We start from the raw sequence: 72,089 nt of genomic DNA, 5'->3' as shown, positions 1-72,089 counted from the left end.
AAGTGGGATACCTCTGGACTATTTCTGAAAGTGTTTCACTGTGATATGCCACTGGATGCCCATGTTGAGTAAGGACTGCCCCAATAGCATAGTCAGAGGCATCTATCTTGACCTCAAATGGTTGTTGCAAATCTGTTAATGCGAGCACTGGTGCCATGCAGAGGCGATCTTTCAACTCTTTGAATGCCTTCTATTTAGATTCCGACCAAAAGAATTTTGATTTCGCTCCTCCCTTGGTGACTTGAGTCAAGGGCCAAGTGATATGAGAAAACCCCAACACGAACCTGTGGTAGAAGTTGGCAAGACCTAGAAAGCTGCGGAGCTCTCTCAGAGTGGTTGGATATAGCCAATCCCGAATGACTTGGATCTTGGCTGGATCCACATGCACCCCTTGTTCATCAATAATGTATCCCAGATATTGAACTTGGGTCATGCCAAAAGTGCATTTCTCCAAATTGGCACATAGCTTGTGTTGCCGCAGTGTTTGGAGAACCTGTCAGATGTGGTGGAGGTACTCTTCCCAACTCTGGCTGAAGATCAGAATGTCATCCAAGTATACCACTACAAATGAGTTGGTGAATGGCCACAAGATGTCATCCATTAGCCTCATGAAGGTTGCAGGAGCATTTGTCAATCCGAAAGGCATAACCAACCATTTGAAAAGGCCCTCCTTGGCTTTGAAGGCAGTATTCCACACATTAGAGGGTTCAATTGGTACCTGGTGATATCCTGACTTCAGATCAATCTTGCTGAAATATTTTGCCCCCTTTAGTTGGTCCAGGAGGTCGTCAATCTATGGGATTGGGTACCTATTATGGACAGTGATCTTGTTCAGCACCCGATAGTCAATACAGAGTCTCCAAGTCCCATCCTTCTTCTGTACCAACACGATCGGGCTCCCACAAGGCGATGAACTCAGATGGATGTGACTTTTCTATAGTAGCTCCTGAATCTGCCTCTTGATTTCATTTTTCTCTAGAACAAAGCACCGATAAATTGGTCCATTGGGTAGTGGCGCACTTGGGGTCAGATCGATGGAGTGCTTGACCTGACAGTGCAGAGGAACCCCCGCGGGGGAGGTGAAGATGTCCTCGTACTCCTCCATGACCTTGTCCATCTGTAGTTGTCGTGCGGAGGGGCCCTGTCTAGAGGTTGTGGCCACCATCTTCTTCTTTCCTTGAGGGAGTATCATCAGGAAAACAAATTTCCTGATTTTGGAAATGAGCTTACTACATTGTTTTGCAGTAATCAAAGAGATGGTGCTAGGCGGTGCTACCTCTGGTATCCTGTACAATTTATTTCCCAATGTACTAATAACAGCACGGGGCCTTGATTCATACACAGCATGTCGCTTCCACAAGTATAGTTGTCCTAATAATACATCACAAACTTCAAGGGGAGCAATGTCACACAATACCTTATTCATGAAGGGCTTGATGTTGTATGGAAGGTGACACTGCTGGCTCATGCGAACATCTCGTCCTTGGTGAAGCCACCCGATGGTGTATAGTTGTTGATGTGTTGTGGTCGGTAAGCCCAACCACTTCATGACCTCTGTCGAAATGAGGTTCTTTTGGCTCCAGCTATCAACAATGAACTGTAGCGGGCAGCCCTTTACCCACATCTAGGAGTGGAAGAGATGCTCCTCCTCCTCTGGATCTTTGGGTTCCTCCTTCTGTATCTTCATGGTGGCAATGGTGGCATTGGGCTTCGCATCGATAATCTACTTCCCTTAGTCATTCCCCTTGTTGGGTTCTGACTCAGAGTCGGAACATGCATCTGATTCTGAAACCTTTAGCTCAGCCACCAGTGACTGCTTGGCCTGACACTCACTTGTGTTGTGGGTGGAGCTCTTATGGAACTCACACCATTTTCCCGTGTCATTTTTCGGCTTTGCAGCATTGTTATTTGCTTGTAGCTTTGGCAAGTTATCTTGGGCTTCCCTGCCTTAGCTTTGTTCTTTGTTCTGTGGTTTTGGGGCACCTTTCCCTTGCATCGGATTCGCAGATCCAAAGTCTCTCTTCCTTTGTTTAAACTTCTTCTCGACCTCGACGGCATATCGGTATGCTGTACCGAGCGAGGAGATGTTTAGGAATTCTATTTCTTCCTAGATGTACTTGTGCAGGTAGCCGCGGTATTTGAGTATCAAATGCTGCTCTAAATCCTTGATACCCAACTTTTTGCGAAGGGTATGGAAAAGATTAGTGAACTCCGACACGTCTTGGTCCCTTCCCTACCGCAGCATGGTCCACTTTATGTATTGATCCTCATAGCTTCCGACAGGGTAGTACTGCTCCTTGATGGCATCCCAAAATGAATTCCAAGTGGGTGAGGCTGAAAATAGTGAGCCAGTATTTTCATCCTTCTACTCGCAGTAGGTTTCCCACTAGTCCTTGACGTGGGGGGCTGCTTTGAGAAGAGCGAAAACAATCTTTTCCCGACTCGAAAATTCATGAACAGAAAAATAAGCCTCTAGCAGATTTAACCATTTATTTATGGCATATGTGTCTATCTGACCCTCAGATATGGGGATTTCAAAATTAACTTGTACCTTAAAAGGTGTGGCGTTTCCAGTGTAGCTGCTGGAAGCTGATGCATCGATTTTGGGTAGCCGCTGAAGGATTTGGGCAAAGTTGTCCATCATCGCGTTCCTTTGTCGCTCGAGGGCTTCTTCGAGCAAGATTTTGATAGGATCTCTTGTCCCCTTGTCTTTCTTCTCATCCACCATGGGAGACCATCGGGATTTGTGAGGTTGGTATTGCAAAGGTTCGACCAGTTCAAGCCCTAACTCCTTATATCTCGACCTTGTTGGGGACATGCAAAGAAAAATAGAGAAAAAGCAGACCGTTCTGATACCACTAATCCAGATTTAAACAAGAACGCAACAAATTACAGAGATAACCATAAACATAGATATGCAGTGGAAATAATACTTCATGTCATTAATGTAAAATACTGAAATATGCTTACAAACAGTAATGGAAATAAACTAGCTAGGGCAATGGTAGGTTATCTCTGAGAAGAGATGTGGCAGCTACATGCCTCTGAATTGTGTTATAATGAGGCTTGAAAGCCTATTTATTGTTGAGAAACAATGGAAAACCCTTCAAATCCCAAAACCTAACCCTAGAAGATGAAGCGCCAAATTGTGGGCCCCATTTTGGGTAAGTTGGTACATCAACGTCCTAAGGTCATAACTTTGGTATACGATCTCCGTTTGACACATGCAATAGCTCGTTATAAATATCTATCCGAGCACTACAACTTTGGGAAGGGAAACATCGGTCCATGGACCCATGTTGCCCCCAGATTTCCAAAAAAACGTCATTAGGGCCTCAAAACGGCTCTGGAAGTTTAGGACCCAAAAAACTGCTAAAAATAGTAAGTTGTGCTACAATTAAGGAAATTGAAAATGCTGAGAGAAACAATAGTGGGGGTCCAGGTGGACTTGGCAGGTGGCCACCAATATCCACTTGGATCACCAGTACTTTGTTAAATTCTTCTATGGTCCCGTTAGCCTATGTGTGATACGGTGTGCTTTTCTGATGATACACCTGAAACTCTTCTGTTAGCGCGCTAATCATCTCGTTCAGGAAATGTGTACTACGATCACTCATCAAGATCTTCAGACATCCGAATCACGTGAGTACATGTTGAAATAGAAACTTCGTGTCCGTCATGGCCGTGTAATCCTTTTCCAGCTGCGCTTCTGCCCAATAAGTCAGGTACTCTGTCTCGTAATAATATATCTCGCACATGTCTTTCCTTGAGGTTTGATAGGTCCTACAAAGTCAATCGCCCACTTTTCGAAGGGTTGCAATGTCATTTTCGGATTCAAAGGAATCTCGTCCCTTCGTGATGGCTTACCCGTTCTTTGACATACATCACATGCCGTGCAGTGTGCTTTTGAATCATGATGAAGGGTCGGCCACCACAACCCTGCACAACAAATATTTTGCGTGGTTGCTCTCGCGGCATAATGTCCTCCCACGGTGCCCCCATGAGCATCTGCGAGGATGCTGCTCCATTCAAACTTAGGTACATACCTTCACAGTATCTCATCATTCCCCATTTTTTATAGATGCCTGGCAATGACAAATAAATCTATCGCGCGCACCACTAGTTCCTTCTTCTGCTAGACAGAGTAACCTTCTGGCACAGTTCTAGTTGTTAGAAAGTGAATTATATCTTCAAAATGTCCATTTGCTATGTGCACACCAAAAAGTTGTGTGTTGGGTATTCCTTCCTCCAAACTGGTAGGTTCCTCCCCTATCTCAATGCACGACAAGTAATCTGGTCTCACGTTCAATCATCCAGGCTTCACAACAACTTCGAAATCATATTCTTGGAATAATAAGAGCCACTTGCATATGCGCCCCCCAACACAGACTTATTGACCAAGTACTTCAGCGTGGAGTGATCTGTATACATATTAAAGTGACCTCCTGGCAATTAGTGTCGATACTTTTGGAGCTCATACACCATAGCCAGTCCCTCACATTCAGTGGTAGAATAGTTCTTTTCTGCTTTAGATAATCTGTGATTTGTGAACACGATAGGGTGATCCAGGCCTTCTCCACCTTCCTCTGTTATTACTTCCCCCAGCGCTATACACGACACATCAACGTGAACATGAAAATATTTCTTCCCGTTTGGGAATACAAGAATCAGTGCAGTAACCATCTTTTCCTTTAATATATCCAAGATTTTGTTATAGTCATTGTCCCACCAGAACATGACATCCTTCTTCAACAGTTTTTCCATTGGCGCAGTGATCTGGGCATAGCCTTTGATAAACTTTTTGTAGTACCCCATATGCCCCAAAATAGCGCGTAGCTGTTTCACACTGTGCAGAGCTTCCAAATTTAGAATCACCGAGATTTTCGCGGGGTCTACCATCAGCCGTTGTTTACAAACTACATGCCCCAACAGGTTCCCAAAAGGGATAAGGAAGACACACTTCTCGAGGTTGAGCACGATTTAGTATCTTTGATATGTATCCAGCATCAAGCGCAAGTTCACTACATGGCACCTAACTAGCCCAAATATGGTCAAGTCATCAAAACAGACCTCCAAGAACTTATGAATATATTCCCTTAATGCCACAACAACCACGTGTGAAAATATGGCAGGAGCATTCTTCAGTCCAAATGGCATGATAGTATATTGAAAGCAACCCCACTAAGTCCCGAAGGTTGTCTTTCTCCTATACTTCGGCGCATCTTTGATCTGGTGGTACCTTGAGAACCCATCAGTGAAATAATATGCTTCTTGACCACCTACGTTGTCCAACACCTCATCTGTGAATGGAGTTGGTAATGGATCATGTACACGCGTCATTTAATTTTCTAATATCCACAGATATTCTTATTTTGTCCTTCTACTTCTTCTCTTGTACCACCATCCGGCTTACCCAATCAGACTCCTCCATAGGCTCAATGATTTCTGTCGTGAGCATCTTATCCAATTCTACATGGACCTTCTCCTTGTGTTTCAGATTCAAGTGATATGGCCTCTACTTAACTAGCTTTGCGTCAGGTTTTAATGTGATCTTCATTACCCCTAAATCTCTGATTATTCCATTTAAATCCATAAACTTGGTTGGGAATAAGTCTTGATATTCACGGAGTAATTCAGTGACCTTATCCACCATTGCGTTGTCCCATTAGTCCCCAATCTTCGCAAATTTAGGTTCCGCCTCTGTACCAATATTCACCTGCTTAGTCTTCACTAGCGTAGTTATGTTAGGGTTCTCAATTTGTGGTCCTTGAACCTTGCGTTGGCCTTCTGTCTCTGGAATATTAATTTTCCACGGATCTTCATCCTCTTCCTCAGCAGTTACATTATAACACTCCAACGCACAGCTTAATTGAGTAGCCCATTTAAGTTGAATCAACTCTACTGGCTCCTGTGGTATCCTAAATATGGCTACTTTGACCTCTTGTAGCGCTTCATCAATATTGTCCTGCCCATCCTCAAAATTGAAGGTCATCATGAACCCTTCATGCAGGACATCCCATTCTCCTATCCCGTGACAGAGCTTTGTTTCTATATACCAGTTCATTGGTATAACATCTACGGTATGACAGAACAAGTGCATGCACTCAGGTTGTGGCTTTTCCCCATAGGCCTGCATCCACGTGGCCAAATTCATGCGCGGATCATCCTGCCCATTGTAAATTTCTGTCAATCGCACCCTTGGCTTCCCAAATTGCATGCACATCATACTTCTACATTCGCACCAGTCATCAGAGATTCCTTTATACGTACCCCACCATCTTGCGGGCGTAGCGTGTAGTACCCAGCCCAAGGTCTGGAAGCATTGTTTTTCCGACACTTCTCTTTCAAATTTATCCAATAAGGTATCTGGCTCACTTAACCCATCATAGGTAGGCATATCTCTTACTTTTGTCGATATACAGCACAATGATCTTGTCATCATATTACAATTTAACGTTGTTACCTCGTGTAACCGATTCTACCATCGCTCTATCTCTTCATCAAAATCCGAAGTATAGGATCTTTCGCGGTCCCATGAAATTTGCCCATCCATGGTGGGATTTACCCAATCTTTCTCTCGCACTGTTATCTTGTAGATGCAGTCCAAATCATCATCACTTTCATAGTCACGCACTGGCTTTGTATAGCGCGATCTTTCAGCAGGGTCCACGGGTATAACTACACGTAGAGACTTCTTCTGAAAAATCATCTTGCGCTTCTTCAGATTAATCACCCTGTTCATGTCAGTGGCCCAATCAATTCCTAAGAGTTCAGGGTAGGGATTGTTGTCATCAAAAATCTCTATCACTTCAAAGTCTGCTAGTTCGCTCGCTCCTTCAATGTCCACAGCTATTCCCTCCAATCGCTCCATGGGTATTATCTTCTGTCAATTCGCCATTCGCAGTTGAATAGGAGACCACTGCAGTGTAGGTCTCCTCATTCGCTCCCATGTCTGCTTCGGCAGAATATTCGCATCCGATCCAAAATCCAGAATTACTTGGTCCATTTCATATTCTCCAATCTACGCGGTTAACCTCATTTCTCTCCCTATCCTCATCTTATGCTTTCCAATCTTCCCGTCTACACGCAGTTCTCTTGGTGTGGTCCCAGTGCATCTATTAATGAGTTCCTGTAATCCTTTTATAGATTTACTGTCACGCAATAACTTCATGCATGTTTCCAGGAATGTTGTGAGAATATATGGGTCCATCTTTGGCTCTAGTCTATCTTTTCTTCCTGAAGTGGAGGCATCAGCGATGCTCTTCTTAGATTCCATGGAGGTTTCCTGAGTGCGCTCCAAATCAAACTTTGCTTCTTTCGCCAGAGATTTGCAAAGCCAAGTACTATATTCTAGTTGGTTTCCTTTGTCATCTCCCATCACGATTCCACTACGGAGAAAAACTTTCACATTCATATCTTCCTCGTGCGGCTCAGACCTCATCATCTGCAAGTTCTTAGTCGGGGAGGTGGTAGTGCTTCTTTGGCATATCCTAGCTATCAGCGTAGGACAATCTTCTGTCTCATGATCAAATAAGGTGTAGTACAAACACGATGGGCACGTTGGGTTCGTACAATCGTGGGCATAATTTCTTGGCCCTCTGCAATTGTAGCATATCAATTTTCCGTGACCTCTTCCAGGTCCTCCTCTCCCTCGTCCTCGTCCTCATCTGCACCCTTGAAACCCTATTCATGCCATTCCTGCATTTTGGTCTAGGGGCCTGTTGTGGTCAACAACAACCCCCCTTCTTCACTTGACATTAGCAATAACGTCAAGCAAAGAGGGGACCTTGAACAAAAATCCCAAAAAATATTTGTTTTAAAGTTTTTGTATTTCTCTCCCTAAGGCTTAAATCGCATCGCAAAGAAAGGCCGAAGCATTGCTCGAGCGCGAAAAGCAAGACTGCGAAGGAGCGATGCGAAGTTCATCGCGTCGTATACATCACACGTGCCCCTTTAAAAGAATACCTTCGAGAAATGCCGATCGCCGATATGCGATATCGCAAATCGCAAGCATCACGCTATACAGCATAACCATTAAACAAAATTTGCGATATCTACGATGGCAGCGATTTGCGATATGCGATCTGAAAAGACTTATCACACGATAAACCCAGGATTAAGGGCGCACCTTGAAGGAATTTAATGACCGCATGCTTGAGTATCTAGGAATGATTGCATTACATTTATCGAAGAGTCAAGTCATGATGAATGTCAGGGTTATGCATTCATTAGAGATTAATACTTTCACGTCAAATCTTTTCATTTCCCTTCTTCTTTGCGTAGACTGCAAGACACACAACTAATATAAGTTTATATGCAGGAAACATTTGAGGGAAAGAGGAAAGCGCCAATCAGATAGTAGAGAGAGAATGCCTCCGCAAACGGATGCCGCATGTAGCAGAACCACGGATTCCAGACTATCAGCCAGCCGGCACTGATGAAATTAGACTATTCAGGACTCAGAGTCAAAGGCGCACAAAAGCAGCGTGTTCAGAAAAGATCCTGAAGCTCAGACTTGGTAAAGCAGAGAAAGAAGCGCATGAGAAGGAAGACGCTTCAGGAAAACCTGGAACAAAGAACGGAAACAATTCTTAAAATAGGGGGATGTCCATACAGCACGACTCCTAACCCACTCAGTCATTCGCACGACCGGAAACCGAAAATAGCAACAACAAAAGCAGTTCGAGAAGAACCTGGGTTATGCTAAGTATACACGTGGCGAATGCACCCAGCTAGAGAAAGGTTTTCGAAAATATATTCTGGTCTGCCGGAAGGAAGTGCCAGCTCCTGTTATTTCCACTTTTATCTCCAGAGAGAAAGAAGAAAGTGGCCAGCCGACTCTTCCCAGGAAAACGTTGCACTGTTGACAGCACTAAATAAAATATACAGAAACGGTCAGAAATTAGATTTTAAGTTTAGAAATAAAGTTGCTTTTAGTAAAAGGGCGGTCATTTGAAGCCGATTCCCTAATTTCATGTAATTAAGATTGATTAGTTAATAGTATTTAACCCTTCTCATGGTTTTTGGAGAAGGGTCCAGAAATCTGTCAAAAAACTTATCCTCAGAACATGCACTTCTGCACCCTCAGAGGAGGTTTTTGATGAATAGATGGATCAAGATTTATTTATGTTTGCATTTTAATATCTGTTACTGATGTTGCACTTATGTACTCTTAGCAGATGTTAGAACAAGTAGAAATAAATCATTATTACTTGAAGTTTATTGGTGAAGTTAGTCATAAATGATACTTTTATCTCTTGACTAGATTCTGCTAGTATCCCTAAAGTGATATGTAGCTGAGTTCTTTATATGTTATTGTATGAATGTCTACATTACCATTTGGCACTTCTGTACGGTGGGATCATTTAATCATGCTTAACATATAGAAGACTGATTATGCGATATGCTGTTCACAACTATTCTGCCTAACTTCTTATGCACAATGGTTTATCTTTATTGGTTTATATTCTGATATCAGTTGAATGATCTTTATTACCAGCTGCTGTTAGAAATCTTTCTAGATCGCATAAACAAAAGAAAAACACCCCGGCTTAGCATAGATCAGATGTATTTCTCTTCATTAGATTACATTAGCATAGAGTTAGTTTAGCAGTTAGAATCGAGACTAGTTTAGAAAAACCTCTAGATTAATATCATCAGACTCTACGCGCACACACACACCCATCACATTGGGAAACTGGTCCCATTACCCCCAGTCGGACCCGCTACTCGAAACGAGCAAGGAGCTGCCAACCAGGTTCCGGACCGGGTGGGTATCCCCCTTGTTGTTGACCCGACTTCGGGCCCCTCAACATTTCTGGCGCTAGAAGGAGGGCCGAGCTATGAATGGCGCATAATTGAAAATTCAAATACCATTCTAAGAGCAAATCACCCTCACCAACTTCCCCGACTTCCCCGGTACGACTAAACTCGGAACTGGAAGTCGCTCGGACATCCACCGCTGCTATACATCCCAATACATCAGAACAACTTATTGTCGATCCCCCTGAAGTTCAAACCTTGATCCGTAAACTCCAGGGATTCTCTATTTTTAACCAGAAATCTGATAAATCTAAAGGCAGCTTGACTTCGCAATACAACCCTGCTCATCCCCTAACCCGATTGAAGAGTGAAAAGTTCGGCATTTAACCAACTGAAATCCCTCTCCCCACTAGGAAAAGAGCAAGGAAAGCACTTCAAGAGTCTGACAGAGAGACTCTTTCATCCACTTCGTCCATTTCAACTCCCTCTCCACGAAGTCAACCACCCACATCTCCACCTCAAATCACTCATCCATCTTCCGCAATCCTTCCTCCACAATCGTCAAAAATCGTAACATCTCTATCTTCTCAACCTCGAAGATCATCTTCTGCACTTTTATTAACCAGCAACTCAGCGATGGCACAATCTCCATGGAACAACCCTGGGGCAGTTTTAATGCCTCCACCCCTAAGTCTAATACCTGCCCATCCTGAGAAGTGGTTACCAAAGTTCAATCCAGAAACTGGAATGCTAGCTGAAGAACATATCAATAATTTCATGCTTTCTGTTAATCTCAACGGGGTCACCAACGAAGATGCCGTGGTCCGAATCTTCCCCTATACGATGCAAGGGACAGCCGGGTCATGGTACTTTTCGCTACCCTCCGGATCTATCACCAGCTGGGATATTTTTCAAAATCAATTTCTCACCAAATTCGGCGATGATAGATCGACAGCGACACTGATCAACGATCTGTCCAATCTTAAAGCTGAGGCTAGGGAACCCATTAAAGATTTTAACTTACGGTTCAACAAGATCCTCAATAAAATCCCCGCTGCTTCCTAGCCCAGCGAGGAAGTAAGATGCGAATGGTACATCACGGCCTTACCTTCAAACTTGGCCATCTTCGTAGATAGGGCAAGCAAGACAACCTTAGTCGAAAACTTGGCTGAGGCATTGGCAGTCGAAAGACGCGTAGTATCCCTAGAAAAGAGATCTACAATCGAAGAGTGTAAATCTAAGAAAATCTATTTCAAAGAAGAAACCAAGAAGAAGCAAACGAAGGATCCTTTCGACATGGAAGGATTACAAAAAGTCTTGAAAGCCATGTCTAATGAGATGATTGACATAAGAAAGCAAGTAGCAGAATCGTCCCCAAGAAAGCCTTTTAGGAATTTCAAAAGAAATCCCCCTATGGAGACGAAGCCACCCAACGTGGTCTCAAATGTGGAATCTGGAGAAGAAGAAGAAGAGAGCACCATCGAAATGCAGACCGACGACGAAGAAGTGGTGGAACTACAAGGAATGTGGGATTTCATCCTCCCACAAGAGGAAGATCAAGAAGCACTTCCGGTTAGCACACGAAGCAGAAATCAACTTGATCCTCCCCAGACTACCCCAAAACAGAAGGGCGCAAGCCCTCCAGCGAAAGAAAAGGTCGCAACAAAGAAGACAACCCCTAAAGCGACCTCATTTAGTCCAGTCCAATCAGAGCAATCGCCTCCATCAAAGACACTAATAGTGTCGGATGAAATGGAGTATAACATCATCGATGACATGAAGAAGACTAGGGCTAATATCACCCTGTACGAGTTGAGCAAATTGAAACACCAACAGAAGATCATGATGAAAGAGTTACACGCCATACCTACTGCACCTCTACCTATAGCTATAGCTTCCCATAATATAGGAAGACCCCTAATCAACGCGATCAATAAAATCGATCCAAATGACATCGCTTTGATTGGAGGGAGGTCTAGATCTCACACTCCCCCTTTCCTCCTCACTTATGAGATCTTTAACAGAAACGTCCATAACTGCTTGGTTGATTCTGGTGCTTCAACCAATATTCTACCCAAGTCAATATGTGCCAAAATTAATGTTCAACCGCAAAAATCCGCAGTGCGCATAGTTCAACTTGATCGATCACAAGTCGAAGTGATAGGCGAACTTAATCAAGTGAACACAAGACTGTCGTCCAACCCCAAGGTATGCCAGGTCATCGATATTCTAGTTGCTGACATCCCTGAATTTTATGGTCTAATTCTTAGCAGGGATTGGTCCGAAAAGCTCCACGGATACTTTTCGACTGACTGGTCACACATGTGGTTACCCTTCAACGGGAAGCCAAATCAAATAAAGGTTGAACGAGAACTGCACCAAAAGTACATAGTGACGGATTTGGAGGGAGAGAACGAAGCCATAGCATACAACAGCAACATCATAGGCAACTACTCGATAGACTCTTTCCTTGGAAATTTCAATGCTCACATATCACCATATTTAGAAAATTCAGTCGTGTCCCAAGTAGAAAACTTTTCCCAGACTGATGATTCAAAATGTGTTAGTTTCTTAGATAACCCTGTAAATACTTCTTTATTTTGGAAATTATATTTTGATGGCTCTAAGTCCAATGAGGGAGCGGGAGCAGGATGCGTCTTGATTAGCCCGGACGGAAATAAGACCATGCTCACATGCATGCTGGAGTTCGATTGCACGAACAACACAGCGGAATACGAAGCTTTGGTGCAAGGCCTATACAAAGCAATCGGCTGCAACGTCAAATATCTTCAAGTCTTTGGAGATTCCGAGATCGTCGTCAAACAGGTACGTAACACCATACACTGCCTGTCTAGTCATTTAAAGCACTATCAATCTTTAGTGCAAGATCTCACTATGCATTTTATAGCATTCAATATTTCATCAATCCCAAGACTTCACAATGCAAGCGCAGACCTGCTAGCAAACGTAGCCTCCAGACTCATCCCCTCCGAAGAATTTATTCCAGATAGGTTTTCCATAGAATTAATTTTTAAACCGTCTATCCCTGACAACATCACCAACTGGAGAGTATTCAATGACGATCCAGACATCGTAAGTTTCCTTACCTCTGAAGGATCCTACTCAAACTAGATAATCCACGAGGACTGTCATGACCACCAAATACAACAAAATGGCACTGATAATGCTATACCCAAATTAGTGGTCAAATTAGAAGATTTGTATGACTTAAAAAGTCGGTTCAAAAGGTCAGCTAACGCCAAACTTTACAGTTCAACTCTGAACTACGAATCAGTGAACTTAGGAACCGAAGAGAAACCCCAAAACGTCAATCTAGGCCAAGGCCTGGCTCCTGAAGAAAAGTCAGCCTACATCCGTCTTCTACGACAGTACAAAAACGTCTTTGCCTGGAACTACGATGAGCTGAAAACTTATAACACTTCTATCATTCAGCACACTATCCCTATGATTGACAACGAGAAACCCGTCCAACAGAAGCTCAGGAAAATCCACCCCAACTTGGAAAATCAGATAAAAACTGAGCTGAATAAGTTGTTGAGAGCCAGAATAATTTTCCCAGTCAGACATTCCAAATGGGTATCCAATATGGTACCTGTTAGGAAGAAAAACAGAGATATTAGAATCTGCATCGACTTCCGGAATCTCAACAAAGCCTGTCAAAAAGACAATTTTCCCCTCCCACCTATGGAGAAAATATTACAGGCTGTAGCAGGCTCAGAATTGATGTCTTTCCTAGATGGATTTTCAGGATATAGTCAAGTGCTGGTACACCCAGACGATCAGCTAAAAACCACCTTCTGAACTAAATGGGGTACCTACGCGTATTGGAAGATGCCATTCGGTCTGATCAACGCCGGCGCTACTTTTCAAAGAGCTATGGACATTGCGTTCAAAGGGTTAGTCAATAAATCAGTAGTGATTTACCTGGATGATATAACTGTGTACTCCAAGAACCGAAGCGACCATCTCAAAGATTTGAAGCAAATCTTTCAAAGATGTTTAAGGTATGGAATCTCGCTTAACCCGAAGAAATCTTTTTTCACGTTGAGTGAAGGAAAATTGCTAGGGTTCATAGTGTCCAAATCGGGCATTCACATTGAACCTGACAGAATCAAAGAAATTTCCGAGATATCCATGCCCCATAACAAAAATACCATGCAATCTTTCCTAGGACAGATCAATTTTGTGAAAAGATTTGTCCCAGATTTTTCACGTATTATTTCTCCTTTACAAAAAATGATAAAAAAGAATTCAAACTTTAAATGGGGTCTAGACGAGCACGAAGCGTTTAACTTAATCAAACAAGCCATCATCAACGCTCCATCCCTATCAACCCCAAATTTTTCAGAACCATTCATCTTATACACGTTTGCCTCAGAAAATTCTTATGCTGCGATCTTGACCCAGGCAAACCAAGAAAAGGCAGAAGCCCCAATCGCATTCTTTAGCTCAAACTTACAAGGTGCTGAGCTGAAATATTCGGACGTAGAGAAACAGGCGTATGCCATTTTCAAAGCGGTCAAATATTTCAGACCCTTCTTGATAAAGGCCCATACCAAGGTCATAGTACCATTCCCAGCGGTAAGAAACCTCCTGATTCAGAAAGACGTGGGTTAAAAGAGAGCGAATTGGATCACCACCTTGCAAGAATACGACCTGGAAATCAAGCCGGCACACATCGTAAGAGGCCAAGGCTTCTGCAAGATGTTAGCCGGAGCATCGCAAATCCCCGAAGAATCGCCTGAAGAGGTACACACGTATGAGGTAAGCCTAAACGACGTAGAATCATTTTATGCTGACATCATTTATTTCCTGAAAAACGGATATGCTCCATTTCACTTGGATCACATAAAAAAGAGAGCCCTGAGGTTGAAAGCTAAACAATATAAGCTCGTAGATGATGTCTTGTTTAAAAGAAACTATGATTCTGTGCTTCTTAGATGTCTTGAGAAAACTGAAGCCGAAAAGGTTTTGCAGGAACTCCACGATGGACCAGCAGGTGGACACTATGCTGGAGAAGCCACCGCACACAAAATCTTACGTGCAGGATACTACTGGCCCACGCTGTTCAAAGACTCGTACAATCACGTAAGAAAATGCCAAGTCTGCCAAACGGCTGCAGGGAAACAAAAGAAGTCATCCATTCCACTGCAGCCGGTTAACATCGAACAGTCGTTCAGCCAATGGGGCCTGGACATAATAGGTGAGATCGTTCCTCACTCCTCTAAACAGCATAGGTATATCCTCACTGCAACTGACTATTTTACTAAATGGGTAGAGGCAGTTCCTCTCAAGACAGCTAATTCTGAAAACATTGTTGAATTCATAGATCAGTTCATCATTACTAGGTTTGGATTGCCAACGGCCTTAATATTTGATAACGCTTCATATTTTTCTGGAAATACCATGACTGAGTTCGCACTCAAAATAGGGTTCAAACTGAAGTATTCTGCCAACTACTATCCGCAAGGTAATGGGTTGGCTGAATCAACGAACAAGAACCTAATCAGGATCATCAAAAAGACAGTCGACCAAAACCAAAAGAATTGGCACAAAGCGCTGGTAAACACCTTATGGGCAGACATAATTACCAAGAAAGCCTCTATCTGGACTTCTCCCTTTAATTTGGTTTACGGGAGAGAAGCAGTTCTTCCTACTCACTTACTCATTCCCTCCTTGTCCTTAGTGCAATACATTGATGAAGTACCTACTTCTCCCTTACAACTAAGGCAAATGGAAATAATCAAGTTAGAAGAACGACGAGAGCAGGCCAAGAAAACCCATGCTCACCACCAAGCGCCGATAAAATCCTCTTTTGATTCGAACATAATGACCAGAAAAAACTTTCAGATGGGTGATTTAGTTTTGAAGTGGGATAAGGCTCACGAAGAAAAGGGCAAACATACGAAATTCCAGAAGCTATGGCTTGGTCCTTTTCAAATCGTAGAAGTCATAGGCCCATCGACTTTTGTGTTGCAGGACTTGACAGGCAGGAGAGATTCTCTGCTTGTAAACGGACAAATCCTCAAAATGTATTTCCCATAGAAGGTCATCCTTCTCTTTTTGTAGGATAATTTTAATTTTTTTTTTTTTTTTACAATAGTTTTCCATTTTTTCATAAATAGGGTTGGTTGTGAACGATCATAAATAGTATTCATGAAGAAACATACCATTTCTCTATCAGATTTTGATTTCACTTGTATAAATAGCAAAACTTTTCGAAAAATCTGACTTTTATTATTGACAGGTAGAGTTAACTTTAGCCTGAATGTGATGTTAGTTTCAACTTTACAAAGAAATCTGGGATGAAAGTAACTTTTGGCAAAAAATTGTTTTATGCCAATGCAATGAAAAGTATCATCGATAGCAAAATAAGTATTCTCTGCAAAACTGCTGTTCTTAAACTCTATTATTGTCATCCAGAGCTTTCTTAAGGAAAAACAATGACTTCCTCCCTGCTAAGGAGAATCGCAGCATCCAGAGAAACAATCCAAGAAAACACTATATCTCAAAGAATAAGAGGTCTCATCGCGAGCCGGCTTATCATGATCACAGATATTATAACTTGCTGACTTTGCCACTACTGTCTATCAAAACAGGGCAACGACTCAAGATTGTTGCAATCGAAAGACAAGAGGTCTCATCACGAGCCAACTTGTTCAGCAAAAGTGTAAATCAAGTGGATGACTGTGTCATAATTTGGCCACCAAACCAAGACATTGTTCTTTAGAGAATAAAAAATTAAAAAAGAAAGAAAAAGTGTCAAAAGGGTTTTTCTCTGGAATGTTGTAAATAACCTCAAGCAGGAAAAAGGATCATTGTTGGATAACATGGTAACCCTGTCGAGGATATGGACGCTTGCGGGCAGCAGAGGCTCTACCTACGACAAAGGAGCATACTTTACAAAGCCAGTACGCAGAGAAGACCTTATTTTGTCTTTGAAAAGACTGAGTAATGACTAGGTATGAATACAAGAAATAACCCAGAGGAAACAAACAATCAGAATGAAATAAGAAGTTGTGACGAAGCATCATTGACAGGATAAAAGGTAATACTCTATCTGTCCATAACAAAATTTAGGCATAAGAAAACTTTTCTGTTTTGGAAGTGAAAATGCAATAGAACAAGCAGAGATAACTGGTTCTTCACAGTGAATCGCCATTATTGTGGTCACCAACAACCCCCCTTCTTCACTTGACATTAGCAATAACGTCAAGCAAAGAGGGGACCCTGAACAAAAATCCCAAAAAATATTTTTCTTAAAGTTTTTGTATTTCTCTCCCTAAGGCTTAAATCGCATCGCAAAGAAAGGCCGAAGCATTGCTCAAGCGTGAAAAGCAAGACTGCGAAGGAGCGATGCGAAGTTCATCGCGTCGCATACATCACACGCGCCCCTTTAAAAGAAGACCTTCGAGAAATGTCGATCGCCGATATGCGATATCGCAAATCGCAAGCATTGCGCTATACGGCATAACCATTAAACAAAATTTGCGATATCTGCGATTTGCGATCTGCGATGGCAGCGATTTGCGATCTGCGATCTGAAAAGACTTATCACACGATAAACCCAGGATTAAGTGCGCGCCTTGAAGGAATTTAATGACCGCATGCTTGAGTATCTAGGAATGATTGCATTACATTTATCGAAGAGTCAAGTCATGATGAATGTCAGGGTTATGCATTCATTAGAGATTAATACTTTCACGTCAAATCTTTTCATTTCCCTTATTCTTTGCGTAGACTGCAAGACACGCAACTAATATAAGTTTATATGCAGGAAACATTTGAGGGAAAGAGGAAAGCGCCAATCAGATAGTAGAGAGAGAATGCCTCCGCAAACGGATGCCGCATGCAGCAGAACCGCGGATTCCAGACTATCAGCCAGCCGGCACTGATGAAATTAGACTATTCAGGACTCAGAGTCAAAGGCGCACAAAAGCAGCGTGTTCAGAAAAGATCCTGAAGCTCAGACTTGGTAAAGCAGAGAAAGAAGCGCATGAGAAGGAAGACGCTTCAGGAAAACCTGGAACAAAGAACGGAAACAATTCTTAAAACAGGGGGATGTCCATAGAGCACAACTCCTAACCCACTCAGTCATTCGCACGACCGGAAACCGAAAACAGCAACACCAAAATCAGTTCGAGAAGAACCTGGGTTATGCTAAGTATACACGTGGCGAATGCACCCAGCTAGAGAAAGGTTTTCGAAAATATCTTCTGGTCTACCGGAAGGAAGTGCCAGCTCCTGTTATTTCCACTTTTATCTCCAGAGTGAAAGAAGAAAGCGGCCAGCCGACTCTTCCCAGGAAAACGTTGCACTGTTGACAACACTAAAGAGAATATACAGAAACGGTCAGAAATTAGATTTTAAGTTTAGAAATAAAGTTGCTTTTAGTAAAAGGGCGGTCATTTGAAGCCGATTCCCTAATTTCATGTAATTAAGATTGATTAGTTAATAGTATTTAACCCTTCTCATGATTTTTGGAGAAAGGTCCGGAAATCTGTCAAAAAACTTATCCTCAGAACATGCACTTCTGCACCCTTAGAGGAGGTTTTTGATGAATAGATGGATCAAGATTTATTTATGTTTGCATTTTAATATCTGTTACTGATGTTGCACTTCTGTACTCTTAGGAGATGTTAGAACAAGTAGAAATAAATCATTATTACTTGAAGTTTATTGGTGAAGTTAGTCATAAATGATACTTTTATCTCTTGACTAGATTCTGCTAGTATCCCTAAAGTGATATGTAGCTGAGTTTTCTATATGTTATTGTATGAATGTCTGCATTACCATTTGGCACTTCTATACGGTGGGATCATTTAATCATGCTTAACATATAGAAGACTGATTATGCGATATGCTGTTCACAACTATTCTGCCTAACCTCTTATGCAGAATGGTTTATCTTTATTGGTTTATATTCTGATATCAGTTGAATGATCTTTATTACCAGCTGCTGTTAGAAATCTTTCTAGATCGCATAAACAAAAGAAAAACACTCCGGGTTAGCATAGATCAGATGTATTTCTCTTCATTAGATTACATTAGCATAGAGTTAGTTTAACAGTTAGAATCGAGACTAGTTTAGAAAAACCTCTAGATTAATATCATCAGACTCTACGCACACACACACACCCATCACATTGGGAAACTGGTCCCATTACCCCCAGTCGGACCCGCTACTCGAAACGGGCAAGGAGCCACCAACCAGGTTCCGGACCGGGTGGGTATCCCCCTTGTTGTTGACCCGACTTCGGGCCCCTCAACAGGGCCGCATTTCGACCTGAACTCTGTAGGTGGGAGTTCTATCCATCATCAAGTCATAGCTTCTACAAATGTGCTCATCATGCCCCACTGACCTACAAAAGTCATAGAACAACTGCAGAGAATTTTGCGTATACTTCTGTAACAAATGGCATTTGTCTGTGGCATCCTTTCTAGCTATTTGACAAATCGTACACCATAAGGCAGGCACCGCACTAGGCCCTGCTTGTGCTTCTGGCCTTAACGGCATCGGTCCTCCTCCTACGAGGTAATTTTCAAAAACTGGGCAATGGTCCTTATCATGACCCTGACCCTTGTAGTTTACGCACCACACTTCTTCACGCATTTCTAGTCGAGTTGTCCTGTCCTGTTTCAAACTCTCCATCTCGAGGCATAAATTGTTCAGTTGTGCATGGATCTGCTGAACTCCTAAGTTAGGATCCTACATCGGGGTCTCATGCAGCCTCATCATGATTTCTAAGGCCTCTGCCTCAGTCGTTAACTTCTGTTGCAATAGCGTACTCCTTAAATGTGGCATTAGAGATGCTACAAACCATTTGTGGTGTTGTCCATCCATCAGATTCATGTTAGCTTTGTGAATTGTACACTTCAACCTATGGTCCAGCTCCCAAGGAGTCTCACTTGGTAGCATCATGATCTCTTTGAATCCAATGATTGACTGTGCTTCAGACTTCGGCTTGTTGAATTCCTTATTTAGTGAATTTTTTATCTTTGCGATTCCTGCATTTGGATTATCATTGGAGTGCTTAATATACCAGGTCAACACGCGATCTTGAAGGGAACTAACCAATGTCACTTTCTTTATATTTTCATCTGTAACTCCTTGCACTTCCCATATGGCTCTTACAATGAACTAAAATTGGTCTGGATCCTCATTTCCCAATCCCTTGAACATAGGTAGCTTTACTGTGCTTTCCATATTGAATCGCGGTGGTGGCAGAGGTGGTACGGGTGAAGATGGAGGTGATGGCGGTGAAGCCAGTGGTGGTGTGGGTGGGGGTGGTATTTGCAGAATTCATTTCCTTATCAAATGGATCACACTTCGAGGAGAGACCTTCGTGAGCTCTTCTTCGTTCCCTCATGGAGGTGAAATCAAGGGGCTATTTTCTGGTCCCTTACTTCCTTCATTCTTGTAGATTTTTCCACTTCGCGTAGCCCTGAACATCAAGGTAATTGTATAACCATCTTTTCACACAATAAAATTTTAATTCAAGTATTTAGAGACTTTACGTACTTACCTTGTGGTCCTTTGAGAAAGCGTCGCTCCGCCTCGCTATAGTTGACTAAGGTATCTACTGCAAACTCAGTAATGAATCATCCTATAATGTAATCGAGCCAATGATCAATGGCACACATGATCTTATCCTCTAATGCTTCCAATATTCACACCAACTTTGAGGTCCACACAATAAGACCGTCAAGTTTCCACCTTCCTTTGCTAGCTTCATGATCCACTCGTACAGCTCGGTAGGGAAAGACGCGAAGAAGATTTCATGGATCTCTATGTACAGGTAGCAGTCTAACCACTCTTCTTTTGACAGTCACAGATTCTTGTTCTCCTGCTTTGCGAACTCATGAATTCTTCTGTCCAACCAGCCTTCAATTTCCTTCTTAGTTGGATTCCAATGATACGGCATCAGACATCTCTCTGCAGATTCCCGTCTCGATAACATAACCATTTGTTGGCTTGAAGGGGGCCTAACCCAGGTTCGATGTCAATTAGCCAAACAAATCCCTACACTACTGACCCTTTCGGTATCAGCCTGCAGAGCGCGGACTGATTTCTCACCCGAAGCAGTATGGGGGGATGCTGGAACCAATTTTCTGCACCCTTGAGATGTCTGAGGTGTCGATTTGGTCCAACTATGCCTACCATCGCACAGGTTACTTTGCGCACTGTTCTAACCCTTAATACCCTCGCAACCTGTTATAATCATCCTTTGTGCAGCCCTAACTAGGGGCTGTGATGCTTTCGTGCTGCTATGGCAATGATCTGGGCTATTTTCCCGAACTATACCACGTATCTTACTTATCTTCTTAAAGATCTTAGTTAACTTCGCGTAAACAGATATTCTAGGTTTCATTCACTTAATCAACACATTAATATATATTTGCGCATCACATAAGCATTAAAACTGCAAAGTATATTCAATGTAACAAATGCATAAAATAGGAAATAAATACGCAGAATGAATAGGAAACTTCTCTTTATTAATGCCCCAATGGTTACAGACTCGACTCGCCCTACGCACTTAGCTACAGGGGTCCGCACACTCATTTGTGGACTACTAGGCCTCTATGCACTCACCTACAAAGTCGTCTCCTACTCTACGACCCAAAACTATACTTTACACTTTGGATGTGACTCAAATCTTCATCCTTTATTACATTCCATTGATTTTTTTATTAACTACTTAGAGCCTCACCCTATTTATACAATCCCATGGTCCGTGGACCGTGGGTCGATCTCTACAACCGACATTACCTTACAAAATTAAGGGTGACAACCCTATGACTCATTTACAAGCTACGTGCTCCACACCCACAAAATGCAGAGTCTTTACATCGGACTTATACTTTTTGACCAAAACTTGGGCTCTAAGCTCCAAAACTTTCCTTGGGAGATTCCACGCCCAACACTTATTCTTGATGTGACTGGACTTTTTGGCATTTTTTGAGTAGTTGTCTCATACATATTTCTCATTGTGAAAATGTCTTCATTACCCTTAGCATATGTAGGATACGCAGATGGTGCCAATCGTCACACATGGCACATTGCATCAGCTGCTTGGGTCACTTACACACCTGAGTCGGAATTGCTTTGTTCTGAGAGAGTCTCTCTTGGTACTGCCACCAACAATATTGCTGAGTATATGTCTATGATTTCACTTCTCACTGAGGCGTCATCTTGAGACATCTCCAATCTAGCGGTCAGGTTAGACTCTCGGCTTGTTGTTATGTAATTGATAAATAATTATCACATTCGTAATCTAATCTTGTTACGTCATTATTTAAGGGTACGACTCTTGGAACGTCAATTTGATTTCATTACATATGAACACATTCCTCGAGAATTTAATATAGTTGTTGATTCATTAGAAAACTATGTGTTATATTGGCATCTGTCTCACTTATTATAGATATATGTATGAAAGTAAATATTTACATAGTTAAAATTTACCATAAAAACACTTAAAAAACATTTACATCATAAAAATACAAAAATAATTATATATATATATATATATATATATATATATATATATATATATATATATATATATATATATATATATATATATATATATATATATATAGATATATCGAATCCAGTCTTTTACATCAGAAAATTTCCCAAAACTTGGGTGTTTTTAAGTACAAAATGGCTACTAAGCCTCGCTATAAACACCTGTTGGCTATACCATGCACCTGCTAACAGAGTCTACTACTCCTGAAAAGATAAGACAGCTCTAGCTATCCTCTGAAGAGGAACCAGAAACCACTCAGGCACACCAACAATGTGTTGCTGCATGTGAGTGGGGATCTCCCTCATGGGAAGGGGGGGAACACCCATGCTCAAACCTTCGAGGTTCCTCAGAACCTCATGGAGACTCTGAGCATCACCCCCACCTCACTTGGTGAGGCTAGCTTGCAAGTCACACCGGTGCCACATCTGTGTCAAGAAAAAAGCTTCATGTCAGTACTTCTTCACCCATAAAATAAACAAAAACATTACATAAACATTCAAAAGCTCAAAAATACTTTAAGTACTCTCAAAAACCTTCTTACCTTGAGGCTCCTAGTTTGTACTAGGTAGTAGTTGTTAGAGCCTAGATTTGCCTCAGGCTGAAAAGGCAAAGTTCCAGGTCCACATCAAACCACGCTCAATGTTGTAGCTAGCCCTACGAGGACAGGAGAGGGCTCTCTCCGGGTCAATCTCAACGAATGATGATCTATGGGGCTTGAGATGAATGAAATATAAGCTAATTTTAGGCTAGGTATGAAGTACAAGGGTTTGATTTGAGTTTTTTGGGGGTTTTGTGCTGGAAACAGGGAAAGGCAAATTGGGCTCGGGGATGAAGCACAACTTCTACAGAGTTTTGATTGGGGCAAGGAAGGAAATCGTTTTGATGCTTTAAAGTGAGTGAATGGATAGATCAGACTAGTGAGGAGCTAAGGAGAGCAAGAGAGTCTCAAGAATTCTCCTTAAACAGATGAAAACATGGAAATTTAAACAAATTCAAAGGCAGAGCATAGCAGTTAATGGATTCTACCTTAATCACTCATTTGTTCAAATTCAGAAGAAGAGATAGGAAAATGATACACATAACACTAATGAACTTACAATTACTTAGAGAAGAACACCATCAAAACATAAAGCCACATGGATCCCAAACAGTGCTGCAAAACCCTGGTCTTTCCTTAGCCAAAAATGCAGAGATAGAATGTACAATGATATGCCAAAGCAATCCCTAGTGTCCAACCCTGAAAATGACTTAGGAATTACATGATATAGACTAGCCCAACCCATTCCCTTGCCTCTAGGGGTCGAGCTAATCATTCTAGGAGCTGTTTCAACCAATTCTAAACAAAGCACTAAAATCTAGGCAATCAAAACAACTTGCCTCTATAAGGTAGGAAACTGATTCATTCATTAAATTTTCAATTTTAGTGAATGAATCCTCTAGAAAAAGTAAATAAGTGCCAAAATTACATCATGTTTATCCAATTACATCAAGATAGATCAAAAATTACTTCAAAAAGCAAAACTAGTCAAACTGGCTGAATTTTTGAGCCGGAAGGTGAAAAATTGAGCAAAACTCCTCTATGCGCCATGCCAAATCCTCTATGCGTCGTGCCATTTTGAGGCTGAGTTTGAGGCACTTCCTGAAGTCAAAATTGAGCCCAAGATAGCTCATTGGAAAGCCCTACCTGTCCGCTTTCGAACCAAAGTGGAATCTTTCAATTTGGATGTCATTTTCCTCTCCAAAACTGCAATCTCCCAGGACTGCTTCCTGTGTGTCAAAATAGGGGCAGAGAGGTCATTTTGTGAGTGTTTTTGACCTCCTGGGGACTCAAAACTTGCCCAAATTTCTTGGCCATGCACTAGAAACCATGATTTTTCATGAAAAATCCAAAAATTTAAACTTTTTTCAATTTGGAGCTCCCTAGCAAAAGCACGCGTCACGTGGCGTGGTGGATGGGGAGAAAAACCCTGTTTTTTGTGCCAAAATTTGTCAAAATGCCAAAAATGCCCCAAATTTCTTAAAATTTGGGTTGGAGCTTCTTCATCAAGAGCTATGGTGGGCCAAGGATTGCCTCGGCCAATATCCGAAGTCGATCATGCTCTTTTTGCCTCTTTTTCCTTTTTGAGCCTTCCTCAGGTTTGCCTTTAAATTTCTTATTCGTGCCTTGCAAACATGATTTCGTGCCCAATAATCGTTTTTCATGTGCCTGAGCATGTCATTGTCCTTGTTTTATTTTTCCAATAGCTTCTCTAAGTGGATGTTTATCCTCTCGAGCCAAATCTCTCGATCAGCCTCTATCTCCTGCTGAATGGGTGTCCTCTCATTTAGGCTTCTTTGGGCAGCCTGCTGGTCTTCACGGATGTTTTGCCACCTCTATGAGGCCTCCGGGGTGCATGTTCCTCCATGGGTGAGTCACTTTGGGTTTCCATTCCATAATCAGATGAATGACCGCATGACATAACTGCTGCTATAAAAATTTCCTTAGAGAAATAGATGCTGGTGTATGAAACTATGTTGGACTGCTCTTTTAATGATGTGCCTAAACTCTGCCACCAAGGGGAAAACAAATGAAACAAGGGACTGTTAGGAAGGGGGAAGAAATAAGGGATTAGGGACTATTGGGACAAATTTTATTAGGAAAATGTAGGAGGGTTTGAGGGATTTGATGTATAGGGTTAGGAATTGTTGTGTAGGGTTTGAGGTGTGAGATTGGAGAATTTGGGATAGAGCATTTAGGAGAAGGAATTAATGAGCTTAGGGGGGTAGGAAATTATGGAATGATGAATACAAGCGAGGAATGGGAAGGAGGAGTGACAACTTTGGTAGCAAAAGACTGATTTTGAAACTCACAGCAATTTCTTTTGAGGCACGTTCAAGTAGGGTTTAAGATTTTTTTTTTCAATCATTATCAACCATAAACCACCATAACTTATCACACAATTGGATGAAATACCAAGATAACGACCCCACCTAGCAAATCCATGCAAGTTATGGGCAATTTGGAGGAATTTTGAGCAGTTTCGGGCCTTTAAGTGTATGCGTCATGCAGGAGGCCCAATTGCGTCATGCAGGACGCCCAATGTGCCGCGCCTCCCCAGTGCTCCATGCTAGTGTTGTTTTACAATGCGAAATGCGGCCCAATGCGCCACGCCTCCTGCCCAGTGCGCCACGCCATTGAATTGGAGCGATTTTCACCCAATAACCTCACTTGCTTACCAAAATTGCTCTATCTTGCTTCTCCACATTTCCACTTTAGCTCTTTGATGTATTTAGTATGCAAATGAACTCTTGGAACACAAAAATGATATATATGCCAAGGATTTAACTCTTGATTTCAAAAACCAATTTGTCATGTTGCAAAATTTGACACTTCACTCTGAAACTCTGTTTTTTTCTTCCTTTATGATTTTTTGAGCTGAATGATGAACCTCTTGTCTTTTTGTGCAGGGATAGCTATCATTAGATTCGGCAAAGGAGACCAGGGTTGCGCTTGAAGAATTTCACAACTAAAGGAGCTTTGAGAATTACATATTTATTACAAACTATAAATTTGATGATTTCTTCTTCAAAATAGAGTTTTGAAGAAGAATCATGATCAAACATATGGACGATGAAATTTTGCAATGAAAACTGATTTTGAACCTCCCTCATGTGCCTGTGGACATTATTAGACACTTTGAAGAGAAAATTTACGAAACCCTAAACCTAATGACTGTCATGACTCTTCGCTGACCAAAAGACCATCCATAATGAATGTAAAATTGACTCTGATGAACTTTAATGATCAGACACGAAACTACAGGTACATGACATGAGGGAAGTATGGAGACAAGACCCTTCTATTAGAAGATTGATGCTCCTAATGGAATGCTGATGATTGAGCTGAATGAGACACCTAAAATGAAATGCAACAAAAGAGGTTTTGATCTCTGATGGAGGGCTGAACAGACCGACTCTAACAGTAGTATCAAGTCAAGATCACTTGTAAAGTCCATGCCCTTGTAGGCATAGTCATCTATCATCACAATTTGACCACTGAACCATTCGAATAAATCTTCTTCGAAAAAATATCATATGGGTGCCCCTCCAGTGCGAGGATCAAGAGATTCCCATCACCTTTTCCTATTCTCTTTTATATCAAGTGGAACTAAACTCATTCGTGGTCGCATAACTGGCACCCTCTCAAGTATAAAGGATACAATGAGAGCACTGTACCCAAAACTCTGTTGGATCAGATTCTTACATGCAGTCAACTCCACCTTTAGCTAATGAAGCACAACCTCACACCAATTGAAGATTTGCGGTTGGACACAATCAATGGAAAGAAATAGTTGGGCCTTTGTTGCAACATGGGGACTCTTAAACCCTCGCCAAGTGCATAATCATCCATAATATCACCCTCATAGACCTGGATCTGATCCGCTCTATATGGACCCTGTTGCTCAAAAGTTCGCTCTCTAGGATACAATAAGCTTAGATCAGCTCTAATGTGGATGAAGGATTGGTCCTACCACCGTTCATGTTTTATCATGCTCCTTTTCATGACAAACCAATTATAAAATAGATGTCATCTCTTTCGATCGCAAGCTCATGGTCCCTGATCCTGGACACCCCTTGGTGTTCATCCCAATGATGAATGATCCAGCTTAAAAGTTCCTCTTGACCTTTCATCAGGTCAAGTTGTGCATATTACATCAAACCAAATCAGTGCAATGCAATTATACAAGCTTGATCATTTTTCATAAGTAATTCCTATCGATCATGGGCCCATTCTCTCCATAAACTAGTCATGATTGATCAAAACCTGCACAAATCAACCCAAAAATAAGTGCAAATAGGGAAAACATGCTTGGGAAATCACTTTCTGGTATTTTAGAATGCGCCCTCATGCATGAGTGCCCTGCTTTATGGAAATCAGGGCCAACTAATGCCCCCCTCTAGGTCATGAAGTGTGTTTAACACTCCCTCTAGACATAGAAGGGGGCGTTAGTCGCATTTAATGACCTAGGGCTTCCGCAAAGTATAAAACTCGACCCCAATGCAGCTAAAAAAGGTTAAATAATGCAGGATAAAGGTTTTGACATCTACCTAGGATAGAAGGCAATTCGAATGGTCACCTGGATTTCCCACAATCGTCTGTGGAAGATATTCTCCTCTTTAGCTCCAGAACACTCACAACACTAAAATGATGCAAATAGTGAAAGTGGAGGCTCAAAAACTCCCTTATAGTCACTCTGGAGGTATGAATTCTCTTAATTAAAGTCATTAAAGTACAATTAGTTCATTTTCTATGATATTTATCAGGCAACATGTCAACATATTGTCGAAAATTACTAACGTTTTGATGAAAGGACTTTCTGGGCTAAATTGCAGAAATGATTGTGTTCGATTCTCTATGAGTGATTTCTTTTATGGGATCTTTTCTCTGTCTTAAACTGAAAATCCTTGAGTTTTTTGTCATCAGTCTAGTTAAAATCCTATGACGACGATATGAATGCTTTTTTTTGGGACTCTTTCTTGAAAATCCTTGAGTTTTTTGTCATCAGTCTAGTTAAAATCCTATGACGACGATATGAATGCTTTTTTTTGGGACTCTTTCTTGCTCTTAAATTGAAAAATCCCCGAGTTTTTCCCTTCTTTACGCTCGTTAAATCTACGAAGAAGGAATGAGTAGTTATTTTACCTCTTTTTCCTCGCTCATTAAAATAAAAAAGATACCTCGATTTTGCTTCATTTGACTCGTTAAAATTTGATGAAAATCTATTGAGTTTGTCTTCGTGTGACTCATTAAAATTTGACGATGAATATTGAGTTTACTCTGTCTCCTCGTACTCGTAACAAAATGAGGTGAACATCTATTGCGCATAGGTTTATCTCTTTATTTGGACTCAATAGATTAACTTACGGAAAAGGAACCTTTTTGGGTATATTATTAAGTCTTTGTTGCACCCGGTTAAAAACTATGACAAAGGGACCACCCTAGAGTTGTTCTTTACAATATTTTTAGACTCTCAAAATATGAAAATACCACCGAGTTTACCCATCCAGTCTCATTAAATTATATAGATGAGGAATGGAGTCACTCTTTATGATCTTTTCAGACTCTTGAAATATGAAAATACCAATGAGTCTACCCATCTCGACTGACTAAGTTAGTCAGATGGGGAAAGTGGGCAATACAATTGCTTTATGTCAGTGTTTTGAAAATCATTTTTTGGCAACAGTCACTCCCTTGAACATGGCACTCTCTCAGCAAAACATTCCTTGTGACAGCCTCTCAATATGAACCTTACCATCCTATGAGTTTAGCCTATATACCCCAATGTTCTTGCATCTCCGTATCCTAACATTGTTCGATGTTCACAATTCTAGTGATGCATGGTTAAAACCTTTGTGTCATGCCTTCTATTGTTCAAGGGAAGACCTTTATCTTATGTTTCCTCCATTAAACCATCAAGCATATTCTTAAATGGTTCCCTATGTCATTTTGACTCAATGCTCAAACTTTTCATCAAAAAACAATCATTCTTGTCTCATTCATGTCGACTGATGTAGGACACATTATTGCCTACCTTTTGATAGGTCTCTTCCTATTGACTTCAACACTCTATCTAGGAAGTAGACCTAGAAACACTTCAGTGCCTTGGAACTTGAAGACATCAGAGGTAGGTTACCTTGTGTTTGGTCAAGGGTTTTCATTATTAGCTCCTCGTTAAACAATTCTACGAGTGTTCGACGATAGAAACATTATTCACACTCACTATATTGTATTGTCCATCTTGGAGACCATCACTATTATCGGTGGCCATCCTCGTGTCTATTAATATTCTCCATTATTTACTGGTAATCAGACGATTTTGTACATGTTCAATCTCAATGCTTTCATTCACATGTATCAAACTATGTTGTTAAAGTGAAGCAGAAATCAAGACCTTGGGTAGAGGCTTACATCACTCAGCCTTGTTTCCTCTACCAAGTTGCACATATTATTTTTTGGAGACAGATCATCAGAATGATCTTATTATGACACAAGTTATGCATTGTGCATATCGGCGAACATGATCATCATATCTCTTAGATATCATTTTTGGGATATCTTGTTGAGCAATCGGTCTGACATAGCTACTGAGCGTGGGAATGCCCGACTGAGGACATGATTTTAGACTATATATATATATATATATATACATATATATATATATATATATATATATATATATATATATATATATATATATATATATATATATATATATATATATATATATATATATATATATCTCTGTGTGTGTGTGTGTGTGTGTGTGTGTTGTATTAGGTTCCTCATATTTCTAAAGCTCCAATCCTCTCTCTTTTTTTTCCAAACAAAGCAACAGTTATATAAAGTATTTCGACCATCGTATCTGCCTCTGATCTCACACTATAGGGGGCATATGTTACACAAGAAAATTACCTCCTCACCAACTCAAAGGAGAAAGGCAAGATGACTGAAAGACTGACTGAGTTCACAGGCCTATTTGTCAAGCTAACGCTCTTCAAGAACTAACAGCCTGCTTTATAAAGCTTCCTAGAAATGCATCCTATGTGTTAGTGCCTAGGGTAACTCTGTTTGTTGACCCAGGAAGAGCGTTACTCAACAAAAGTGAGTTTCCATGAGTCAAAGGAACAATTTGACCAAGAAATATATCGATATTCACTCCTATGTCAGCTCATAAAAGCAGGGAAACATCGAGATTCAACCTGTTTGGAGGAATTACTATTTCTAACAGAGTCTACAAACAGGGAAAGAGCATAAAATCATGGAAACATCTCTTCCTTTTCCCAATGGAGCTCATGAAGGATTTGGCAAGGCTTATCCTCTCATTCTATATGTGTGAGGCTAGGGCCATTATGGTGTTACAGATCCATTTGGGCACATCAACCCCGACTTATAGATCAATACTATTATGGCATCAAACCCTAATTCAGTTGTTACATGCCCTAAATGAAGTCAACCATTAGAATGCCTCCTTCCCAAGAGATTCCATGACTGAAATCATCCAAAAACTGTGTCTAAGAAGATCAGCACAGGTAGGTCTTTATCAGGGTGCACTGCAGTGCAACCTAGTACACTTCCAGGGTGCATTGCAGCACACTTGAGCCCTCTTTGGCCTGCGCTGGGCGAATTTGAGCGAAATCTGCATTAGGGTTTGGAATATTCTTATCCATAGGATGCCTCTAGAAGTTTCCTAAGGCTATCCACTCCTTTGGGCTCAAAATTGGATGAGGGAGGGAGTTAAGGAACATCAATCCCTTTATCCCTTCCTCCATGGAACTAAATCCTAAGTTTGGGAGGGCATTCATTATCACCATTTATGGCATAACTTCCTTCATTCACCTATAAAAGGACCACTCATCTAAGTGATCAAAGGTTGGAAATCATTGAATTATAAGGAGATGCTGTTAGTGTGAGACTCGATTTGGTTTCAAGTATTGTAATGATGTCAAAATGTCTTACTTTTTATGAGGAGAGGATGGGATTGAACTAGAGGAGTGACACTGAATCAAGCAAATTGGGTTGTAACTCTTCCTTTTAATAATAAAGTGTTCAAATATTTTTCCGTATGTTTGTACTATGCATTGATGCTTTCGTATGTGTATTATGCACTCGATTCCATTTTATGTTTAATCAATAGATCATTATCATATGCTTTGATCAATTTTTGTCTTCTGTCTACGTGCAGGTACTTTTCAAGCAGATTAAGTACAGAAAGGAGCGATAGAATTGGTAAAGGGAGATAAGCAGTAAGCAAAAGCTTCAGGTAGGCTTCTTTATTGTCTTATTTAATCTTTTGGTTATAGAAAAAGTAGAGAGTGCTTTGCACTGTTGTTCTAGACTTAGCTACTAGTCTGCAGGTTTAATCGTTTATTCGTAGACACTAAAACTTACCAAATCGAATTGGTAACTCCACTAGGGAGTGATTATCCATCTTAGTATCTTATCAGCCTCTTAAGACATTTCTACATACTATACTTGTGGTCGTTGATCGAATTTCAGTCTTATTTCATTGAAAATTGAGTCAAAACTGTGTCAAATTGCCTTAAAAAATGGCTTACTGTTACCAACACAACCAAGTGAAGGACACAGTGCACTGCAATGTGCTTCCCCACATAGAGCCAGTGCACTAAATAGCACTGTCTCTCAATGTAGCCTGCACTGATTCGTTGAGGGTCAGTTTGACATCTAGTTGCTGAAGTTTTTGCCAATTTTCTCTTGTTTGAATGATTTGTTGAATGTCAATGATGTCTTGTCTCTGAAAATAGTTTTTCATCTCCTTAGCTGGCCCTAATTAGACTAGGATTGATAAATGTTTCTTATGTATTTAATTCGTCATTTTCAATCTATAGTCGAAAGTTAGTTTTTAGTTGATTGATCTTTGTCAAAAGAAAGTGTCGTAAAGTCGTCTTTTCCTTCAAAAGTTGAATTGTCATAAAGTCCTCATTCATGAAAGATCAATTGATTGATGTGTGCATATGATTAGTCTTTTCATCGAAAGTGTCGTAATTCCTCATTTCCTTGAAAACGAAAGTGTCATAAATTCTTCCTTTCCTTGAAAATAAATTGTCGCAAAAGCATCATTTTTATGAAAAGAGTTTATTGATCGATTGAGCATTAGTTTTCCTTTTTGTTCATTCACATTAAGGGAAATCGAAAAGAAATACATGCATGTTGCATTGAAAAAGTTTGTGTGTGCTAATAGGAATAGTGTAGGGAATTTGCATTTAGATTGTGCTCTTTGCTCTTTGATCAAAAGAAATCTGATTGCTCTATCCCTAAGTAGCTAGGATTTTCATCGTTAAATTGAATGGAAAAAATGCTTATCATGATAGTTGCATTCCTAGGAATTTCAGAATACATCACGTGGTGAACTTGAAAGGAAAATTCCTAAGAAAGATCAACTTAAAATAAACATCAATTTACCTAATGGAGCATTGTCATTAACGAGAACATTTAGTGGTTCTAGGCTAGAGGCATGTTTCGGTGTCGTAAATCAAAGTAGTTGTTGCTAACTTGTCTGCAATACATCCCAAGTGTGATAACTCATTCCATGTACATGAGTATATCGTAGCTCATCCACGTACCTTTGAGTATATAGGGCGATGTTACAGTACATAAAGTATATGGGAATGCTCTCATTATGCGGTTTTGCATTAGACAGTGCTTATACGGATTGGGCCTCCACGTACCCTCGGGTATATATGGGAGGAAAACTGTAGGTTGCTATCCTTCCTTAAGTAACCGAGTTGGCCACCTTGTAAACTGTGATACACCAAACACAACATTCGGGGAGATTTCCTGCCCATACTTCTTGGTTCTCCAGGAGGTATTTTGCAGTTCACAGTTGCTTGGTAAACCTTTTGCCTAGGATACCCTTTTTTGTTTATTTCTTTTTTGATAATAAAATTAATCAACAATCGTGGAGGAACATCAAACCATACCCCGTCGTTTGTGGAGAATAGAGAGAAAACCTCCTTTACCTCCCGAAACGACACCAATTCTGGCAAAGCAATCTTACTTAACTGAGTCTAGTACATCAAGAACTCCTAGTTCTTCATTTGAGTTACCTAAATCATCTATTTCGGTAAGTACAGAGACTCCAGTTACTCCAACTATTTCTAGTACATATATTCCTGAAGGAGAAGTTTCACACTTACCTGAGGACATTATCACTGATCCTAGTGAAACGGTAACTAAAGTTGTTCAATAACAAGTTGATCCTCAACTTGAAATTGTTCAATAAGAAAGTACTTCTGAACTTGAATTAGTTCAACCAGAAGTTAATCCAGAATCTATCACAGTTCAAACAGAAGTTACATATGAACCTGAAGTTGTTCAGAATCCTCTTTCTGAAACTGTTGTTCATTTACCTGAACGTCTGGACTTCGAATTTGAACATTCAGATGTTGTTACTTTACCTTAAGACGATCAACTAGTTACCCCTCATACATTAGTAACTATTGAAACTTCAACTTCATCAACACCAGAGATCTTTTACGGACTTGGCGGTGAAGTTCTTCCACCAGGTTTAATTGCTATAGAGGAGGAATTGGAAGAAGATTCCACACCTGGAACCCCATTTCATTTTGGAATTGGGCTTTATCTTTACCCTAATACTCCTGATTTTTTTGCTTCATTTGTTCCTGCTTCTTTTCAAGTACCCGTCGATACTTTAGGACAACATTTGGGATAGTTAACTATGGCTGAACAACCGTCAACATCTCAGACTGTATCATCTAATGCAATTGCAGTAGAATCTTCTGTTGTAACCTCTTTAATGCTTTCTACTCCAGCTGAGTCGCACCTGTATGGTGAATCGTCCATCCTGGTTGGTTACCAATCATTGTCTAGAACCCACTCAGGGGTTGCTTCTACACCATGGTCATCACCAGTGTCCTCAACCAGAATTTTACCTGGTTCATATCTAATGAGAACTCAACAGTTTGATCCTGCATATCAGTATCAAGCTGGGCAATCTGGTCAACAAAGACCTATGTATCCATTAAATACTAGATTTCCACCATATGGAGAGCAATATGCTTATTCACCATATCCTCCTTATTCCGGGGGACTATCATATGGTAATATCCCACAGTATTCAGGTCAATTTGGAATTAGAGTTTGTCAATGGCAACCAACAATGCCAGTTCAAACAAGGTTTGTGTATCCAACACAATCAATGCAAACTGTGTCAGCTATTCCCACTACACCTGTTGTTACTATTGTACTAGAGTCATAAGTTCAAACTTTTGTATCTCAACTAGTACAACTTGATCCTTCTACCTTGCAATCACAAGTTTTAAGTCAAGAAGTTCAAGTTCCTCAAGTTGTTGTACAACAACCACTTGTTTCTGGAGTTCAACAACAACCTCAGGTTAGTATACCCTTATCTGGACTAACCCAAGCTTACACTGGTATAGTTTATTCACAACCTGGCCAACCTTTCATTGCTAGACAGCAACAACCATTAAATCAAAAACAGTTGTACCAACAACAACAACAGTTGATTCAACAACCATGGCAGCCTCAATTTCAACAACCCCAATTCCAGCAATTCCAACCCCAGTTTGGATTTGTTCCACAAGCTCAACCTGGTTTTGGTCAATCTCAAGCTTACTGAGGTCTTGGTCAACAAGGCTTTGCAGGTTATGGACAACCACACATTCAACCTGGTTATCAACAACCACCTTATACTGGTTTTTTTCAACAACCATACCAAGGTTACCAAATGTAGATGCCCTATGTCGGTATGCAAAGACCTATTTCTCAGGAAATTCCATCATATCCCGGGTATGCTTAACCTGACTTGAATCAATAGTTTCCATTTGTAGCAACTTTAGAATTACTAGATTTAAATCAGCTCACTAATGATCCAATCTTATATGCACCTTGGTGTCCAGTAATTCCACATAAGTTACCATCTAACATTCCAAAATTTAACAGAAATCGTGGAGAAAACCCATCAAATCATGTTATGAACCTTCATTTGTGGTGTTCATCAAACTTCTTAAATAAAAACTTGGTCAGACTTCGTCTTTTCCAGAGACCACTTACTAGTCTAGCTGCTAATTGGTACATTGAATTACTAAGAGCTTCTTTTGATAACTTCACCACTTTAGCCACTACATTTTTGACCCACTTCTAGTTACCTATCAGATACGAGACTGGAACAGAACTCCTAACCAACTTTAAACAGAATATTGTTAACCATATATCAGATCATATTCATGACTGGCAGCGTCGTTGTTGAATGGTTAAGACATATGTTCTTGATCAGCGTTTAGCTTAGTGATTCATAAAATCCTTGTTGCCATCAATCACTGAGGATGTGGCAAAAGGTGGAGTTGTCACAGAAGAGAAAGTTATTGCTCATGCCCAATACTTGGATTTGATTTACACACAATTTGGCACACTTTATGATAAAATTCCCAATGCACATCGACCAACATTCATTGCTCCTCCTCCTCCACAATCGAGTAAGGACTCTCATGCCGGCGATGGTGTGATCAGTTCTTCAAGCACAAAAATAGCAGGAAGACCATCTGGTCAAACTCTTGATGTTTCCAATCAAACTACCAATGCATCAAAAAATACTCTTTCCTCCGAGATTAATGCTATGTCATCTGACAAAGGCAAAAATCCAAAGAAACTAGGGAGCAAGAAAAAGGGGAAGACCAAAAAGAAACAAGAAAATTCCCCTCCAGAGAAATCATGTGATTCCTCTACTTCAACAAGGAAACCTCGTTATCCATGTCCAATATGTAATGATGAGCATTTTACAAGGGATTTTCCACATCGCTCTGAGGTCTCTAAACTTTTAAAGACTTCAAACACATCGGTAGTGTTTACTGATCTGTTTCCAACCCCGGAGACACATTTGGTTGCAACAGACCATGCTTCCACATCCCAAGTACTCATGTTATCCATTACAAATCCACAAAACAAAGTTTTGGTGTCAACAAGAAACAAATATTATGGAAATCCATCGTCATCAAATAATCAGGCCACTGATCAACTTAATCCTTCGACTTCGACTTCATCTGAAGTTGTTCCACCCATTGTACCTGAATTGACAATAAAACCACCAAAGGGAGTTGTACATAAATCGACATTCAACCCTCAAACTCGAGCAGCTCAAAATTATAACATAGTGGAAGATCTTGCTCAATCGCCTTCTGCTATGTCGACACTCGAGGTGTTGCAAAACTATCCCTCCCAAAACCAGGCTTCATTGTCAGCAATAGGCATAATAGATCATACTGATTCAAATATTGTGGTTTTTAACCATGTGGGATATTCACCACAGTTACTGGCGCAATTAGCTTTTGTAATCCAAGTAAAAGCTCTCAATAAGAATGTTCACCGAACTATTATTGATGAGGGAGCATCTACTTGCATTATGTCCATGAGCTGCTGGAAAACACTTGGTTCACCATCGTTGTCACAATCACCAACTACGTTGAAAGCTTTTGATGGAAGAACATATACTCCATGTGGGATTTTGAGTAACCTGCAAATCAAACTTGGGGGTAAAATGGTTATTGTTGAAGTTGAGGTAGTTGATGGACCCCTTGATTACAATATTTTACTGGGAAGGCCTTGGGTATATGCTATGGCTGTTGTGGTTTCTATGTAGTTTCGTACTATTGCATTCCCTTTTAAGGGTGGAATCATAGTCATTGATAAACTAGCCTTCTTTGCCAATAGTTCACAGGCTACGGGAAGCATTCGATTAGTACACGGACACCTGCTATCACTTCAATGTGTTGGAGTAGGTCTCTTTAAAGATCCTTCCCTAATAGGAACTTTTACCCTACCGTCACCATCTGATTTTGGCAGAAGTGGAAAGAGTAGAGACTTGCAACATGATTTCCTCCACCTCATCTGATTTAAGGAGGATAACCAACCAAGTTGAAAATGATAGTAACTTTGAGGTGTTGCCATTAAATCCCATTGAATCATAATAACAATCAATCTTTCGGGCTTGTGCGACAAACCCAAATCCACACTGAACATTTGTATGGGTAGATAGGTTGTTAGAATATGGTACCTCTTAAGATCCTTTTTCACGTATACATTCTACGGATGAAGGAATCATCCAATCAATGATGATAGGAGAGAAACTGTGGGAATATTATCATCATTGTTCCCATCTTCCAGATGACATCAAACATTATTCAAAATAGCTAAACCACCCATCAATCATTGATTTCTTTTTTAATTCTATTATAGTAGATACTATAGATTCTGAGCTTAATTTGTCAAACATAGAAGAAACGATTTCTATAAACATTTCGACCAAGCCTAGCATTGTAGAAAACATTCATGTCAGAAAATGTTGTTCTCCACTGGAACTTGATAATTACCATGCTCTCTTTTGTGAATTTATAGATATTTTTGCATGGTCTTACGAGGAGATACTAGGAATTGACTCAAGCATTGTTGAACATGAAATTAAAATGTACCCTGATGTCAAACTAGTACGACAGTGACTTCGACCTGTTCATCCAAAGAAAGTCATTGCCATTAAAGCAGAGGTTGAAAAACTTTTGTGTGCTGGCTTCATTTTCCCTGTACCTCTTACTGATTGGGTATCTAACATTGTTCCAGTTATGAAAAAACAAGGGACAATTCGAGTGTGTGTCGATTATAGAGATGTAAATCAAGCATGTCCAAAAGACAATTATCCTACACCCTTTATCGACCAAATTATTGACGAATGTGCCGGATGTGAAATCTTCTCATTTATGGATGGATTTTCTGGCTACAATCAAATCAATATTTGCCCACAGGACCAATTTAAAACAACTTTTATTTGTCCATGGGGCACATTTGCTTATCGAAAGTTACCTTTTGGTTTGAATAATGAAAGGGATACATTTCAAAGGGCAATGAATTATTCCTTCCATGACATCAAGCACATTGTTCAACCTTATCTTGATGATTTGCCTGCTCATTCACGAAAGCGGACTGATCACCCGCAACATTTGAGAGCAATATTTTTATGGTGTCAACACTACAAGATATGGCTCAATCCACACAAGTGTGTGTTTTGTGTCGACTTTGATTAATTGCTTAGATTCATGGTCTCAAAAGATCGAATTCGACTTGATCCAATTAATACAGTTGTAGAGACTTCAAGGGAAGGCAAACTTTCTGAGGAGGTTCATTCCCAACTATGCTAAATTGGCTAAAGGCTTTACTCATCTATTAAAGAAATGGGTACCCTTCCATTGGGATTAGGTTGTGCAAGCTTCCTTTGATGCTCTTAAAGATTCCCTTATTAGAGCATCATTAATGTATACCCCAAACTATCAAAAAGACTATTATATGTATCTCATGGCTGCAGATACAACCATTGACATGGTTTTAGTCCAAGAAGAAAGTGGAACTGAACATCCTATTTATTACTTGAGTCATCATCTCAACGATATAGAAAGTAAGTATTCCTATGTCGAAAATTTAGCTTTGGCAGCCATTCAAGCTGTGCAGATATTTCGTCATTACATCCTCCTCTGTAAAACTACAATTGTTTCAAATTGCAACCCTATGACATACATTTTGTCACATCAATTTCTGGGGGAAAAATATTCAAAATGGATAGTTATTTTGTGGGAGTTTGATTTTGAATTCATCAAATCTAAATCAAAGAAATCTCTTGTTTTCGCTAAGTTACTTTGTGACCTTCCCTCATCCTCTAATGATTGAACATCAGAAGCATGAATCTTGGATGAGTCTCTCTTTCTTATCTCGTCAACTGATCCGTGGTATGGATATATACTAGTCTATCTCCAATCCCAAGCTTTCTAGCCTAATACCTCTTGCTTTGAACAATTTCGTACCCGATACCAAGCCAAAGATTATCTGATCATTGGTGATACGCTTTATCATCATGGTGTCGATATGATTTTACGTAGGTGCCTCACTCATGAGGAAGTCGAGAAAGCTTTGAATGAATGTCATTTAGGTGCTTGTGGTGGACACTTATCTAGGTATGCTATTGCATAGAGAATTCTCCATGCTGGTTACTTCTGGCCAACCATATTCAAAGATTGAATTATTGCTATCAAAAGTTGTCATGCATGCCAGATATATGACCGAAAAACTAGATTACCACCTGCACCATTGCATCCAGTCGTTGTTGTTGGCCCATTTGCCAAATGGGGCATTGAATTTATGACATGTAACCCCACCTCGGCCAGGGGGCATGGGTATATTATAGTTGTTGTTGACTATTTTACCAAATGGGCTGAGGCAATGCCAACATTGAACAATAGTGGCGAAATGACTGCTTTATTTTTCTTCAACCATGTGGTTGCCAGGTTTGGTGTACCACAAGCCATAGTTACAGATCATGGATCACATTTTTGCAATCACATGATGGTTGAGTTGACCGCCAAGTTAGGACTGTCACATGATAGTTCTACTCCATACTACCTACAAGCTAATGGACAAGTTGAGGCCATCAACAAAGTCCTTAAGTGCATGTTGCAAAGAATGATTGGAGTTCATAAAAGAAATTGGCATTTAATCCTGTACTCGACTCTGTGGGCATATCAAACCTCGGTGAGAAATGTGACTGGATTCACACCCTTTCAGTTGGTGTATGGTTTGGAAGTAGTCTTACCAATTCAATGTGAAATCTCATCTCTCAAACTCACGATTGACCTGCTACCTGACACTTCTGAAGAAGAAGCATGTTTCTTGGAGTTAATCCATCTGGATGAAACCCATCGTGATGTCGCATTGGCTAACGAAGCACATAAGAAACGTATTAAGGTGAAATATGATAAAAATGTCAAGCCTCATGTCTTCTCAGAAGGTGACCTAGTCTTGCTTTACGATCAGGAGTCTGATAAACTTGGAGCAGGAAAATTTGAACTGCTATGGATAGGCCCTTATATTATTAAGTGTGTTTTGATGAAAGGTGCCTACGTGTTAGTAGACAATGATGGGATTCCATTGTCACAACCCTGAAATGGGTTATACCTTAAACGTTACTATGCTTAATTAAGTGTAGTAAAACTCATTGTATATATTCTTTGATTGCATGTGTGTGTGTGTGTTTCTTTTAGAGTTCTTATTTGGTTAAGTAATCCACTTTGCATTTGTTGCAGATGTTGAACTTCTCAAAACCATTTATTGGTTACGCCAATGGGGCTAGTCGTAGTACACAGAACGTATCCTCTGCAGCATGGGCCATTTTCGCTCCAAGCGGTGAGTTAGTGAGTTTTAGAGGGATTTGTATTGGTCGATCAACAAACAATATCACTGTGTATAGCACGTTGATTGAACTTTTCTCTAATGCCATTTCACTTGGCATACGCCGAATAATCATTAGGCTGGACTCACAACTCATTGTACTACAACTTATTGGCATTTATAGCATATGAAACCCAACAATTCATCACATGTTCCTTAGAGTTCGTATTTTGGAAAGGTATTTTGAGTTCATTCAATATCAGCATATTTCCAGAAATCTAAACACATTAACTGATTCTCTAGCAAATTATGTGTTAAATATACATTTGCGACATATGTAAAGTAAATATTTTCAATTCACATCATCAGTTGAATAGGATTGCATCACATAACCATAATAAAACTCTGAAAGTAAAATAGATAGTTGTTTTAAAAAGTTTTTACAAACAGTTTGTGTCCAAGACAAAAATTGGTCATCTGACCTGAAAACTCAAAATGTATGCAGAAAACATCTAAGTAGACTAGTGGTGCTCATGATAACAGGTCACAACCTATGCTATCATGCGTAAAAGTCTCATCCAATGACTCAGAACACCAATGGTGTGGCACTACAGTTGCATAGGCAACTCCTTGATCCGGACATCCGGAATGCCTAGGGTCAAACCCTCTATGTGGTCCTATAGTTCAGCCAGTGTCTCAGCTAAATCTAAGTCTCAGAGAACTGCTCTCCCAATAGGTCTCTATGTTGGCCCACCTACCACTCGTTGGTGCCCCACAAGTTGAACAGGTCCAATGTCTGCATACATAAAAAAATGATTTTCTTTAGTCTTAGAGATAATAAAAAAACACAAAAAAAATGTAGAAACTTTAAAATCAAAAAACACTTTGGTCAAACAATTTACCTATATCACCCCACTCTGCTCCAACTAGTAACATCAAGTCTAGATCTCCATGGAAATCGATCCATGAATATGGATACTTTGCGATGGCCATATCCTACCAATCAAGCCACTTAAGGAATGCAGGGGTAAATGTAATTGATCCAAATTGGATCCATGAAGATTATCACAGCACCATGACTGTATCAATTCAGGACAAAAATTTGAATTTAAGAGCACAGAGCGATCAGGAAGACCTCTGAACAGTGGCAGTTGGCAGCCAGTGAGGAACGACGAGGACCTTTGTCAAAGCGCGCTGACCGAGGCCCATGGAGACTGCACATGAGGCCAAACTGACACTTGGGATGCCCGGATCAGAAAAAGGAGGCCATTTCTGATGTGCTAACCGCGCATTGCTAGGAAAAAACCCTCACGAAGGAAAGCCCCGAAGTGCTCGGTTGCCTGGAAGCCAAGAAAACCGTGCGGAAAGCGCTAAAGGCGAGACCCGTGCTCCAAAACCGGTAGTATATCAGGGGCACCCTTGGGTGGTGTTATCACCTAGAACTACAGTCCATGTACATAATGTTGTCTCAAAAAAATTTCATTGCCAAAAATGTGTGTCAAATAGTTGTTGTCCTATGTTTGTTACTTAAGGATCATGTTTTAGAAAGATATTGATGTGAATCATTTTCAAATACCGTTAGTCATCATCCATCATGATTGAATAAGGCATGTCTTATCTTGTTTACGTCATTGGTCCTTTTCGCATTTCCGCAGCGCAGTTTGATTGGCTGATTTGGCATCGCAATGATGTTTTAGCTTTTTCGTAGCGTGTCAATAACCAGCCATTTCGTAGCACATTTTGTTAATTTATAACTGTCTGCGCTACGAAATCGCGGATTCGGGGATTTTGCAGCGCAATTTCTTGAAATGCCAAGTCTGGGGGGATGAGTCATTGTGTCCGTCCATTTATTGTCAGTTGGCATCCTTTCCAAGCGAGTATGAGCCATTATTCCATCAATAGGTTCATATCCACGCACATAGAAATCATTCAAACGATTTTGTAATGCATGGTAGTGTTATGATGTTTGTTGATGATACATGAACTGCCCGCTTGGATGATAAGACTATTAAATTGCAAAGGAGCCCGAGTTTCTTTTTTAAAGAACCTGATTTGCAAGCGAGCCTGCGTTCCAAAGTTTGAATCTGCTGTTTGAGTTGAAGCTGGTGGTGTTTCTCTGTGCGGAAGAGTTTAAAGCGAAATGGAGAAAAAGGAGCATCGGTCTGGAAGATGCCAAAGAACAGAACCGGAGGGACTGGATCTTGCATTAAGGGATGAAGGTGTAAGAAAAGCTTTTAAGGATGCTGGTTGCTGGAGATTTTGTGAGAAGCTGCAGGGAGGGCATGCTGAGGTAACAAAAGCATTTGCCTTGAATTTTACAGGTTTAAATTCTAAAGTTTCTATGTTAGAATTCCCAGTATCTCCAGAGGCTATTGCTAATGTGACTGAGATTCCGAGAGGAGGACAGGAGTGGTTCAAAAACTTCAAATTTGATATGAACCCCTGTAAGGAATTCTTGAAGGACCCTTATGTGAATAAAGATCTCACAAAGGCTGTGCCAAGGAATTATGTGAAGGAACACTATGCACTTCTCCTTACATGCATCCAAAAGTATTTAACATGTGAAGGGAGGTATAATAAAGTTTACTCCTATCATTTTAAGCTGTTGTTGCATTTCACAGGCAAAGCATCTATAGATATCCCATTCTACTTGTTCCGTAGCCTCAGCAAGATGTGTGATAAAATTCAATTAAAGAAGGATGACTGTGAGACATCACTGTTTCACCATGGTTTAGTAAAGCTGTTAGTGCTGGATGGTTTGCAGAAAATTGGTAAGGATTGGGATTCCTTTATCTTTATGGCTGGCTTTCAGAGTAAGACAGGCCTCACCCCATTGCCTGTTAGGGAAAGAGAAGAGTCAATTGAAGAACCTACTCTTGCTGAGCTTAGAAAGGAGGTGAAAGATCAGAAGAAGACCAAAACCAAGTTGAAGAAATCAGTGAAGCCCTTGGTTATCAAAGAGCCACCTCAACCATCATCAAAAGAGAAGGTCAAGCACAAGAAGGATGCACCTGGATCAAGTGGAGCTGAAAAGGTATCAAGAGTAAAGACCAGAAGTCAATTAAGCAAGGAGAAGGGCAAATCAATAGCTGTTGAGGAAAGTCCTATGTCAAAGGCTAGTTTAACTGATTTGCTTGAGGCTATTGAGTTTGAACAGGATCAGCCAGTGCATATTGAGCCAATGCACATTGACTTAACCCAATCATCACCAGAGAGCACTAAAAAATCAAAGGCTTCGAAGAGGTTAAGGTTTGATGAACCTAGTGAAGAGTATGTGTTCAAACCACGAAGGCCAGTTACAAGGAAACAAATGAAAGAGGCTGAGAAAGTGCATAAAGAAGAGGCAGCTGTAAAAATGCCCAGAACAGAGGTAATTGAAGTATTGACCAAAACAGTAGAGGCAGCCAAGCATAAAGACAAGAACCAAAAGGTTATTATTACTCAAGGAGGAAATGTCATAGCTATAAAGAACCAAGCGGGAGCAACAAAAGAGGAAGTGGCCCAGGTAAAGAATGTTTCTAAGGAGCGTGTCGTCCGATATGCCAACTATAGAAGAGCTGTATTAAAAGGTAGCAAAAGCCTAGGGAGTCAAGTAGACTCGGTGTTTGATGTGTACTCGTGGATGGTACCAGCCCTCAAGCAAGCAAAACTCATAAGAAAGCTGAACATGAGCCTGAGATCAGAAAACAAAGCTTTGAAGAAGGAGGTTACCAATTTGAAGAAGAAGCTAGGTAAACTAGCTCACTGATTTAAAGGGAAAGGTGCCTTTCTAAGTTTTGATAAATTTTGTTTAAGCTCCATCATTTTGAAATCATCTAGGTCCCTAACACCTGTAGAAAGGGTCTGAAGAAGTCATGAGTCTAAGCAAAAAACGTTTCAAGGCAAATATACTCTGTTTCAGCAAAAACAGCAGTTTCGTAGCGCGCTACGAAACTGCTGTAGGTGCTGTTTTATAAGGAAGATGAGCAGTTTAATGGTGAGGTTAGCAGATTTTTGAAGGAAATGCCAAAGTAATGAAAGAGATATCAGTCAAGGCTATCTTGGCTATTCAGAGAATGACCTTTTGGTAAAAGTAAATTTTTTGTCTCAAGTTAAACTTGTGTAAAGCTACTTTATGACAAGTTAGGGTTTAGCAGAATGGCATACGAGGAGTATCTTTTTGGTTCATACACCTGGCTATTCATGAAGCTTCCAACGCATTTGAAGTATGGTGAGGCTCGTAAGTTTTGGGATATTAAAGGAGCTGGGACATGTTGCTTAATTTTCAGAGGATGGTAGGAGACAGGGACCATAAAAATAGGGGTTTTGATCCTAATGATAAATGATCCATCAGCGCCTTCAGGTATCCAAAGTCAGCGTTCCTTGCACCTGTAGCTCAGTCATCTCAGCCTAACCAACAGAAGACAACTGTCAAAGATCAAGAAAAGAATCATGCTACGAGGAGATGAAATTAGAGTTTTAGTTTGATTAGGATTCTTTGTAATTACAGCTCAACACTTTGTGTATTTAATGAGTCTGTTTAAAATAGATAAGGATAGTTAATGATAAGTGATCGAGCTCCCCTCATGCTAGAGGAGGAGACTCAAAGTAGTTAAGTTTGTTTTCCTATATATAGAGAAAAATCTGATGTAATGAGGGTTGGATGTTATTGAAAACAGAGTTTTACATTTGCTTATGTAAAAGACTTGTTGCAGTAATATAATAGATTACTTTTTCTTCTCAAGATTCATATTGTGTTCAAATTCTCAAGATGTATGTGGTTTTGTCTTATCTTTCATATTTTACAGCTCCATAGATGTGCAATCACTCTGAATTCACCTAGTTGCTCAGATTTCCTGTGCATATTTATGAGTTGAGGTTCCTTTGAGAAATGTTTTGAGTGTTTAGACATTATATGCCTTGACTTCCATGAATGAGTAGTTCATAGTTTACTGGAATGGTGTTTGACTCCATGAGCCCAATGGAAGAAATCTTATATTGTCTGTCCAGCCAGCATGTTATTAAGTTTTCATTTCAAGAGTTAGCCCTCTTAGTGTTAATCACAATCAGTAGTTTGTTTTGAGAGAGCCCTCTCAGGTTAGGGAGGCTAATCCTTAGCCAAGAGTCTGGTCTGAAATAGTTACATAAAGTCTAACTGATTAGCAGCCATCAGAACATGATTTTGTGATAACAGGTGGTAAGTGGACTTGGAGAAAAATGAGTGATTCCATTCATCACCCAACGCGTGGTAGGTGGAGGAGAGATAAAATCACCTCTCATCGCACGCTAATGGTTGAGCAAGTCAACCATACAAAATGAGCAAATAACGTTAGATCTCGGGGCTCTAGATCTAATGGCTGAGAATGTGCCTGATGAAAGAACCGGATTTGACAGGGGATTAAGCCGCGATCTATAAGGATTTGAGGTATGATTTGACCATTGAGGTGGTGGATGAGTCATTTCCCAACATAACCAAAGAACTGAACCGACGAGGAAGAGCTAGCGCAGTTCACGAGAGGACAAGTGGCCACTCCCTGTGAGCCGATAACCATGACTCAGAGACAGGGAATTCCAAGTGAATAGAAGCAGGTGAACCGACAGAGGTGGAAGGGGAATCAAACAGTCATGAGATCGATTGGCTTTAAAGCCATGAACAAAGAATAGAAAAGACAAGAGGACACCGAGAGGAAGAACAAGAGAGAAGAAGATGAAGACAGAGAAAAGAAAAAGCAATAAAGAAAATAGTAGAAAGACAGAGAGCCGAGCTGACTTGCAACATAAGGGAGAATCGAGCAATCCCCGAGAGGATATGTCAGGAATCAAGTACCATATTGGGCTCCTCCCATTAAAGACCAGAGAGGTCAAGTTCTAGTAAGGAAAAGAGTCTGTGTACTCTAGTGGCTTGGGGGGATCCAAGAACCACCCTACAAAACATTGTTCTATTTCAGGAGACTCAATTCGAGCTCCTCATTGTAATTCTCTACTTTAAAGACACAATAAAAGAATACCACCACTGAGAGCTGGACTAGAGATGTAGCCCTAGAGGATAGGGTGAACTCCTTATTAATTGTTGTGTTATTGTATTTTCTTACTATGTTTTTCTAATGTTTTCCATTTTCCAAGTGTCTGTGTATTTTGCAATCTGATCAATCTGTTACCTAAAATAACATAGACACACACCAACACATGAGTCTGTAATACCTTCATTAATTAATTAATTAATTGAGGTCACTCAAGGGTGATTTTCAGATCAAATGGTATCAGAGCTCTAGGATGTAAGGTTAGACAAGCTTGTGTTGATTTAGCTATTGAATGCTCACTAGATCAAAGCTCAAATTAGGAGAAGGAGAGTTGGTCGAAACTAATTCTGAAATTGGGAGAGTCTATCCTTGGAAGACAATGTCAGAGGAAGGTTCAATGGGGCCAGACCCTCAATTCATATAAAGTTTCCTAGCCATAAAGTCCATGGTAGAGGACATTTATAGGGACTTTAGAAAACACAAGGATGAAGATTCATTAGCCTCTAAACAAGACAAAGGAGAAGATGAGTCTCACTTCCATGACCATTCAAAAGGAAAAGGGAAGGAGGAAAGCTTTCTCACACCTCCTAATAGCCCTAAAAACAAAAAGAAAGCATCTTTGATCAAACTAGATGTTAAATTTGATCTACCTATATATGATGGAGAGTTAAATGCAGAAAAGTTGGACAATTGGATTAGACAAATTGATGTTTATTGCAGAGTACAGAACATCGATTCAGACAAGAGCAAGATTCAGCTAGCAAGCCTATGCATTGGAGGCACTGCCTTGGTTTGGTGGGAAGGTAGAACCCAAGATGATATGAAATGACATGGTAAGACTATCTCTGTCTAGAGTGAATTTGTTTCTGCAATCAAAAATCAGTTCTATCCATTGGCCTACATGCAACAAACCATGATGAGTTGACAAACGCTTTGGCAGTTGAAAGGGAAAAGTGTGCAAGGGTACACTCAAGAATTTAGAAAGAAAGCATTGATTCTAGGAATCTCATTAGACTCACCAGAGACTCTATTGAAGTACATTGGTGGTCTACATAGCTACATGAGACACACCATCCTCATGTTTAATCCCACTAGTATAGATGAGGTATCTGTACAAGCTACTCATCTAGAAGCTAGAGGAAAGAATGGAAATCCAGAAGTTGGGGGACCATCCCAACCCATTGCAAGCAAGAGAAAGGAGAAAAGAAAGCAGAAGTGGAAAGCAAGGAAGGCTAACACTGCACAGAAAAGCAAAGCTTCATGCAGTCACTGTAAAAAGGATGGGCATGATGATGAGCACTGTTGGATTCTGCATCCAGAGCTGAGACCTAAGAAGTTCGAGGGCAAGAAGAAGAAGACTGCTGCAGCTATTCAGAAAGATTTGGGGTCAGACTTGGGAGATGAAACAACCATTGCAGCCACAGGTATAAAAGGCAATAATTTTGAAGCATCTACTAGTAATTCTGCACAATCTAGTACTGATGAAGAAAATGAGAGAAAAAGACATGAGCTTTTCCATATTCAAGTTATTTCCAAACATCAAAATATTGATACTTTTTTTGATAGTGGCTCACAATTAAATCTAATTTTTGAAGCAATTGTAAAGAAATTGGGATTAGCAACTACACCTCACAAGAAACCATACCCATTAGGATGGTTGAATGATAAAGCAAAACTACAAGTGACTAGACAGTGCAAACTCAAGTTTTCTTTTGGGTCAGCATTTGTAGATGAGGTTGAGTTAGACATAATTCCTTTGGATATATGTGGAACTGTTTTAGGAAGTCCTTACTTGTATTATAGGAAAGCTATTTTCTATAGAGCTAAGAACAAGTATCTACTTGTCAAAGATGGAATTGTATACTTTGTAAGAGCTCATAAGCTCAAGAATAATTATACTCTCATAAACTTAGGGCATATGAAAATAATGATAAATTCATGCAAACAATTCTTACTAATGGTTGTAAAGGAAAAGAAAGCTGATAAAACCAATGTGTTTGAGGGCTAAAATGCTAAATAGCAAGCTGATATAGAAAAGGTTATTTCAGAGTATGATATCTTGTTTCAAGAACCTAAAGATCTGCCACCCAAAAAGGAAATAGTACATGATATTATTTTGCAGCAAGATGCTCCATTACCTAACATTGGAATGTACAGGTTGTCTTCTTTAGAGAATGCTGAAATCAAGAAGCAGGTGCAGGAGTTTCTCGAGAAGGGGTTCATCAGGCCTAGCACATCACCATGTGGGTCACCAATCGTTTTGGTGAGAAAGAAAGATGGCTCATGGAGAATGTGCATTGATTACCAAGCACTGAATAAGATAACAATCAAAAATCATTATCCCCTTCCTCGCATAGATGATCTCTTAGATCAATTGAAAGAAGTTGTTTATTTCACCAAGATAGACTTGCACAGTGGATACCATCAGGTCAGAGTTGCAGAACAAGATGCATGGAAGACTGCTTTCAAAACAAAGTAGGGATTGTATGAGTGGCTAGTTATGCCTTTTGGCTTAACTAATTCTCCTGCTACTTTCATGAGATTAATGAATGATGTACTCAAACCTTTTCTTGATGATTTTGTTATTGTGTATCTGGATGACATTTTGATTTTTAGTAAAACGTGGGAAGAACACTTAAAGCATGTTAAGCAGACACTAGATTTTTTGAAAAGAGAAAAACTTCATGTTAACTCTCAAAATGTGAATTTGGCAAAACATCTCTAAATTATTTAAGTCATATAGTAGGGGGTGGTGAATTGAAGATAGATCCCTCTAAGGTGGCAGTCATTGTAAACTAGCCTAAACCCAAATCTACTACAAAAGTGAGAAGCTTCTTAGGGGCAGCACAATATTGGAGGAAGTTCATTTCTAACTTTTCCTCAATTGCAACTCCCTTACATGCTTTAATAGGATTGAACAAGGTGTTTCATTGGGGAGGAAAACATCAGAAAGCCTTCGACACCTTGAAATAAAAGATTAGTACAACACCTGTACTAGCACATCCTGGTCTGCAAAGACCATTTGAGATCCAAACAGATGCCAGTGACTATGTGATGGGAGCAGTGTTGACACAGCACAGTAAACCCATATGTTATCATTATGAGACTTTTAATCCTGCAGTAGTTAACTATACTACATATGATAAAGAATTGTATGCATTAGTTCAGAGTGTGAAAAAGTGGAAACATTACTTAATGGGCAAAGAGACAGTAATACATACTGATCATCAACCACTGCAATATCTACACTCCCAAACTAAGTTTCAGCAATCAAGACACTATATATGGATGGGTTTTCTACAACATTTTCATTTAGTCATCAAATATAAAAAGCGCATACATAATAAAGTTGCAGACATGTTATCTAGACCCATTATAAATGCATCTACTATACTTAAGCATAATTCTGTGCTACATGAGAGCTACATTGAACAATATGCTCAAGATATAGACTTTAAAGATGTATATGCAACTTTGAGTCAAGGAAAAAGAGTAGGAGAATTGGATTATCATGTGAAGGACCGACACTTATACCATTGTGGGAAACTCTGAATTCCACAAACTGAGAGAGTAAAGATAATTAGAGAAGCACACACTTCTCTGATATCAGGTCACTTTGGGGTAAGTAAAATAGTTGCACAGCTGCAAAGGTTTTGTTATTGGCCAAAAATGAATGAGATAGTTTCTAGATATGTAAGAGGGTGTACTATGTGTGCTAAAAGCAAGCCGAGCAACAGAAAACTAGGCTTGTACACTCCATTACTAGTTCTTTCTCACCCTTGGGAAAGTGTTTCCATGGATTTTGTTGGAGGACTGCCTAAATCTAGGAAATATCATGATTATCTATATGTTGTTGTGGATAGGTTCAGCAAGATGTGTATTTTGATACCTTGTAATAAACAGAACACAACTGAACAAACTTCAAAATTGTTCTTTGAACATGTATGGGTTCATTTTGGATTACCCACTTCCATTGTATCTGATCGAGACACCCGATTTGTGGGCAAGTTTTGGTCAAGTCTATGGGAACTGATGGACACCAAACTAAAGAAAAGCACAACTTTTCATCTACAAACTAATGGCCAGACAGAAGTAGTTAACAGGATAGTGATCTAGTTACTTAGAGGATATTGCAGCAAACATCCTAAGCTTAGGGATGTGTTATCACCTAAAAAAAAATATTTTAAATTCTGAACATCAATTTTTAAATTTGTCAAAGGGTTAGTGTCAGTTTTGGGTCTAGTATTTTCATCTTATTTTAGAGTCTAAAGAGTTTGAATAGGAGTCTTGTTAAGAGTCTTGTTGGTATGTCAAAAGGGGTCAATTCTCTACTTTAGTCTATCATTGGTCTCATATCTCACATGAATATCATATGTCGAAACTCGTTTCAAAGTTCTTATGCGCAGAAACCCTGTCTAGGTGATTTCGTAGCGCAAAACCCAAATGTTGAACTGGTTGTGCTACGAAATCGGAGATTCATTATGATCCATAGCAAATTTCACCCAGCTGTCATATTTATCAAAATCCGTTATCTTTCTACATCACCAGTTATCAGCTCATACACTTTGCCTGTCAATTCAACCGCTTATCCTCATCATTAGGTCATTAGGTGTCTTGGTACGCACAGGTTGCAAGTTTCGAAAAGGAGCCGAGTGTTCACAATCATGATGATCTTTGGGTTCATACAGGGGAAGCAAATTAATAGGTTTTCAATTTAAATTCTTTGAAGATCAAGCGAGGCAACTTTCCTCATATATTTGTGAAGTCAAACTACACTATAGAGACTGTGGAGACAGAGCGGATTTCTGTTGATCATGTTGCACACCTAAAATCCTTAGATGGAGGCTCAGCTGCTACTCAATTGGCTGCACATCTAATCGAAATTCACAGTGCCATAAAAATGCTTAACAGCTGTATTAGAGTTCGTTATCATTTCTTGTCAGTAATGCAAAGAGGCAAATTTCCAGTCTTCTAAGAAGGTTGCCTGCCATAGAATCCCCAAAGTTTCAAGATGATTTTCTAATGGAATATAACGATACACTGTTGATGGCTTACCTAGCTATGATCACAAATTGTTCCAGTACCATGAACGAACTTATCGATAAGTTCAACACAGCTTTTGATAAACAAAGCAGAAGAGGAGGGCGAACTACTTTCCTTTAATTCTTGGTCTTAATTTATGATTTCTGGACTGAATTGAGTTGGTTTACATCTCATTCAATACCCGATGCTTTTCTTCTGCTAGCTGATCACAGATTTCATTTGGGAAGAAGTGTATGTTTATTCTGGGTGGTTTTATCTTATTGCACTACAGTTTTGTCTAAAGGTTGCTCAGCAAAGAAACTGTATGTGTGACCGGAGCTAGTGGATTCATCGGGTCATGGGTTGTTCGTTTGCTGCTAGAACGAGGTTACTCTGTGCGGGGAATTGTTCAAGATCTCGGAAATGAGAAGGAGACTAGGCACTTAGAGGCCATGGAAGGAGCCAAGGAGAGACTGGAATTGTTTCAAATAGACCTGTTGGATTATGGTTCTATCGAGACTGCCATTAATGGGTCTGTTGGTGTTTTCCATTTAGCGTCTCCTTGTATTGTCGAAGAAGTCAAGAACCCACAAGCCCAGCTTTTGGATCCTGCAGTTAAGGGTACCATGCATGTCTTGCAAGCAGCGCAGAAAGCCAATGTGAAACGTCTGGTGTTAACCTCCTCAATCTCTGCAATTATTCCCAGTCCGAACTGGCCTGCAGATTTACCGAAGGATGAGAACTGTTGTACTGATCTTGATTACTGCAAAGAAAATAGGATTTGGTATCCTGCATAAAAAACACTCGCTGAAAAAGCAGCTTGGGATTTTGCCAAAGAGACTGGTTTGGATGTGGTTGTTATCAATCCAGGAACTATGATGGGACCGATTCTGCCTCCTGCCATTAATGCTAGTATGGCCATGTTTCTTCAGCTTCTTCAAGGTGGCACAGAAGGATATCAGAATTTTTACATGGGCTGTGTACATGTAAAAGATGTTGCGGAAGGACATATATTACTATATGAAACCCCATCAGCATCAGGAAGGCACCTTTGCATTGAAGCAACAAACCAATGGAGTGACTTTGCTGAGATGGTGGCAAAACTATACCCTGAATATAAAATACACAGGTTCACTGAAGTGACACAACCTGGTTTGTTACGAGTTCAGAATCCTCCAAAGAAATTTGTTGACCTAGGCCTCGTTTATACACCCATGGAGCAAGTAATTAAAGACTCAGTTTCTAGTTTAAAAGAAAGAAATGGTCCAGGCAAAGTTTGGCTTGGCACAAACAGCAGTGCGACAACTAGAAATCTACACAACTGTTGTTTTGCTTGCAACTTTACATCCCCCAGATCCACCTCGTAGTATGAATTGGCGAGGGGTAATGGCAAAGATATCAGAAATCAGTCGACAATATTATAGAAGCACTGTTTATGAAATTCAATAGTTTTAGAGTACTTCCATGAGGCCACTCCTGATGTGTTTTTAAAATTACACAGCAGTTTCGTAGCGCACTACGAAACTGCTGTAGCTGCATAATTAAACTCAACCGACCAATTTTGGGTAATCAAGGGGAAATCTTTTTGAAAAGGAATCTCTTCAAAGGATCATTTAAAAGGTGTCAACATTCAACAAGGGAAAAACAGGTGGAGGAAACATATATATGAACTCTAAACTTTTTGTTATAAAGTGATCACAGTTACTACAGTTCATGATATGTCAGACAGCTTAGAGGAGGTTTTGTCTTCACACATGGGAAAGGCCGACAACACATAAATAACGTGGAACTCTAACACATTTTTTGTATAATCAAAGAAGAAGAACAACAGGGATAATTAATTTCAAATATCCTAGTGGAGACTGAAAGCAGAAAAATAGGGGAAGTTTCCTACTTTCCAGGAGCAATAAAGAGATGATACATTAAGGGCCAGCAAGGAGTTTTAAACATCCACCAAAGCTAAAACTGAAGGAGACCACTTGTTAGATAACGAGATTTGATTGTAATAAATTCCATTACCAGCATAATGTGGAGTTAGACTCCTAATTGTCTTAGGTTTCTAAAACTTCTAGTTAGCAATTTGTTGCATTTAATAGTTAGTTAAAGTCTGAATAGGTGTCATAGCAAGCAGAATTCAAGTTCTCCTCATGCTGGAGGAGGAATCTCATCTTGGTAAATAATTCTATATATAGGAGAGAGAGCAATGCACCAAGGGTTGGAAAATTTTAGAGAAATTGGAACTATTGTGCTATGTATATGACTTAGTTTTAGTAATACAAGACTTGACTTTACTTCTCAGGAATCAGAAGGAGCTTACTATTCAGAATGTTGTGTATTATCCTCTCCTTAGTATTTGCAGTGGTATAGATGTGTGATTACTTGGAAATCACTAATTGTGCTCTAATTTCCTTCACATATTTATAAACTGTGTTGTCCTATATGTTTCTGGTGTGTTCTGAATGGTTGAAATCTAAATGTCCTCACTTCTATGTAAGGTTGATATCATTGTTATACTGAAACGATTTTGACTCCATAAGCCCAACGGATACTTTTTAATTGTGTTTCCACCACTTACATTTTTATCTTTGTTTCATAAGAACTAGCCATCTTAATCATAATCAAAAACCATTAATCCTTTGAGAGAGCCCTCTCAGGTTGGGGAGGCTAGGCCTCAGCCAAAAGTAGGTCTGAAATAGTTACTTAAGGTCTTCCTGGTCAGCAGCCTTCCAGGGTCTGATTTTGAGATAACAGGATGAACATTTGTGTTATGTGCAACATGCTTACAACAGAGCAAAACATTCTTCTACATAGAGATCTCCTTTTGAGACCTATTTTGGTTTCACACGAAGGTCTCCTTTGGATTTTGTCTTTGGTAAAGACACCACAGTTGAGGGACCCAGTGATGTGGATAGGGAAACTAGGTTCATTGAACAAATCCAGGAGATCCACTAGGTAGTACAGGAACAATTGGAAAAGAGCCAAGCCAAATACAAGGCAAGGCATGACAAGCATCGTATGGAGAATAGTTTCCAAGTTGGTGACCAAGTCTAGTTGTATATCAGCAAGGACATCATGCAATGTGAAGGTAAAAATCTAAAGCCTATCAGGTATGGACCTTTCAAGATACTCGAGAAGATTGGTGAAAATGATTTTTTCCTTGACCTACCAGATTACATTCACATCTACTCAGTTGTAAATGTAGATTGGTTGAGATTGTTTGAACCCTCACTAATTGAGGATCCCGAAGAGCAGAGTCAATTACCTTCTATTAATGACCTACTACCTAACTTTTGTAATGAATTACAGGAAGACATAGTTCTGGACAGGAATGTGAGGACAACGTGCAGGGGAGATGTTGAGTACCTCAGAATTGGGCTCAAAGGTTCAAAGCCGAGTAGTGCAAAGTGGATAGAGATTGGACAAGTGAGACAATTTTACCCTCACTTAGTCGATGCTTGAAAACCAACTTTTTGTGGTCCAAAAGCTTTTTTAGTGGGAAGGCTGTGATCCGAATTGGATCCATGAAGATTATCATAGCACCATGACTATATCAAATCAGGACAAAACTTTGAATTCAAGAGCACAGAGCGATCAGGAAGACCTCTAAATAGTGGCAGTTGGTAGCCAGTGAGGAATGACGAGGACCTCGGTGAAAGCGCGCCGACCGAGGCCAATGGAGACTGTGCAGGAGGCAAAACTGGCACTTGGGAAGCCCGAATCGGGAAAAGGAGGCCATTTCTGATGTGAAATTAGTGCATCGCTAGGCAAAAACCCTCGAGAAGGAAAGCCCCAAAGTGCTCGGTCGCATGGAAGCCTGGAAAATCGTGGGTAAAGCACTAAAGGCTAAAGGCAGGACCCGCGCTCCAAAACCGGCAGTGTATCAGGGGCACCCTTGGGCGAGAAGCAGATTAGGAGAAAAACGAGCGATCCCATTCAACGCTCGACATGTGGCAGGTGGAGGAGAGAGAAAACCATCGCTCATCACGCACTAATGGTCGAGCAAGTCAACCACGCGAAATGAGTGAATAATGTCAGATCTGGGGGCTCCAGATCTAACGCTTGAGAATGCGCCTGATGAAAGAACCAGATTTGACAGGGGATTAAGCCACAATCTATAAGGATTTTAGGTCCGATTTGACCACTGAGGTGGCAGATGAGTCATTTCTAGATGTAACCAAAGAATCAAACCAATGAGGAAGAGCTAGCATAGTTCGCGAGAGGACAAGTGGCCACTCCTTGTGAGCCAATGACCATGATGCAGAGATAGGGAATTCCAAGTGAACAACAGCAAGCGATCCGACAGAGGTGGAAGGGGAATCGAATAGTCATGAGATCGATTAGCTTTAAAGCCATGAACAAAGAACAGAAAAGACAAGAGGACACCGAGAGGAAGAACCAGAGAGAAGAAGACAAAGATAGAGAAAAGAAAAGACAGTAAAGTAAAGAGCAGAAAAGACAGAGAGCCGAGCTGACCTACAACATAAGGCAGCATCAAGAAATCCCTGAGAGGATCTGTCGAGAATCGAGTACCATATTGGGCTGCTCCCATTAAAGACCAGAGAGGTCAAGTTCTAGTAAGGAAAAGAGTCTGTGTACTCTAATGGCTTCGGGGATCCAAGAACCAACCTACCAAACATTGTTCTGTTTTAGGAGACTCAATTCAAGCTCCTCATTGTAATTCTCTACTTTAAAGACACAATAAAAGAAGGCCACCACTAAGAGCTAGACGGGAGACATAGCCCTGGAGGATAGGGTGAACTCCTTATTAATTGTTGTGTTCTTATATTTTCTTACTGTTTTTTTCTACTATTTTCCATTTTCCAAGTGTCTATGTATTTTGCAATCCAATCGATCCGTTGCCTAAAATAGCATAGACACACACCAACATATGAGTCTGTATTACCTTCATTACTTAATTAATTAACTGAGGTCACTCAAGGGTAATTTTCAGATCAGTAATCAATGACTGACCAGCAAGCCTAGCCATTAGATCTACCCATCTCTGCATCCGTGGATCCCTAGGTCTAGATACACCTAGTGAAACCAGTTGTGGCTGCATAAGTGGAATTATCTCCAAGGAAAAAGAAATCAGGATCAACCCATAGCCAAAGTTCTTTGTCTTTCTGCTTTTCACATTGGTCATTTTTTCTTTCAAGGATGAAAGTACTGCCTCGCACCAGTTGAACAATTTTGGCTCTAAACACTTTAATGCATACTGCATGTATGATATGTTTTCCAAATTTAGTGTCCCGTTGCCAGCCAATTTGGCAATGGTAAAAAGGATCATCCTCAATGGTAAATCACTAACATCCCTCATGTTAATCTTTCTGTCCCTGCTAGGCTGTACACCTGGCTGACAGAATTGTCATATGTAATCTCTCATTGATTCACCCCCTTGGGAAAATCTAGAAAGTGAGATGGGGGCACCCTGCCTCGACAGTCCGGTAAGAAAGTATATGTCATCAATCGTAATTGAGACCACTTTGTCTCTAATGTGAAATGCCTGATCAGTAGGATCCCATGAACGAACAAGGAACCGTAAAAGCTCAATTTGCTGCCTCATATCAGATAATCGGAAATATTTGAGTAACCCACAATTCCTTAGGGCCTCAACCGTGCCCTGGTTATTTAGGGAAATCATATCATGTTCTTTGTGCTCTCATTCTCTCCTTGTAATCGTCATTCTAATCTGATGAATACCTAAAAATACAACCACAAGGAAAATTAGGATCCATTTCTTGCAATAAACAAAAGAATTTTTGGGTGAAAATGGCTGAATGAAATTGGGGTTTTCGTTCAGCGCAGCGCAGCCTTAGGGACAGTGCATTGCAATACAGGTAGCCTTCTAGGTAAGTGCATTGTAGTGCACCTCTCGATGATGAAAGGGTGCGCTGATCCCAGGTTTGAAAATTGAAACCATAGGGGCCTCAAAAACTCAAATTTTTTACCTAAAATTGAAAATGAATGATATGAAATGAAAGAGAATAGAGATAGCTCCTACCTAGTCCAAACAGAATGAGGATTGGTCCACTAAATCTTTTGCAATCAGCTGGTGAACTTCGAGGTAAAAACTACTCCAAAGCACCAAAATCAAAGGGTAAATGTGAAATGGTAAAACTTGTTTTTATGTTTATTTCTTGCACATTAATCGAGTAAACATTAGTTTTTATTCATTTTATCCATGAAGCAGGTATTTTTAATCTATTTTGATGGTGTTTTGAGTAGGTTTAATAACTGACATGCAGAATTTGACGTGCTGAAATGTAAATTGAACATCTTTGACCACAAAGAAAACTTTTATCTCCTTTTCAAGCTTTGTTAAAAATGAAAAAGGAACCCGCTTGGAGTCCTCTTTAAGCTCTTTTTAGACTCTCTAAACATGAAAAGACTGTCAAGTGCTTGTCATTTACATCTTGTTAACGAATTGGAATTGATATCTACTCAGTATAATTTTAACCCTTTTTCGGGCTGAGATAGATTAACTACGAAAAAGGAATAACTTGATCAAACATGGTCAATAGGTTCTCTCTCATATTGTTTTATGCTTTTTCGGACTTGAGAGACAAATCTACAAAAAAGAACTTTTGGATTTTCCTTTTCATCCCTTTTCAAACTCTCTAAACATGAAAAGGACCGAGTTATGTTTGTCGTTAAAATCGTTAAAAACATCAAATAGCAACAAACTTGTCCATCTAGACAAGACTGAGTTTCACTTTAACTAGACCTATTAAAGCATCAAATAGCGATGGATTCACTTGAAGGGTGAAATTATACAACAAGAATATGTTATCCTCCTCAAGCTTGATAAAAATAAAGAGGTACCAGTCAGCAATGACTGGGGAAAATGGGAAAAAGGGGAGAATACTTTATGGTAGCAAGTCGCTCTTGAGCATGACACTTTCACCTCATCACCATGACTATGTGGGTTGGGTCATTCAGCTTGATGGTTATCACACCATTGGTCTATCATATCATCTATTACTGTTTTTTAGGTCAATGCTGCCAATTCATTTTAGTGTCGCCAACATGTTCAAGAGAAGTCATTCAGTTCAAACTTCATCTTTGCAATACCATAAACCTTCATTTTCATGACCGCCATTCCTGAACCTTCTGTCGTCAGTTGATTTTCACCTCCAAAATCATTTACCTCGTTTAGTTTCATTGATGTGGGATACATCAAGGCCCTCCTCCGATGAGTCACTTCTTGTTGACAGCAGCACATTATCCAAGAAGTTGACTTAGAAACACCCCTTCAATACCTTGAGGCTTGCATACATCAATGGTAGGTTTCTCACTTCCGGCGATAGGTTGACATCACTGGCCTTTGACCAAAAGACTTTGTATGGTGTTCGACATCAAATCATTTATTCACACCATGCAAAATGTACTGTAGCACCTTCAGGGTCATCATCATTATCAGTGATTCCTCTCGCGTCTGTTAACGGGTTACATCATTGGCTAGTAACCAGATGATGTCTTCCCATGTTCAACTTCAGATCATCTATTCACATGGTTAGACTTGTACTTGAGTAGAATATTGAACGAGACTGAAGACCCTGGATCTAGTTTCATCCATTCGGGCTGCAATATTTTCAGGAGTACTAAATCAAATGTACAATGGCCTTACATTCATGGCCATCCATTCATGGGTCTATATCTGTAGATGAATATATTTGTACATGTAATGAAAGTTTATAAGCTGAGCATGGGTATGCCTTCCCTCAGCGAGTTCATGAGAAAAAATCAAATTATCATGATATATGTATTGTAATTGATGCAGGTCACCTTCTACTTTGAAACCTCCTCTCCACATAGTAAAGCATTTCACTCGACATACATATTTACAACTTCATGCTTTAGGGGGAAACTGTTACAGATCCATTTGGGCACATCAACCCTGACTTACAGATCAGTACTATTAGGGCCCATCAAACCCTAATTCAGTTGTTACATGCCCTAAATGAAGTCAACCATCAGAATGCCTCCTTCCCAAGAGATTCCATGACTAAAATCGTCCAAAAACTGCCTCTAAGAAGATCAATGCAGGCAGGCCTTTATCAAGGTGCACTGCAGTGCAACCCTCTACACTGCCAGGGTGCATTGCAGTGCATTGGGGTTTGGAATATTCTTATCCCTAGGATGCCTCTAGAATTTTCCTAAGGCTATCCACTCCTTTGGGCTCAAAATTGGACAAGGGAGGGAGTTAAGGAACATCAATCCCTTTATCCCTTCTTCCATGGAACTAAATCCTAAGTTTGGGAGGGCATTGATTATCACCATTTATGGCATAACTTCCTTCATTCACCTATAAAAAGACCACTCATCTAAGTGATCAGGGGCTGGAAATCATTGAATTATAGGGAGATGTTGTTAGTATGAGACTTGAGTTGGTTTCAAGTATTGTAATGATGTCAAAATGTCTTTCTTTTTATGAGGAGAGGATGGAATTAAACTGGAGGTGTTATAGACATTTTTGTGCCTTACAGCATTGAGCATGAAATGTCCATAATCTAAGGGATCCAAAGTCCCTAAACATGTTGTTCCTACCCCTTGAGGAACAAGGCTAACAAACCACAGCAATTCACAGAAGTTCTCCACCAGAAACTACTCAAAAACAAGTCAATTCAGGATCATTTCAGTGGCTACAGTAGCTGTTTGCGCTGAATGTCAAAGCCAACACTGGCTACCTGCGTTGAATGTCAAAGGGAACACTGGCTACCTGCGTTGAACGAGAATGGACATGTGGCAAGCTCATTTCTCAAGGTGTCAAAACCCAGGAAGCTTCCAAAATGACACTTGCCTCAGGGAATTCGACTGGTGATGAGTAAGAGGTTCCAAATCTCCAAGTGGAAGCAAGAACCTCCAAGTGGAATCAAGAACTGACAGAGGGAGAGGACACTAGTCAGATCTCAAGCTGACTCATCCTCTCTCCAAACATCTATATATGGATCTCTCCTCCATGAGATCTAGAGGCTGGAATTTTATTATTGCAAAGAATTGCTGTTGGTTTGAGATTGGAATCATTGGGTGCTTAATGCTTTGAAGGGGGTGAAGATAGGAATTCCATTTGCTGGGAAGGAGATGCTGGATTGGAGCCCTCTAGGTTGTATCTCTTCCTGAACCTTGTTATTCATCAATAAAGCTATCTTGGTTTCTCCTATATGCTGATGTATTCTTGATGTATGATTGCATTAGTATGTTTAGTTTATTTCTAATCCTGAACTAGTTATGAATATGAATCCATGTCTTGTGTAGTGTTCTCTTCTTGTGATCTTGCAGAAACCTCTTGAAGCTGGGCGAGCGAGAAGGCAAGTAGCTGGGAATCCTCCAAGAGAAGAGAGACCGGATCGAGGGACAAACGGAAGACACCGGTTAGTCCATCTATCTCTCTTCATTCTTAATTCATAAAGGAAGAAATATTAGAATAACTGTCTCTGTTTGTTGCTAAGGCACTGTCACACCTTAGGTGGATAGGATCGTCCTGCATAGGCATTTTTCCCCACAAAAAATTGGCGACTCCACTGGGGAAAATCTGTTTAGTCATTTTATTTGTGTTTCTATCATTGTTTGTTTCATAGACTTGACAGCAACAATCGAACTGCATCTGCTTTTCCCGGATGCAAAGTAGACAGTTGTTGCTTTGATCCAACCACTAGACTTGTCTATGATCTGAACAATGGACTCACAAATGATTTGATGATCCTTTGTGATAGATCTTAGTACTCCCTCAAAGCATCCCTTTGATTACACCTTGCTTGTTGCTTTTATTTGGCCTGAAACAGTAGATTAAATAGCAATCTGTGACCCAAAACCAGTGAGAAACGAGAGTTTCTCCTTCAGCGCAGACCCAGTGAAGGGATTTTGCATTTCAACACAGGTCCCGTGAAGGTTACCTGCGCTGAATGTCAAAACCCCTGTGTTGAGGTTGCGCTGAACCAGTTTGCCCTTGTGCAGCTGGGGTTCTCTGCTCTGTTTTGCCTTGTTTTGATCTCTGATTTTTGCAGCCTGTAACCAGCATAGGTACCAGTCTGATAACTCCTTTTCTCTGCTTAGATTCCGCCTCCTTTTGTACAAAAAGACTGTGAGTGTTTTTATGTGTTTGTGGCGTCATTCGCAGTTTTCCTTTGCATGAGTGAAATAATCATCCTGTAGCCCTTGATTCAGATCTGTTGATTGTGATCTTAGGAGAGAGTTCATTGGCTGTTTGCAGTTGATTATACATTCGCTTTTGCTTATTGGTTTGAGTTTGTCTCTTTTAACGTCGAAACAAGTCTTCATTTCGAAAATCGTTAAGTGTTGTAATCTCTTCTACCCTCTCTGATTTCGAAAAAGTAAACTTGTTTGTATTGGTCATTTAAAAGCAAATTCAAAGTTGTGCAAAAAGCTTTCTTTGTAGGCATCAATACTAAGAAAGCAAAAAACAAACACCTGCATTGTGCATTTGCATCTTGATAGTTTGCATGTTTGATTTAGGAAAAGTGCATTAGAGTGTGCTGATTGCTCTTTGAGAAAAGATGGTGTCTTTCTTTTCCCTTAGTAGCTAGGATTTTCAAAGTTGAAAAGATATAAAGCTTGCTTATCATCTTTGGACTGCATTTAGGAAATTGTATCATACATCTCGTGGTGAACCTTGAAAGGCAAAATCATAAAAAGATCAACCTAAAATAAATTGAATGAACTTAACAACGCTTTGCAACATAACGCACAACATAGAGGTCTAGGCTAGAGACGTGTTCCGGCGTCGTAAAGCCTGGTGACTGTCGATCTCGTGGATGGTGGGTGATTCCTCCTGAGGGACGACAGCGCCAGTACGGATTGTGCTCCCACGTACCGTCGCGTATATATTGGGAGACGCCTATAAGCATAAAACCTTTATCCTTAGGAAGCCGTGTCGGCCACCCTACTGATTGCAATGCACTGAACACAGCATTCAGGAAGATCGACCGCCCGTACCCTAAAAAGTATTCTTCGGTTTTGCGAAAAGTTTGGCACACCCTCTACCTAGAACTCCAGAGCAGTTCCTTTTGGCCTTTTTCAGACTCTATAACGGAAAAAGTCCATCTGAGCATTTGTCACTTCGGGCTCGTTAAAACATCGAAGGAGACTAGAGTCATCTTTAGCTTTTTCTCGACTCTTTAAAATTGAAAAAGCAAGTTGTGTCTAAAGCGTCGTTAAAATTTATTTTAAATGGAACAATCACCCCTATTCCTGCGTTGATCTTTAGGTTGAAAAAATGGAGCACACCAACCAAGGAATTCCCCTTGGTGGAAATCCTAGTCCCTTATCCTCTTGGGGAGATGTTGGTGCGCCCCATATGGCCACATTGTCACTTCCAGGACTGACAATTGGCCTGCCGGTCTGGCACTTTTCAACCAATGTCGTTCAAACCACCACTATTCCTAAACAGTCAAGTCAATAGTTAGACCAGACTAGAGTTTCCAACCAGCCTTCTACTTCATCTAACTCTTCCTCTCCTCCTTCCTCTTCGCTTGACGGAACTGGTAAAACAAAAAACCAAGTTCCTAAGGAGAAGAAGGAAAAGAAGAAGAAAGAGAAGAAGAAGAAGGAGCCAAAAGCGACTGGGGGGAAACAAGTGTCATCTGACAAAAATCCACACACAGCACTAACCAGGCCTAAATCGCCATGTGTCATATGGAAGGGAGACCACTTCCACAGAGATTGTCCCTGCATCCCTCGGATACTAAGGGACTGGTCCCCCCGTTTGCACAATTCAGTAGCATCAACCTCTGATAGCCATGTTGACTGCTCACTGTCGACTAGTGAAAGTGAAGTCCTAGGACAGAGAGGGAAAGCTAGATTTCCCTGCAAACTGTGTGAAGGCGACCACGCCATCCACCGTTGTCCCTTCTTAGACGAGGCTAAAAGAGTTCTAGAAGATCGCCCAATTTTACGAGCGCAACTTCCTCCTGGATATCAAAAACTCCTGCCAAGTCCTTCACTAGTTGAGAACCTGGCTGGCCCGCCCAGGTGGTCAGCCGAAGCACCCATCATTGAAGATGAATCGTCTGGATCCATGCCTGACGAAAGTCAAAAGGTTGAGGTGGCAGTTGACCCGGTTTTGCCTTCAGAGGCTCTATCTTCAAATGATACCATCACAGAGGAGAATAAAGACGACACCGTCCAAATTCTCTTCATCAACACAGACTCCGACGAACAAGGGGTTAACTTTCCCATTCCTTTATCGTAGGAAGGAACTTCGTCAGAGTCATACCAAGCCGTCTATTCGGTCCCACCACCAAGAAACCTAGTTGTCTCGTTCGACTGGAACCAACTAGGCAGACCCCGGTTGCCAGCAAGCATACCATTTAGAATTATCGTTCAAATATACAGAATGGTAATGGCTGGCACTATCATTGATGAGGGGGCATCTGTGAGTATCCTTTCCTCTATTGCTTGGAAAGCGCTTGGTTCGCCAACGCTTTTTCCTGAAATGAGAAATCTATCAGGCTTTGATAAAGGAACCAGTCGACCTTTAGGGATCCTCCCCAATGTGCCTATCACATTGAAAGGGAAGACCATTCAAATGAACGTGATGGTCGTTCAAGGACCCTTGGGTTATAACCTACTCCTTGGACGAGACTATATATATTGCATGGGGGCCCTCGTCTCCTCACTCTTTAGAGTAATGTGTTTTCTGCACGAAGGAAGAATGGTCAAGCTCGTGGACCAACTTTCATTTCCCGGATCACGCATCGCAAATAGTCATATACCATCCCTAAATGGTCTCTTCATGCAAGAAGTGTCTCAACCCACGGTCCGTCCTCCTGATGAGCGTGAGTAATCCGGGAGGATATGACTGGAACCCAGGGGGCATGCATCCTGGTCTGCTTCGGCAAGAAAATTTTGGGTATAGAGTAGGTTTCCGCGGGAGAATATGACTAGCCTGTACCCCATCCGTCTAGGAAGAGGGTTATTCTAGAATAAGATTCTTTTGTCAAAGTTATGTGAGTTGGCGGGCTATGTCGCTCATCTTTGTCTATTTCGGTAGACATTGCTGAGGAAGTGTTTTGTTTAAACTATTAACGAGACAATCTTTGGGTAACCTGAAAGAGGTAGGCCTCTCTCGGTGAAACGAATGTTTTGACGAAAATGAAGTAGAGGTAACCTTGAAATTGTACTTTATGCCTGGGGGCATGCAAACCTTTTGGAGTGCAAGCAAGGGGCGGCTATTTATTTTTTAAATTTTTAGGTCCTCCCTTTAAACCTGTAAGTCTAACCCTTTAAACTCGTAGGATTATTCGTTTCCGAACTTGCATAACGAAAGGATGCGGGGCATAGCTTCGTGAGGTGAAGCTCCATAAAAAATAGAATCTCAATGAGACACTCTTATCATATGACTGGGTATTCGAGCAGTTTTAGCACACAGTTCATGCTCGTTAAAAAATAAACGCAAGATCCGAGCAGTTTTAGCACATAGTTCATGCTCGTTAAAAAATAAACATAAGATCGAGCAAATGTTTCCACCCGCGTTTAAGCTCGTTAAAAAATGAACTATCCCGGTAAATAACCACTGTGAATGTAACATCATCAGCCATTAAAGCCTTGGTCGTGTTTGCACCGCCACCTCCACTTTTCATTTGGCCGATCATTCACCTCCATATGTTTGTTTACCCATTTTGAGGAACAGCTGCGAAGAGTGATTTCACCTAGCCATCCTTGTGACACTGCCGTGATTGGAAAATTCCAACCTGTACCTGGAATCAGCTGTTAACCCTATTTATCACTCATTCCTCAAAAGACGAGTCTTCTTTAAGCTCTTTTCAACTAACTCGTAAAATATGAAAAGATTGCTGAGTCCTTGGCCTTCCAGCTCGTTAAAGGGACAGGAAGTGCTATCCCTCCTCTAGATTTTAATCTTTTTGGACCTGAGGGATTATTGCACAAAAAGATCGAGCGCTTGTTTTATTCGGCTCGTTAAAACTATAGAAAACTCATCCCTTCTGTATTGTTTTATACTTTTTCGGACTTAAGGGATTAGATGACGAAAAAGGACTTTTGGAGTTAACTTTATGTACCTTTTCAGACTCTCTAAAAATGAAAAGGACCGAGTTATCCTTGTCGTTAGACTCGTTAAAATCATTAAATAGCGACAAACTTGTCTTTAGATGAGAACGAGTTTCACTATCGCTAGGCTTGTTAAAACATAGTGATGGGCTTGCCCGAAGGGCAGGTTATAGAACAAGCATATGTTATCCTCCTCAAGCTTGACAAAAATAAAGAGGTACTGGTCAGCAATGACTGGGGAAAAATTGGGAGAAACTAAAGAAAACTTTGATGGTAGCAAGTCGCTCTTGAACATGACACTTTTCCTCCGTACCACAATCGGGTTGGGTTGTTTCATTCACCGGTCACATCACGATGGTCTCGCCATACCATCCATATCTGGGGTAATGCTACCGATCCATTGCATCAGTGTCGACATATGTTCAAGAGAAGTTGTTTAGAAAAGTCAACCGTGTCCCATCCACTGCGATACATTATCCTTCATCCTTTCATGACCGCCACCCTGAATCATATGTCACAGATCGTTTTCACCTCCATTAAAATCATCAGCTCCATTCTGTGTCACTGATGTGGGATTCATTAAGGCCCTCCTTTGACGGATCGCTTCTTGTCGACATCAGCTCATTATCCAAGAAGTTGATCTAGGAACAACCCCTTCAGTACTTTGAAGCTTGCATGCCTCAATGGCAAGTTTCTCACTTCCGGCGACAGGTATACATCAATGACCTTCGACCGAAAGATTTTGCGTGGTGTTCGACGCCAAGTCCTTTATTCACACCACGTGAATTGTACTGCAGTACCTTGAGGGTCATTATCATTATCGGTGATTCCTCTCGCGCTTGTTAACGGTTTACCTCATTGACCGGTAATCAAGCGATGTCTTTCCATGTTCGACTTCAGAACATTTCTCACATGGATCGACTTGTACTTAGAGTGAAGATCGAACGAGTTTGAAGACCCCGGATCTAGTTTCATCCATCCGGGCTGCGATATATATTCAAGAAAGATAAAGACATTGACATGTACATCATTGCAGCAGATAATCATCCTACTCAAAGGATGATAATTTCATCAAAATTATCAGTCTACCATCAGACGATTGTCTGTTCTATGTACAGGAAAATGAATTTATAAAGCTGAGCATGGGAATTCCCGCCTCAGCTAGATCATGAAAGCAGTATGAAAAATAATGTATTGTATTGTATCTTATTACAGGTCTCCTCCCAGCATTGGATGAACTTCGGATCCCCCTGATAAAGCATTTCACCTGATAAACAACCTCATACTTTAGGGGGCAACTGTTATAGACATTTTTGTGCCTTACAACATTGAGCATGAAATGTCCATAATCTAAGGGATCCAAAGTCCCTAAACATGTTGTTCCTACCCCTTTAGGAACAAGGCTAACAAACCAAAGCAATTCACAGAAGTTCTCCACCAGAAACTACTCAAAAACAAGTCAATTCAGGATCATTTCAGTGGCTACACTAGCTGTTTGCGCTGAATGTCAAAGCCAACACTGGCTACCTGCGTTGAATGTCAAAGGGAACACTGGCTACCTGCGCTGAACGAGAATGGACATGTGGCAAGGTCATTTCTCAAGGTGTCAAAACCCAGGAAGCTTCCAAAATGACACTTGCCTCAGGGAATTCGACTGGTGATGAGTAAGAGGTTCCAAATCTCCAAGTGGAAGCAAGAACCTCCAAGTGGAATCAAGAACTGACAGAGGGAGAGGACACTAGTCAGATCTCAAGCTGACTCATCCTCTCTCCAAACATCTATATATGGATCTCTCCTCCATGAGATCTAGAGGCTGGAATTTTATTATTGCAAAGAATTGCTGTTGGTTTGAGATTGGAATCATTGGGTGCTTAATGCTTTGAAGGGGGTTAAGATAGGAATTCCATTTGCTGGGAAGGAGATGTTGGATTAGAGCCCTCTGGGTTGTATCTCTTCCTGAACCTTGTTATTCATCAATAAAGCTATCTTGGTTTCTCCTATATGCTGATGTATTCTTGATGTATGATTGCATTAGTATGTTTAGTTTATTTCTAATCCTGAACTAGTTATGAATATGAATCCATGTCTTGTGTAGTGTTCTCTTCTTGTGATCTTGCAGAAACCTCTTGAAGCTGGGCGAGAGAGAAGGCAAGTAGCTGGGAATCCTCCAAGAGAAGAGAGACCGGATCGAGGGACAAACGGAAGACACCAGTTAGTCCATCTATCTCTCTTCATTCTTAATTCATAAAGGAAGAAATATTAGAATAGTTGTCTCTGTTTGTTGCTAAGGCACTGTCACACCTTAGGTGGATAGGATCGTCCTGCATAGGCATTTTTCCCCACAACAGGAGGAGTGACACTGAATCAAGCAAATTGGGTTGTAACTCTTCCTTTTAGTAATAAAGTGTTCAAAGCTTTTTCCATATGTTTTTACTGTTTATTGATTCTTTCATATGTGTATTATGCACTTGATTCCATTTTATGTTTAATCAATAGATCACTATCCTATGCTTTGATCGGTTTTTGTCTTCTGTCTATTTGCAGGTACTTTTCAAGCAGATTAAGTATGGAAAGGAGCGACAGAATTGGTCAAGGGAGATAAGGAGTAAGCGAAAGCTTCAGGTAGGCTTCTTTAGTGTCTTATTTAATATTTTGGTTATAGAAAAAGTAGAGAATGCTTTGCACTGTTGTTCTAGACTTAGCTACTAGTCTAGGGGTTTAAGCATTTATCCGTAGACACTAAAACGTCCCAAAACATGTGGAAAGGGTTGAAACATTTGAAAGGATTGCCTATTTGACTATCAAAGCTAGTATCTGACAAAGGCACTGCAAGAGGCTAGGAAGGGAGATAGAGAGGAGTTGGAGGAGTAAGGGAAGGATGATACAACCGATGGTTGTAATCACCCTTTTCTATCATTAATATAGATTTGCAATTATGTAGTCCACTCCACGGTGTTGGTATTGTAATTAGTTTACATGTTTATGCAATGTTGTTATTATGAGTGGCTTAGATACATGTAATTAGATATCTCTATATGTTAGTGCATTGATTGTCAAAGTTATATGCTATGATATTATGCCTTGTCTTGTCTATGTGTAGGTTTTGATCTTGGAGCTAGCTGATGGTCTTCCACTCCGCTACTTTGCGCTCTCCAACAACACCACACCAATACTTGAGGTAATAACTCCTTCTTCCTACTTTTATTTTCATTTGACTAACATGGATATGCATGTAACTTTGTCCAGCTACAGCTAATTTGACAGTCTGTCAAGGATCTCAATAAGATCCTTCAAGGTATCTCCATCACCAAACACCCATAAATTAATCCCTATAGTAGCTTTCAATTGATTCAGTAAGATGTAGTGTTTGGGTTCAGTATTATTACTCGGGTTACAATGATCTAACTATTCTGGTTGTTTCAGAATAAGTTTATTGAGATGGGTTTCACTTGATTCAGTGATTAGTTGATTAAATTGATTCAGAGATTGATTGTTTCAGTTGATGATTGAGTGATTGGTTGTAGTGATCAGTTTCAACTTTGATGTTTGATTTTGGGCTTAAATGATGATAGTGGGTTAAGTATGAAAATTTGATTAAACATGACCTACAAGTTGTGATGTTTTGTAACTGGTGAATCTAGTATGAAAATTTATGAAACATGGTCCACGAGGGTGTTAAGGGTTGGAGCCTTCAATGAGGTAGTTGAATATTCCTTCCAGTGGTAGCTAGTAAATTAGATCAGGGGGTTGGACCTCCCTTCCTGTGGGTACCGTAAATGAGGTCAGGGAGTTGGAGCTCCATTCAAGTGGGTGTTGGAGAACGAGAGAAGGTTGTAGTCTTTTGCAGGTGGGCGCCTGAATGATGGTATGAGTCTATGCCAGTACAATATTGTAAGAATTTTTCTTTATTATAAAAGGAAGAAAAATACTACATCAGTGGTGGTTTTTTCCCACATTGGGTTTCCACCTAAAAATTCTGGTGTTCATGTGCGTTGATATGTTTTTTATGTGTGATGGTTTATTTTATTCATACTACTGGTTACTGTTTATTTAATGTATAATGAAGTACTAATGCACTGGATCAAGATCAAAAAATGATGAATTAACTGAAAAGTAACTCCAATTGATATACATTAGTTGTCTAAATAATAGTTGTGTACATACGTGGGTTACCCGTCTGGACTCATTAAATTAAACAGATGAGGAATGTAGTCACTCTTTACGATATTTTCAGACTCTTGAAATATGAAAAGACCAATGAGTTTACCCATCTAGACTCACTAAATTAATCAGATGGGGAAAGTGGACAATACAATTGCTTTATGTCAGTATTTTGAAAAGCGTTTTTTCGTAGCAATCACTCCCTTGAACATGGAAATCCCTCAACAAAAGCTTCCTTGTGATGGCCTCTCAATATGAACCTTACCATGCTATGAGTTTAGCCTATATACATTAATGTTCTTTCATCGTTGTATCCTAACACTCTTTGGTGTTCATGAGTCTAGTGCTACATGGTTAAAACCTTTGTGTCGTGCCTTCTATTTTTCAAGGGAAAACCTTTATCTTTTGTTTCCTCCATCAAACCATCAAGCATATTCTTCCATCATGCCCTTTGTCGTTTTGACACAATGCTCAAACTATTCTTATAAAACAATCATTCTTGTCCCATTTCATGCCGACTGATGTAGGACATTTTATTGCCTACCTTTCAACAGGTCTCTTCCTATCGACTTCAACACTCTATCTAGGAATCAGACCCAGAAACACTTCAGTGCCTTGGAATTTACAGACGTCAGTGACAGGTTACCTTGTGTTTGGTTAGGGGTTTTCATTATTGGCTCCTGGTTAAATGATTCTACGAGTGTTTGATGACAAAAACATTATTCACACTCAATAAATTGTATTGTCCATCTTGGAGACCATCACCATTATCGGTAGCCATCCTCACATATATTAACAGTCTCCATTATTGACTAGTAATCAGAAGATTTCATACATGCTCGACCTCAATGCCTTTATTCAAATGTATCAAACTATGTTATTAAAGAGAAGCAAAAATCAAGACCTTGGGTAGAGTCTTGAATCACTTAGCCTTGTTTCCTCTCCCAAGTTGCATGTATTATTTTTTGGAGACAGATCATTAGAATGATCTTATTATGACACAAGTTTTGCCTTGTGCTTATTAGCAGATATGATCGTCATATCTCTTTATTGAGCAATCGGTCTGACATAGCTACTGAGCATGGGAATTCCCAACTCAAGACATGATTTTAGATTTTACATATATATGTGTATTGTATCAAGTTTCTTGTATTTCAGAAGCTCTGATCCTCTCTCTCTTTTTTCCAAACAAAGTGACAGTTATATAAAGTATTTCAACCATCATCTCTACCTATGATCTCACACTTTAGGGGGCATATGTTACACAGGAAAATGAACTCCTCACCAACTCAGAGGAGAAAGGCAAGATCACTGAAATATTGACCAAGTTCACAAGCCTATTTGTCAAACTAACGCTCTATAGGAACTAGCAACATGCTTTATAAAGCTTCCTAGCAATGCATCATGTGCGTTAGTGCCTAGGGTAACTTTGTTTGTTGCCTCGGGAAGAGTGTTAGTCAACCTAAGTGAGTTTCCATGAGTTAAAGGAACAAGTTGACCGAGAAATATCTCGATATTCACTCCTATGTCAACTCATAAAATCAGGGAAACAGCCAGATTCGACTTGTCTCGAGGAATTACTATTCCTGACAGAGTCTACAAATGGGGAAAGAGCATAAAAGCATGGAAACATCTCTACGTTTTCCCAAAGAAACTCATGAAGGATTTGGCAAGGCTTATCCTCTCATGATATATATGTGAGGCTAGGGCCATTGTAGAAAGGGTTGAAACATTTGAAAGGATTTCCTATTTGACTGTCGAAGCTAGTATCTGCCAAAGGCATTGCGAGAGGTTAAGAAGGGAGAGAGAGAGAGAGGAACTGGAGGAGTAAGGAATGCTGATACAACCGATGGTTGTAATCACCCTTTTCTATCATTAATATAGACCTGCAATTGTGTTTTCCACTCCATGGCATTGGTATTGTAATTAGTTTACATGTTCATGCAATGTCGTTATAATGAGTGGCTTAGATACATGTAGTTAGATATATCTATATGTTAGTGCATTGATTGTCAAAGTTATATGTTGTGATATTATGCCTTGTCTTGTCTATATGCAGATTTTGATCTTGGAGGTAGTTGACGGTCTTCCACTCTGTGACTTTGCGCTCTCCAATAATACCACACCAATACTTGAGGTAATAACTCCTTCTTGATTTGATTCTCATTTGACTAACATGGATATGCATGTATCTCTATGCCATCTACAGCTAATATGACAGTCTTCCAAGGATCCCAGGAATATCCTCGAGGGTATCCCCGTCACGAAACACTCGTGCGTTAATCCCTATAGCAGTTTTCAATTAGTGTTTGGGTTCAGTATTGTTACTCTAGTTACAATGATCTAACTGTTCTGGTCTTTTGAGAATAATTTTATTGAGATGGGTTTCATTTGATTCAGTGATTAGTTGATTCAATTGATTTAGAGATTGGTTTTTTTAGTTGATGATTGAGTGATTGTTTGCAGTGATCCATTTCAACTTTGATATTTGATTTTTGGCTTAAATGATGGTAGTGGGTTAAGTCTGAAAATTTGATTAAACGTGGACTACAAGTTGTGATGTTTTGTAACAAGTGAATCTAGTATGAAAATTTATGAAACGTGTTCCACAAAGGTGTTGAGGGTTGGAGCCTTCAATGAGGTAGTTGAAGCTTCCTTCCAGTGGTAGCTAGTAAATAAGATCTAGGGGTTGGACCTCCCTTCCGTTGGGTGTTGGTAAACGAGATCAGGGGGTTGGAGCTCCCTTCTAATGGGTGCTGGAGAACGAGAAAAGGTTGTAGTCTTCTACAGGTGGGTGCCTGCATGCTGGTATGAGTCTGTTGA

General features: G+C 40.2%; 1 protein-coding gene and 1 pseudogene across 1 annotated transcript; both read left to right on the top strand.

The window, feature by feature from the left end:
* The first annotated feature begins 33,556 nt into the window (after positions 1-33,556).
* Positions 33,557-52,010, top strand: LOC149174455 (phenylacetaldehyde reductase pseudogene; annotated as a pseudogene).
* Positions 51,956-52,447, top strand: LOC149174454 (cinnamoyl-CoA reductase 1-like). Its single transcript, XM_089420856.1, has one exon. It carries the CDS (start codon positions 51,956-51,958, stop codon positions 52,445-52,447), a length of 492 nt encoding a protein of 163 aa, XP_089276982.1.
* Positions 52,448-72,089: the final 19,642 nt, after the last annotated feature.

This window comes from Pinus tabuliformis, chromosome 4_1 (assembly GCF_031772625.1).
Source record: "Pinus tabuliformis cultivar Carrire ecotype Pingquan chromosome 4_1, CPIR1, whole genome shotgun sequence".
NCBI lineage: Eukaryota > Viridiplantae > Streptophyta > Pinopsida > Pinales > Pinaceae > Pinus > Pinus tabuliformis.
The sequence above is the reverse complement of the archived record's forward strand: the minus strand, read 5'-3'. Positions and strand labels throughout refer to the sequence as shown.

Excerpts from the sequence above, each read along its gene's own strand:
- LOC149174454 (XM_089420856.1), top strand. The coding sequence starts at position 51,956 with ATGATGGGACCGATTCTGCCTCCTGCCATTAATGCTAGTATGGCCATG.